The 70426-nt window shown below is 50.8% G+C and overlaps 1 protein-coding gene across 2 annotated transcripts; it reads left to right on the top strand.

The window, feature by feature from the left end:
• The first annotated feature begins 15175 nt into the window (after nt 1-15175).
• On the top strand, nt 15176-68239 carry TRIM8 (tripartite motif containing 8). 2 transcript variants are annotated; one of them, XM_073354502.1, is made up of 7 exons: nt 15176-15975; nt 17617-18307; nt 59145-59240; nt 60986-61219; nt 62639-62670; nt 64295-64410; nt 66997-68239. In XM_073354502.1, the coding sequence occupies exons 2-7, from the start codon at nt 17738-17740 to the stop codon at nt 67602-67604; spliced, it is 1656 nt and encodes a 551-aa protein (XP_073210603.1). In that variant the 5' UTR covers nt 15176-15975; nt 17617-17737; the 3' UTR covers nt 67605-68239. The 2 variants fall into 2 exon arrangements, with proteins under 2 accessions (XP_073210603.1, XP_073210601.1); XM_073354500.1 differs by having other exon boundaries at nt 15176-18307.
• The last annotated feature ends 2187 nt before the right edge of the window (nt 68240-70426 follow it).

The raw sequence follows: 70426 nt of genomic DNA, 5'->3' as shown, positions 1-70426 counted from the left end.
TGGAAAAGCACAAGATCAAATCCACACAGACACACCCCTGGAACCCCTACCTGGGACATTCTATCTACTACCCAAGATCCATAAACCTGGAAATCCTGGGCGGCCCATCATCTCAGGCATTGGCACCCTGACAGCAGGATTGTCTGGCTATGTAGACTCCCTCCTCAGGCCCTACGCTACCAGCACTCCCAGCTCCTTCGAGACACCACTGACTTCCTGAGGAAACTACAATCCATCGGTGATCTTCCTGATAACACCATCCTGGCCACTATGGATGTAGAAGCCCTCTACACCAACATTCCACACAAAGATGGACTACGAGCCGTCAAGAACACTATCCCCGATAATGTCACGGCAAACCTGGTGGCTGAACTTTGTGACTCTGTCTTCACCCATAACTATTTTACATTTGGGGACAATGTATACCTTCAGATCAGAAGCACTGCTATGGGTACCCGCATGGCCCCACCGTATGCCAACATTTTTATGGCTGACTTAGAACAACACTGCCTCAGCTCTCGTCCCCTAATGCCCCTACTCTACTTGCGCTATATTGATGACATCTTCATCATCTGGACCCATGGAAAAGAAACCCTTGAGGAATTCCACCATGATTTCAACAATTTCCATCCCACCCATCAACCTCAGCCTAGTCCAGTCCACACAAGAGATCCACTTCCTGGACACTACAGTGCTAATAAACGATGGTCACATAAACACCACCCTATACCGGAAACCTACTGACCGCTATTCCTACCTACATGCCTCCAGCTTTCACCCTGACCACACCACACGATCCATCGTCTACAGCCAAGCTCTGCGATACAACCGCATTTGCTCCAACCCCTCAGACAGAGACAAACACCTACAAGATCTCTATCAAGCATTCTTACAACTACAATACCCACCTGCGGAAGTGAAGAAACAGATTGATAGAGCCAGAAGAGTTCGCAGAAGTCACCTACTACAGGACAGGCCCAACAAAGAAAATAACAGAACGCCACTAGCTGTCACCTTCAGCCCCCAACTAAAACCCCTCCAACGCATTATTAAGGATCTACAACCTATCCTGAAGGACAACCCATCACTCTCACAGATCTTGGGAGACAGGCCAGCCCTTGCCTACAGACAGCCCCCCAACCTGAAGCAAATACTCAGCAGCAACCACATACCACACAACAGAACCACTAACCCAGGAACCTTTTTGCAACAAAGCCCGTTGCCAACTGTGTCCATATATCTATTCCAGGGACACCATCACAGGGCCTAATCACATCAGCCACACTATCAGAGGCTCGTTCACCTGCACATCCACCAATGTGATATATGCCATCATGTGCCAGCAATGCCCCTCTGCCATGTACATTGGTCAGACTGGACAGTCTCTATGTAAAAGAATAAATGGACACAAATCAGATGTCAAGAATTATAACATTCATAAACCAGTTGGAGAACACTTCAATCTCTCTGGTCACGCGATTACAGACATGAAAGTTGCAATATTACATCAAAAAAACTTCAAATCCAGACTCCAGGGAGAAACTGTTGAATTGGAATTCATTTGCAAATTGGATACAATTAACTTAGGCTTGAATAGAGACTGGGAGTGGCTAAGTCATTATGCAAGGTAACCTATTTCCCCTTGTTTTTTCCTACTCCCCCCCGCCCCCCAAGACGTTCTTGTTAAACCCTGGATTTGTGCTGGAAATGGCCCACCTTGATTATCATACACATTGTAAGGAGAGTGGTCACTTTAGATAAGCTATTACCAGCAGGAGAGTGGGTTTGTGTGTGTGTGGGGGGGGGGGCGAGAAAACCTGGATTTGTGCTGGAAATGGCCCAACTTGATTATCATACACATTGATCACTTTAGATAAGCTATTACCAGCAGTGATCACTTTAGATAAGCTATTACCAGCAGGAGAGTGGCGTGGGGGGAGGTATTTATTCATGCTTTGTGTGTATAAAAAGATCCTCTACACTTTCCACAGTATGCATCCGATGAAGTGAGCTGTAGCTCACGAAAGCTTATGCTCAAATAAATTGGTTAGTCTCTAAGGTGCCACAAGTACTCCTTTTCTTTTTGCAAATACAGACTAACACGGCTGTTACTCTGAATCCTGAAGCTGGGAATCCCCCCCACTCCCAGCTCTGTGTCCACATTCCCTTTGAGCAGCATCAGAGTTGATTCCCACTGCTGCTGGGCCATTCCAAGTGTGCCACATAGTGACAGTCAGGAATGCCCAGGTGGATGCTGATTTGTTATCAATTAATTCTGCATTCCTGCAGCACGTTCTAACTCAGGATCCCGAAGCACTCTACAAAGGCTAATACATTTAGCTCTACAGCATCCCATGGGAGTTTGGGAGCTGCTAATGTCCTCTTTTTGCAGATGGGGAAACTGAGGCACAGAGCGGCTAAGTGACATGCCTCTGGTTACATTGGGACTCTTGCCCAAAGATAGCCTCTGTAGCAGTTTAGCACCCCCTAACACCATGATGGGATACTGGATTTAATATTGAATCAGAGGGCAGAGTGCCCCTGCCCACAAATCATGAACACCACATTCTGCTGTGTGCTGGGTTATTTTCTTTTCTGAGCTCTCTCCTCTCAGTCTGGTCCATCCCTACTAGCTATGATATGATCCCAGCCCATGGGCGTGTAGCTGTGAACCCAGCTTATGGTGGTGTCTAGGTGGAAGCAGTAAGAAAGGGCAAGCCACTTCTTCATATAAAAATCCAAGGAAGAGCCGTGTTGTGTGGTTGAAGAATGACAACGACCCGGTTGAATTTCCTTACAAAAATGTTTTGCTTTTATGACCCAGACAAATATTTTTTCTGACGTGTGAGAGTGATCAAAGCAGTCCTTTAACCAGCTTCCAGAAGCTGCAACCCCCACTCTCAAGTTGCTGTTGTACACAGAGCTGTGTCTTCAAACTAACTGAACAAACACAGCAGGTGCAGGCTAGAACATTTGTTGAAACAATGATTTTTTTTTGTCTGCAGCACTTGTAGCCAATAAGAAAGCAGCAGATTTGATAGACTCCAGTTCAATCCTTGTTCATACATGCTGAGATAATTAACCCTTTTGTTACCAGTCTAAAATATAACATGGGTCAAAGCACATATCTAACGACTTAGCACCAACTCTTCCTTTTTTAGAATCAACATGATTGCAGTCTGCTAATGGAAGAATGAAACACACACATGAATGCATCCAGGGCCTGTTTGTCTGTGTGTCATCTTAGGTATTTATAAGGGACTCGCTACCTTAGGATCTAGGTGCTTGCAGCATTACATTTAAAGCAGCGCATTCTCGAAAGTTGTATTAGATGGCAGGGGTGCTCTGTGTTGGGGGAGGGGTGCATAGGGAGAACTGGAGAGAGGAGTGGCCCCAGGACAAACCAGCAGTGGGTGCTACGCTTCAGGACTGCTCTTTGTTACTGAGCAGGAGGCCCAGGACTGGAGCAACAGTGGGGCTGCGTGTCAAGGTTGAGGTATTTGGTAGAACTTCATAAGGACTACTGGGAGGGGCTGCAGGCCAAAGCTGAAATGCCGCGCTGAGCTGTGCCAAGCATGGGCTAAGCAAGTCAGTGTTGGCAGAGCTGCATGGAAAACGCTTGCTCAGCATTTGCCTTTCACCTGTGCTAGTCGCCCGTCACGTTTACAAGCCCTCCATGTAGGTTCCCCTCCCCCAGAACGAACGCCCTGCACTTTCAAAGCTAGAATCAAAGTTGAACATTTTCTTCACTGACGCAGCCCCATGCCTTCCGGACACAGTGGGGATTGCCAGGGAGTGACTTGTGCCATTTCCAGGGTGGAGCCGGTCGGCTGTCACTCACGATTGCCAGGGCGTGCAGGAGTTTATATAGAAGCAACAGTCATGAATAGTTTTGAGCTGAGCTTTTCCAAGGGAAGGTTTTTCTTATTAATAATTTGTCCGGCTGACAGAGCCTCTGACACAGCACCCGCCACCCTGCCCAGCTCCTACAGATCTGAGTCTTAAGAAAGCTTGTAAAATCCAAGAGGAGGAGAACAGCCCCAGGCTTCCAGTGCTGTACAAGAAATTACTTTCTGCTGTTTAAATAGACAGATTCTTTCAGTTGGCCTTATCCTTTAAAACAAAACAAAAATCATCCAAGGAGCTCAAAGAACTTTAGAGACCTTAATTAAGTCTCACACCACCCTAAGCAGTAAGTAAAGGCACCAGAGAGGGATCATGTCACCCATCACTGGAATGCAGCCACCTCTGAGGTGGTAAATGGCAGCTGTTTAATACCACAAAGCAACATTATTGCAGGCGTTCAGGACAAGAAGTCAAAAATACCATATCCAAGTCAAACAGCAGGGCTAAATTTAAGGTGCCCAGGAAGGCAATGCTGGAGCTAACATTTGGCCAGCACACTTGGGCATTACCCTTACTTTTGCAAATAAAACTGTAATGAAAGTAAAGTCTCAGAACTTTGGCTGTAAGTATTGTTTAGATGGCAGAACCTCAGCGCCCCTTAATGCCATGTTGCATTCAGAGGGACGAGTGCAATCTACTGCATTGCTAGCATCCTTTCCTGTGCTATCATGGGTTTTCTTATGGGGTCTCATCCACCTGCAGATGAAGCCAAACTCTGCACAGCGTGTGCACTGAAAAGTTCTCAGTACAAAGAGGCCTGGTTGCAGCCACACCTTGTTTTACTGCATTCTAACGTTAAAGGCAAATGATGTACCACACACACACAGCAGCAACTCTGTGCTGTTGGGGCATGACCTTTTAAGGGATCACAGCAGTTTTCTGCCAGGAAGTTGTTAGGTTCACAGGCCCACACACACACAGAAGTTAGATAAAAACAAAATACTCTTGCTGGAAAGTTGTAATGTAACATGACTTTATATCTTAGAATTCGGAATGATAACACACAAGAACCGAAAAACAGAGAGAGAGAAAGCAGGCTGCTCCCTAAAAATGGAGTGACACAACTCATCCTTCCTTATTCTAACCTGGTTCTCTGCAGAGTGATTGCTGCTAGGTCTGAATTGCACACGTCCACACAGAGCCACCTAAACTGCAAGCAGGACCAGGAAAACCCCCTGCAATTTAAAGTGTCAGCCGACAATTTTAACAGAATTTTCAATGCACCGCATAGGTGGGCCTGCCCCCTCTTGTCCATTTCTGATCTTTACTCAGCCACCAGCTACCCCAAGTGCCAGGAACCCATGCGTCAATACTTGTGGCTTCTTCTTTGAGGTGCTATTGGGACTGGCATAGAGGATTCTCAGGGAACGGTTTCCAAGGAGTATAGGTGGTGAGTGCCATACGGTATGAGCAAGGCTGTGAGATCCTGACACAGAGCCCTGTGATAATCTGTATTAATGGCCCTTTAAACAGCCTGACTGGTCTGTATGGAGTAGGGGGCGGGTAGCAATCAAAGCTCCTGTTCCAAAGACGGAGCCTATTCAACAGCGATGAAATTCTAGCTGGCTCAGGGTTGCTTCCACCCTCTGCTGCTTATGCTTTCTATTTATTCCCTAATAAATGGCAAACCCTCTCAATTAAGCCTCTCCTGACCTAGGCTATGAGAACCTCCTTACAAGTCTGCTAGCTCTAGCATTCCTCATCTGGCCCCAGACTCTTTTTGATTGCCGTCATTCTTGGAGAACTTTACAAACATCAGCTCCCTGAACCTTAGGGCAGCCCCTGGGAGGGAAGGCATTAAATAAATGCTATTTTTCAGGTCGGGAAACTGAGGAAGAGAGCGTGTAAATGGCTGATCATTCGAGAGAGTGTGTAAAATCAGCACCTACTCACTGAGCTGGCGTGCTCCCTGTGGGCTTTCAGGGTCTGTCTACACTGCAATTTAAACCCTGGGGCTGGCCCTTGTCTGCTGAGTGACTTGGCCTTGCAGGGCTTGGGCTAAGGGGCTGTTTAATAGCAGTGAAAGGGTCCCAGAGCTTGGGCTGCTAACCTCGTGAGGTTGGCTTTAAACTAGGCTCAACGGGGGCAGGTGACCAAAGCCCACAGGTAAGTAAAAAACATGGAGACCTGGGAGAAGGGTCGGAACCTGGGGGGAGCACGAGCTGTTATAACAGGGATAAGGGAGAGACAAGACAGAACTGGGCAGGGGGGAATCAAATCAGTATCTTAGATGTCTGTATACTAATGCGAGACGTATGGGGAATAAGCCGGAAGAACTCGAAATGCTAGTAACTAAACACAACTAAGACATAGTTGGCATCACGGAGACTTGGAGAGATAATACGCATGACTGGAATATTGGAATAGAAGGGTACACCTTGCTCAGGAAGGACAGGCAGGGAAGAACGGGAGGAGGTGTTGCCTTACATATTAAAAATGTGCACACTTGGACTGAGGTTGAGATGGAAATAGGAGACAGACTCGTTGAAAGTCTCTGGGTCAGGATAAAAGGGGTAAAAATCAAGGGTGATGTCATGGTCGGGGTCTACTACAGGCCACCGAACCAGGAAGAAGAGGTGGATGAAGCTTTTTTAAACAACTAACAAAATCATCCAAAGCCCAGGACTTGGTGGTGATGGGGGACTTCAACTACCCAGCCATCTGCTGGGACATCTGGGGCACAGATTATCCAACAAGTTCTTGGAATGTATTGGAGACCATTTTTTATTTCAGAAGGTGGAGAAAGCTACTAGGGGAGGCTGTTCTAGGTTTGATTTTGACAAATAGGGAGGAAATCTATATTCAATCAGGACAAATGCAAAGTACTCCACTTAGGAAGGAACAATCAGTTGCACACGTACAAAATGGGAAATGACTGCCTAGGAAGGAGAACTGCGGAAAGGGATCTGGGGGTCATAGTGGATCACAAGCGAAATATGAGTCAACAGTGTAACACTTTTGCAAAAAAATGCAAACATCATTCTGGGCTGTATTAGCAGGAGTATTGTAAGCAAGACACGAGAAGTAATTCTTCCGCTCTACTCCACGCTGATTCGGCCTCAGTTGGAGTATTGTGTCCAGTTCTGGGTGCCACATTACAGGAAAGATGTAGACAAATTAGAGAAAGTCCAGAGAAGAGCAACAAAAATGATGAAAGGTCTAGAAAACATGACCTATGAGGGAAGACTGAAAAAGTTGGGTTTGTTTAGTCTGGAGAAGAGAAGACTGAGAGGGGACATAACAGTTTTCAAGCACATAAAAGGTTGTTACAAGGAAGAGGGAGAAAAACTGTACTTAACCTCTGAGGCTAAGACAAGAAGCAATGGGCTTAAATTGCAGCAAGGGCGGTTCAGGTGGGACATTAGGAAAAACTTCCTAACTGTCAGGGTGGTCAAGCACTGGAATAAATTGCCTAGGGAGGTTGTGGAATCGCCATCATTGGAGATTTTTAAGAGCAGGTTGGACAAACACCTGTAAGGGGTGGTCTAGATAACACTTAGTCCTGCCATGAGTGCAGGGGACTGGACTAGACAACCTCTGGAGGTCCCTTCCAGTTCTATGATTCTGTGCTCCAGCCTGCTTTGCAACCTGTTTCTATAGTGCCTGAGTGGCAGAGGGCCAAGAATCTGTCCTTGTATTTAAAGATATTGTTATGAACTGGGTGCAGGGGTGCAGGAACAGGGGGTAGGGCCACAGTTTGGGCACCTGTGGGCCCCCCCCCCCCACCTTTATGGTGCTTGCACTGCTCGTGACTGGGTGAATCCTTGTCGTGGGTGGAGACAAAACCTTGTTCAAACTGATGTGTGAACACGCACTTCATTTAAGACAGGGTAAGAGGTCGTTAGGGGGCCACACCTAACACAAGGCCTTATAGAGTCTGCCCATAAGCCAGCTTTGTTGTGCACCAGAGTTTCCCAGAACGCAGATGTTAAATGTGTGCTGGGCTTGTTAGAATGATGCCAGTTCAACTACAACCCCCTTTATCTGGTTTTTCTGCTGCAACTAGATTTACTAGTTTGTCGTGAGCGCTTGCTAGGTCACGGTCCCAGCTGGGCCTTCTGGATAATTTGTCTTCTGTGTGCTCAAAGAGTCTGCCTGCCTGTTTCAATCGCCTCGGCAAACAAATACATGCATGTTGGAGCGTGTCTCACAGCACAGCCAGTAATCCATCGATGTTTGCTTTCTTGCTGCTCATCAGGGGAACTGGTGCAAAAGTTTTACGTGCTGCAGCTCCTTCTCAAACCTCTGGCCTAGCCTTGGGTCGCCAGGCATCCAGTTTTCGACTGGAACACCTGGTCAAAAAGGGACCCTGGCGGCTCCAGTCAGCACTGCTGACCGGACTGTTAAAAGTCCAGCCAGCGGTGCAGCGGGGCTAAGGCAGGCTCCATGCCTGCCCTGGGTCTGCGTGGCTCCTGGAAGTGGCCAGCATGTCCCGGAGGCCCCTAGGCACATGGACGATCAGAGAAGCTCCATGCTCTGACCCCACCCCGAGTGCTGGCTCCACAGCTCCCAGTGGCCGGTAACCATGGCCAATGGGAGCTGCAGGGGTGGCGTCTGTGGGTGCAGAGCTGCCTGGCCACTCCTGCGCCTAGGAGCTGGGCCAGACATGCCAGCCACTTCCGGGAGCCACGTGGAGCCAGAGCAGGCAAGGAGCCTGCCTTAGATCTGCTGTGCTGCCCGGCTGGAGCCTGCACCCCACACCCCCTCCCGCACCCCAACTCCCTGCCCCAGCCAGCCCAGAGACCCCTCCCACACCCTAAAACCCTCATTTCTGGCACAACCCCAGAGCCCCCACCTCCTCCTGCACCCAACCCCATGCCCCAGCCCAGTGAAAGTGAGTGAGGGTGGGGGAGAGTGAGCGATGGAGGGATGGAGTGAGTGGGGGGGCGGGGCTTGGAGAAGGGGCGGGGCAAGGGTGTTTGGTTTTGTGGGATTAGAAAGTTGGCAACCCGACTGCCAGCCCCCTGGGCGAGAGCCGTCCAAGCGGGGTACTAGGGTAATTTGCTAGGGTATTGAGAGCACCAGATCTGCCCCTTGAGAGCTGCATTGAGGTGAAGGGAGCTTAGGGCAGAGAGCTCTTTGGAGAGGAACGTAAAGAGTGGGGGTGGATGCACACCATGGGAAAGTCCCAGTTATTCTTCAGCACGTTCATAAGTCCCTCCGTAAGGGCAGCGTCATCCTTGACTTCAGCTTTCCACCAGGGAAGGGCGTGAACTGCATGAGCAGCTGTCTGGATTGACTCTGCCACTTCTAGAGATTCCCATTCGGGGACCATCCAAGCTGGGTTTCCTCACCTTGCCTTTCCACTCACTCCCCTCCTGATTTACCTGACAAAAAATTCCCAACCACCCTCAGTCGGTCCCTTTTTTTAACGAGCCTGGGTGGGAAGCAGGAGAGAGTTTGCATTAGGGTAGATCTGTAGCATAAATGACTGCTAGGTAAATATGTAAGCAGTGGCGGTGTAGCTGGGTGGGTCCCAGGATGTAAGAGAGAGAAGATGGGGGAGGTAATATCTTCTATTGGACCAAATTCTGGTGGTGAGAGAGCCAAGCCTTTGAGCTACACAGAGCTTGTCTTCTGGTCATTATTTGTTAGGCAAATAGCGAGACTCTTCTGACTAACCCTGAGCTGGGTTCTTGGAACCTGGTGGTACATACAAATCTTCAGTGCTGTTATTCTGTGTCTGGGGTTCCTGTTACAGAAGAGGGCTCTTCGGGAAGGAAACAGGCTGTTTGTCTCAGGCCCACAGAGGTATGTCCTGACTGGGTTTTAGCCCCGGCTCACTGGCTCTCACACAACTGCACCAAAGTTTTACATAAAGTTATGAAATGGGGAAGTGTGGAAAGAACCCAGCAAACCAATTTCATTCACGAGTGACTGAACTTGAGTACAGTTTAAACTGCAGCTCTCGGAGCCCGAGTCTCTTTGCTGCCCAATAGACTCTGCTTAAAGAGGAAAGTTGGTCTTCTTGTTCAGGCACATGACTGGGGGTCAGGGAGGTCGGATTTGATCCTCCCTGACCTTGGGAAACTGAGCTAAAGCCAAGTTTCCAGCGGGGTTGCTGATTTTCAGGTGGACACCTCAGGCTGGATTTTTCAGAGGGATTGAGCCACTGATTTCAACAGGAGGCATGAGAGCTCAGCCATGCTGGAAATCAGGTGTCACAAGCCAGGTACATAAAAGCAGGGACTGCTCTTGAAAATGCCGGCCAGACTCCCTGGGTTTCATTTTCCTCGTCTGTGAAACAGGAATAATGACCTGCTGCATTGATATGTTTTGAGATCCTTGGATGGGAAGTATTATTAGATTACAAATCGAATTTACTTGACCCGGCTAAAAAAGAGGTGCGGCTGGTGTGGATCTTTGGGGGCGTCTACACAGCAGCTGGGAGCATGGGTCGCAGCCCCCCGCAGACTGACACATGCTGGCTCTGCTCAGGCAAATGCGCTAAAACAACCAGTGTGGCCACAGCGTCCTAGGCTAGCCTGAGTACACTCAGGGGCTTGGGCGGGTTTGGATTTGAGTGGCTAGCCCACGCTGCTGCTGTGGTGTTTTGAGTCTGTTGGCCCACGCTGGGAAGCACGCTCCCGGCTGCAAGTGTAGACGTACCCTGTAAGTCTTGGGCAAAGGTTCAGATGAATGCAGTGAATTTGGAAATATATTCAGTCGTTTTGTGCCAGTTTGCCCGTGCTGGGGACCAATGTCTCCTGTTTCTCCGCAGAGCGGGAAGGGTGGCAGTGACTAGGCTGTCCATTCTGGCGTGACCGTTTCTAGAGGTGTAAAGAGGGGTCAGTCTGCAGGGTTCATTCAGTGCTTGGCCTCTGTGCCCAAATTGCTATCAACGGGGCCAGGGGTTTTGGTGGCTTCTGCGATGCAGATTCCTGTCCACTAGAGATTGGATTCAGCCCCACCAATGCACAGCTCAAGGGGCACCAAGCACCCACTGGGTTGCAATGACTTGCAGACACTTCCAAAGTCGGTCAAGTTAGCAAAGGCAGATTTCACATCCCGCATAGCCGTTGGATTTAATTCAGCATTGAATTATGCGTCCATCGGGGCAGATGAGCACTTGGTCCGGTCATATTTATATTGTGCTGGGCCATCTGCCAGCCTGATGGCTGTGTTTTGTGATGCGAAAGAAGCTAGCACAGCACTGTAATAATGAGCATACTATGTTTTGCCACGCTCTAGTTTCCTCTCTCCGAGGATCTCAAAGCATTTTTACAAACAGGGACAAATTAAATCTCACAACCCACTGAGAAGTAAATCACTGGTATCCCCATTTTACGTTGGGCAAAGAGAGGCACGGAGCGGTCACGTGACTTACCTAAGGTCACACAAAAAGAAAAGGAGGACTTGTGGCACCTTAGAGACTAACCAATTTATTTGAGCATAAGTTTTCGTATGCATCCGATGAAGTGAGCTGTAGCTCACGAAAGCTCATGCTCAAATAAATTGGTTAGTCTCTAAGGTGCCACAAGTCCTCCTTTTCTTTTTTGAGAATACAGACTAACATGGCTGTTACTCTAAGGTCACACAGTGAGTCAGGAATAGAACCCAGGAGTCCTGACTCCCAGTCCTGGGCTTTAATCACGAGGTAGTGCTTCCTCCTGTTAACATGCATTACAGTGGTATCTTGATTCAGCAGAAAGCACTACGTGGTTTTTTAATCTAAATGTTCCCTTTTTAAGCCGCTCTTGAGTTCTGCCTTTTCAATTCTCCTTATGGGAAATGTGTTTACATTGGAAACATATTTTGCTTCCAACACCCTAGCACATTCAGCAGGAGTCGGATATACAACCCCCCTCCTCCTGCAAAAGCAGCTGCTGATAAGGAGACTGGCAGGAGAGATGTGATAACAGACACACCCCTATGTTCTCTTCCAAGGGAAAAGGAGAATTGCCCAATCTCCAAGAAAAGGGGGAAAAAAAAAAAACCACAGGTAGGAATTTAGGTTTTAAAGAGACCTTGTGGGCAAAACATAAATTGTTCAAAACTGGGGAGAACAAAGCACAGCTAAAATGTTTGGACACAAAATAATGGCCCAGTCCTGACCCTAGGGCAAAATGCTCATTGGGAGCTGGATTGGCCCATGAGGATTCGGCTCTTTCCAGAGTTTTTGGTACCCATGGCCAGTCTTGCAGTTCGCAGGACCCCAAGCTAGAACCAACTGCTGGAAGGGCTGGATCAATCTACGAATTGCTCCCTGGTGTGGCTGGAGATGAGGTTCTCCATCCCACACTGGTATCACAGCATGATAGGGACGCAGGCCCTAGGTGAGCTGTCCTGGGACAGTGCGTTCAGCTTGTGTGTGAGGCTGGCCCCAGTTGTACTCATTTGCCAGGCTGACAGCTTGATTCATCATCCCGTTTGCGTGCGTCAGGGCTTGGACTTGTCTTTAACTGAAGTAGATTCTCCTTATTTTTCATCAGTTAGCTGCTACCCTCCACCCCAGAGATGGCAGCATTCAGACCCTGATGTCGGTTACACGGAGCAACTCTCCTGAGGCAAGGTACCGCATATTGTAGTCTGTAAAATGGTGTGAAGGTTTCTATAGATTGTCAGCAGCTGCTTCCTGGTCTGCTGTGCGCTCTCTAACCTGGCCGAGGGTGGGTGCAGCTGAGTGGGATGCAGTAGCACATCGGGGCCCAATTTAAGCGGCTCGCTATTAAGGCAGGAACGGGCCAGCCACAGGCTCTGAGGCCTACGGAATCAGTACCTGGAGGTGCTTGGGAACAATTGCTGTAAACTACTAATGGCTCTTGTCACCCTCCAGCTTGCTAGGTTCTAGTCCATCTGTGTTTTAAACCATTGCATGGACGCACGCCACCACCAACCGTTTCAAATGTGGTTATGAACCCTGGTGAGGACAGACTATACAGAGCTTGTAGGGCCCCAGTTTGAAAGCAAGCGACTATTGGCTCTTCCTTCCTCACTTGACCTGCTGCCCGTGTGTTTTCACAGTCAGATCAGCTCACTTTCACGAGTAAAATGAGTGCTTACTATTTCTCTCTTCCCAGAACCGGCTCTAGGCACCAGCAAAGCAAACGCGTACTGAGGGATGCACAATTCCAAGGGCGGCATTCCGGCCGTCCCCCTTTTTTTTGGCTTGGGCAGTTGCGCTCTCGGAGCTTAGAGCAGCAAATTTTTTGCTTGGGGTGCCAAAAAAAATAGAGCTGGCCTTGTGTCTTCCTCAGTACTTCGATGGTCTTCACCACTCTAGACTCTGAGCACCTGCTTTATACTCCTCTTCTCCTTGCAGAACCAACACAGCACTGAGAGAGAGAGAGAGATCTGGATTCTAGTCTGCGTTGCTCATGGTCAAAAGAATTAACAAAACAGTGACATTATGTGTATTGTTTCTTTAAATCTGTAGCAATCCGCCAGGCAGCACTGAGGCTTGGGGAGATTATAGGCAGAGCTCTACAGTAAAGCAGAGAGAAACAGAGGAGCTTTAGGGTTAGCACTGAGTTGCTTATTCTAATAAAGGTCCATGTTCCATGTTGGAAGAAAGTGACACTTTCTAGGATTCTTTGCCACTGGCACATGACGGTGTCACAGATGAACTCATTCTGAACCAGCATCAATAACAGGAAAAGAAAACTGCCAAAGTTCAGCGCTCCCCAGCCCTTTGGGTTTGACAAGCCCATGGACTGGCCTGAATGAAAAGAGCTTCACCAAATCCCGAGCCGCAATGAAGCTAAATGCAGAGTGCGGTGAAGTGCAGGTCAGCTCACTGTGATCAGCACTGGTGAGCAAAGCTGGAAATATTTCTCAATCATTTATCTTCGTTGAGGAAAGAGAGAAGAATTACTGTGAGATCACTCCTAAAAAGTGGGGTGAGCATTTAATTCCCAAAAGAATTTGGCTCCAGGGACACTTATAGTGTTGCCCACTCTCACAATTTTATCCCAACTCTCATGGTATTTGGGGTTTTTTTCTTAAAGCCCCAGCTCCCAGATTCATGTGACTATTCATATTTTAAAAAGGGTAAGGTGTGGGCTTCAAAAACATGACCCAAGTGTAGCTCAAGGGCTCAAAACACAGAAGTAAGATAAAAAGTAGCGAAACTTCATTATTTTTGGTTTCATTCTCATGATTTTGAAGCCAATCTCATAGTCTTTTGGGGGGGTGACTCATGATTTTGGAACACTTGGGGTTGGCCGGACTTAGACTGCTTTTCTCATGGGGTGCAGAAAACTTGGAGGCCTTTACAAGGTTGTATGCAAATCTATAAGACTCTGCTATGCTTAAAAACCAGCACCCCTAGAAAGAACGCATGCACCCCTAGAAAGAACGCACGCACCCCTACGAAGTCCTAGCTCCAGAATCTGTATTGTTGGCAATGCATTCATCTACCTCTCAGATCTCAGGTGGAGTTTGCAGGGTGGGCAGCTAGAAAAACCATGTATTTTCCTGGAAACTGAAGAGCTTTGATCTCACACAACATGGTCTGGTGCTTAGGCCTTAGTCTCTCTGTGCCTCAGTCCCCCATTTGTAAAATGGGGATGATAGCGTTTCCCTCTTGCACGGGGGTGTTGTGAGGGTAAATATATTAAAGATTGTGGGGCCCAGCTCCCCAAAGGTATTTCGGCACCTACCTCACATTGATTTTAATGGGAATTACGTGTCTAAGGGTATGTCTTCACACCACCTGCAGCCGTGAGCCTCTGACCTTGACCGCCTCGGGCTTGCGCTACCCGTGAAGCGGGCCTCAGTCTGTCGAGCCGGGCTCGGAGGCTCGCTGCCGTTGGCTGCATCGATGCCCCCTTACGTGCCTTGGAGGATCAGGGCCCCAGATGCTGTGGGAATGGGGGCCAGAGCGGATGGCTGTACGCCCGTGCCCCTGGCCAGAGTTGAACGCTTGATGCACCGGAGCCCTGACCCCTCGGCTGCCTTGCGCGCGGGGCCGGGAAAGGCATGCTGCTCCCGTCCACCGCCTCCCGTGCTAACCCCCCGGGCCTGGTCATTCCCGGCAGGTCCCTCCCGCCAAGGATTGGAAGCTCTTTGGGGCAGCGGCGGTCTTGGTCCCCTGCCTGCTGCTGCGGGACCCGCCTGGGGCTGGGGGTCCCGGGTGCCACGGTCACAGCCCTAACCCTGCCAGGGGGGCAGCGAGGGTCGCAGGCGAGGGGGAGGGGGAGAGCGGTGGGCCCCCCCCCACCACCTCTGGCGCCCAGGCGCGGCCGCTTTAAGGCAGGAGGCCCCGAACGCGGCGGTGTTTCAATGTAGCGACTTGCGGCGGTCACGTGGGCCGGCGGGGCGGGGCCCGGGCGAGAGGCTGGTGCGGCGGCGGCTCGGCCCCGGCGTGAGAGGCGGCGGCGGCGGCAGCGGGCGAGGAAGCGGCGGCCGCGGCACCCTCCGGACCGGATCCCCCCGCGCTCCCCGAGGGTTGTCACGCGAGCGGGGCGCCGCGGCCCCAGGGGCGCCTGCTCGGGGCGGGGGGGATCGGGCCGCCCCCCCCGCGCAGCGAGAGCCCGAAGAGGACCCGGACTCCCCCCCCCACCTCCTCCTCCTCCCCCCCCTGCAGCCTCTGTCGCCCCCCCCCCCCCCACCCCGCACGGGGAGCCGCTTCCCGATTTCCAGCCCCCTCCCCCCCCCCGCACAAAAATCCCGAGGACTTTGGGGTCCGCGCACCCCCCCCCCCGTAGCATCTTGAGGATTTATAGGGCGGTGTGGGGGCCGCTTCTCCTGCTCTGCCCCCCTCCCTCCCCGACACGCATCTCCCCCCCCCCCCCCGGGATGTGGCAGCCTGGCTCCGGAGCTGCAGCTTGACGATGGCTCTGTAGCTGTCAGGGGGCCTTATTCCTTCTTTATGGCCCAGCCCAGGGGAGCCGCTGCCCCGGCGGGCGTGTGACATCGGGGCCGAGCCCGCTTGGGTTGGGGCTGTTGCGTGGCGGCCGGGGGGGGGGTGTGTGTGTGTGTGTGTGGTTTTTTTTCCCCCCTCCCTCCCGTTTCATTCTGTAGGGGAGTCGGTTTGTTTTTTCCACCTCCCCCTGCGTGGGGCAAAGAATCCGGGAGGAGCGGGTAGGGCAGAGGAGAGAGCCTTGAAACCAGGGTGCTGCCAGATTGGTGTGTGGGTTTTTTTTTATGGTTCTGGGGGCGGAGGGAGGGGGAGAAGAGACGGCTGTCTTTATTAAAAAGATTATTAAAAAAAAAAAAAAAACCACACACACACACACACACACACACACAGAAAAAAACAACACAACAAAAACCAAGATGGCTGGAGGTGGCCGTGATGAGCCTGTTGGCTTTTTTTTTTTGATCTGATGATAAAGCCAAAAGACAACAGCAGCTGCTGCTGCTGCACCGACTCAATGTGGAGTTTCCCCTCCTTAAACTGACACATCAGGCGCATACTTTACAGGGTGGTGCCGTCTACCGGATCGGTTATTTTTTTTTTAATATATTGTTTTTATTACTTTTTCTTGTTAAATCCACCCTCCTTTCTCTTGTCGCTATATTTTTAAAATCCAAACTGAGAGCGGCAACTCAAAATGGCTGAGAATTGACTAGATCCTGCTGGAATTGTACATTTCAGCAGTCGGCTTTCAGCTTCTTTCTCACCCCCCCCCCCCTTTTTGCAGGCTGGATCTGAAAGGAGAAATAGCTTTCATGTCAGAGAGAAAACAGAGAAGAGAAGGAAAAGGAGGGGGAAGGGCTCTTCATTAGCAGTTGAGAAATTCCTTTTCAGTTTGATCAAGGCATGCTTGTTTTCCTGCCAGCGACCCAGCTCGCTCCCAAATATTGAGCTTTTGTTTTGTCTTATTGTTTCTACTTGGGGACGTTTTTACCTTGAATCAGAATCTCTCCAGATCCTGAAACGAGATTTTCTTTTTCTAAACCTGTTCCCTAGTGAGAATTTAGAGCACAGGTTGATTTTTGTTTCATGGGCCTTTTTTTCCCCTCTCCCAAACCTTTTTTTCTTCTTTCATTCTCATTCCTATTTGTGAAAGGAGGAAGGGATAGGGAGGGTTCCTTTGGCTCTGGGCTGGAATTTCATCTGAATGATTGACCCGTCTTCCCACTGTGTTCTTCCGTCCAAGATCTCACTATTCCAAAGCAACCGAAAGAATTTTTTTTGCTGCTGAGCTGGGTTAGAAGAAAATCGTTGGGGCAGTTGAAAGAATCCAGTTCGTTGTTTCATTGTTTTTTAATCTTCCTCCTTCCTTCCATTTGGATCTTAACTGATTTTTTTATGTTATTTTTTTAAAAAAAGACTAATTCCTAGCTCCCCTCAGGGAGAAAAGGAAGGGGGAAAAGAAATCGGAGGCAGTCTATTCTCTTGGGCTTTTGACTGGGTTGGTGGACAAAAGTCCCTTTAAAATATTGAATGTCAGTTGCAAACCGAAGACAAGAAAAATCAAATCCGGAGTTCTAAATTTAGGAGGTTTTTAATGGAACTTGGACTCTGCTACTGGATTTTGTATGGATTTTTTTTCAACCTTCAGTAAGTTTCGATTCACCTTCCAGAATCAGAAGAAACAAAACTGCTCCTAAGAGTTGTTAAAATTGTGGGCTTTAAACCCTGAAAGCTTCTGTGTTTTTTTTTTTTTTTTTTCCAGCTAACACTGGCCCTTAATCAGATCGTATATATACATTTTTGTTAGTGTTTGAGTTTCGTAGGACTCTGCTCTGTGGGTTATTTTACTTTGAAATTTAGAATATCCTGTAGTTTTTATTTTTTATTATTTTTTTATTTTTCAATAGCAGTTTACCGGCAGGCTTCCCACTGCAGGGGGAAAAGCCCACTCTCCATCGGCATCTGTAGATCAAACTGAAATAGTAAGAGAGAGATTATATATATATATATATATATATATCCGTAGAAATGGCTGAAAATTGGAAGAACTGTTTTGAAGAGGAACTTATATGTCCCATTTGCCTGCATGTCTTTGTGGAACCCGTTCAACTTCCTTGTAAGCACAATTTCTGCAGGGGCTGCATAGGGGAGGCGTGGGCCAAAGAGACTGGGTTAGTGCGCTGTCCGGAATGCAATCAGGCCTACAACCAGAAACCCAACCTGGAGAAGAACTTGAAACTGACCAACATTGTGGAAAAGTTCAACTCCCTCAACCTGGAGAAGACCCCCTCCGTCTTGCACTGCGTTTTCTGCCGCAGGGGCCCCCCGCTGCCTGCCCAAAAGATCTGCCTGAGGTGCGAGGCCCCCTGCTGTCAATCTCACGTGCAGACGCACCTGCAGCAGCCCTCCACGGCCCGGGGGCACCTCCTGGTGGAGGCGGACGATGTCCGGGCCTGGAGCTGCCCCCAGCACAACGCCTACCGACTGTACCACTGTGAAGCGGAGCAGGTCGCCGTGTGCCAATTCTGCTGCTACTATAGCGGGGCCCACCAGGGCCATTCGGTGTGTGACGTGGAAATCCGGCGCAACGAGATCCGGGTAAGTGGACCCCATAGTTGTCCCTTTTTTGTCTCTTTCTCTGCGATGGTTGCGCTGGTTGCAGCGCGCCCGTGGTGTGCATGGTGCTGCCCAAGAGACAAGCAAAGGCAAGTAAGTCCCTGCCCCGAGGAGATTCCAGTCTAAAAGAGATGGTCAAAGTCCTTAAAAATGTGTCGTTGGAACCGACCTGGGACTGGCTAGTGGGGCAAGGCAAAGGGACTTCATGGATCTCTTCCAGTTCAAGAGTGGGATGGAAGCGAATCACTGCCCCGCATTGCCTGTCTGAACCTTTACCTAGCCCCCCACGGTGATTCTTTTGGATCAAGGGCTTTTACTCAATTGTGAAGATTCCAGACTCAAGTGAGCACAGTCAAATCTGAGTCCCCTCCCCTCCACAAAATCCACCTGGTTTAAAGTCATTAGGGGAGGAATTTGCCACCTATTCCCTGTTCTACTTCATTTTTAATCCTCTGCTGTGCCATTGAGAAATCTTTTTATTTTTTGAAAAGGCCAGTGTTTACGTAGGACCTACACAAAATAACTCCTTGCACTCCTCCTCCCTGATGGTTCTGCAACTGCCTTTTGATGCAGTGCCCTGTTCCCAGCTCCTCAGTGGTGCTGGGGTACAAATGAGGAAGTAAACAAAAGCAGACATGAGAGAGACAAAGTAGGTGAGGTAATATCTTTGACTGGACCAACCTACCTACTGTGTCTCATATCCTGTGGACTAGTCTGGCTACAAAAGCAGATGTTAATTTCAAGCTCAGCTGGAAAGACATCATGGGGGTGAGGAGAAAGGGGGCGGGGGGAGTGCATGTCAAACAGGGGTGGGTGATAAAATGACTGGTATGGGGTTTGTGTTTTCAGCTTTCAAGGGGTTATTCAAACAATGGAGTGGAGGTGGGGGAAAGGAAGCAGTGAGGTATTTGATGGGGATCTTTTGAAGTCATTTGTCACCCACTGGTGACAATAGGACTTGAAACCTTCAAACTGCTTTGCAAACTAATTAACGAAGAGGAGTAACTTGCTGATGCAGCTAATTATGGGTATGTGGTTATAGCGTAAAGGATCCCCTCCTTGGGCCATTTGTTGCAGCGGATGAATGCAGAACATAATCGCCCTGGTTTAGAACAAAACATCAGCAGAGAGAGACCCTTTGCTAGAGGACTTGCCTCCAGAACCTTTTCCGAAGGCCCTGCCCTCTTCTGCTTCCCAAATAAGTGAGGATGGAAGGGAAATCAGATGGGTTCGTAGGTTGAATTGCTTTGAAATCTGGTTTCAGGCAGCTTGCTCCCAGGGGTGGCAAGCAATGCCTTGATTACAATGCATCCCTCGTCAGTGTCAAATCAGCATCTCCTCTCTCTTCCCACCACCCGGGCTCCACCAAAGTCTCCCTCCTCTTGTGATGTTTGAAACCGGTTGGAGGTGGGTGTTGTGGAGGAGGGGTGAGGCAGGGGCAGGATCTTGAGCAGCTGGGGGTGGTGTCACCAGTGACTAGGCTTCTCCAAAAGCCCCGGGGAGGGAGGGGGCAGCATGGGGGCGCAGCGGGCTAATGCACCAGCTTTTCTGCCTGTGGGCACTTAGCTGACATTTGGCTGAACAATGAAGAGTTTGTGGTGGGGACGGGTGGGACCAGTGCCCATCCTGGGAGGAGCACAGACCACTGGGGTTTTGTGTGATCGTGCCCAGAACTGGAATAATAGGGGGTTTTGTATATTGAGCCTTGTTTGGCAGCGTGGCCTGGTGGAGCCCTTCCTGCCCTAATCCTGGGGTCTAGTCCCTCCCCTTAGCTGTGGAGACTGGGGACAGCTAACAAGCGCATAGGCCATCAACCCACCCCAGCGTTGCTGCCTTCCTTGGGCTGGCCCCGAGGTCTCTCCTGTTCTGTCCTGCTGTCTCCCGTACAACTGCTTCAGGGCAGTGGGGCCCTCTGCTTCCTCCCAGGGCTGCAGTGCGCGGAATAAATATTTAACAGTGAATCGAATGGTGGTTGCTGTAAAATGGGGATGATTTCCTGTGTATTTTAACGCTGCCAAAATGAGTCACCATTTAGCAATTAAAAAAAAAAGGGTAATAAATAAAAAGCGCAACGTGATTACTTTCCAGTTGGATGGCCAGGCCCGGGGGGGTGGGGGGATTCTCTGCGGAGAGGAGTCAGTGTGAGCTCACAGGAAAGTGGTTTTTCCCCCTCCGGGTTTTTTGGGGAAAGCAAAGAGTTGCATGGAGCTGCTAGTGGTTCTTCTTTTTCTTCTCCTCCCCCCCCCCCCCCCCCCCCCCGCAACCCTGAGGAAGGGCAAAGACTCAGCCAGACTTGTGAGAAGCATTTGTTTGCTTCTGTTAATTCTTCCCTCTCTGGGAAAAGGGCAGAGCCAAGTAGGAAAGATACCTTCATCCCAGAGCCGGGAGTGGCTGGCTGGGCTGGGAAACCCACGCACTGGGGCGGTCCGCTGCGCAGCGTCGCGCCAAGGAATTTTCCGGGTGGGTTCCCAGCAGACTTGGATCTCATCCACGCCCACTTTTAAAATGTGTTGTTGCTCGAAGGATACCTTCTGCTGGCTCTGCGTTAGCCCCTCAGGGCGTTTCCTGGCTAAACTGCAGGTTGCAAAGCTACAGCCAGGCAAGGAATACACTTCAGTCTCACTGCAAACCTTTAGTATTTAGGAAAGATGGTCCAGTGGTTAGGGAACTAGCTTGAGGCTCGAGACCAGGGTTCAATTTCCTGTTCTGCCACAGACTTCTTGTGTGACCTTAGGGGAGTCACTTAGCCCCTGTGTGCCTCAGTTTCTCCTCTGTGCAGTGGGGATGATGGCACTGGCCCCCCTCTACAGGGCCATGCACTGAAGATTGTGAAGTGCTCTGATGTTGTAATGGGGACCAGATAAATTCCTTACATAGATTAGGCCAAATATTGAGGTTCTTAATCAACACTGCTACAAGTCATCAGCCTGAGTTTGTCTGAATAAGCGAGGCACCCTGATCCAGTGGATAAAGCACAGAGCTGGGAGTCAGGAGATCTGGCTTCTATTCCCAGTTCTCCCGTTTGCTCACTGTGTGACCTAGGTCTTGTGCCTCAGTTTCTCCCTTCAATAAAATAGCAATAAACCCACCTTTTGTCAGTGGGCCTTGGGATCTGCCCATTTAAATGTTTAATGTGCATGGTGCTTTGCAGACAAATAGGAACTGGCAACTTCCTGCCCTCAGGATCTTGGACTCTAAGGGCCAGATCTGGTGATTTTTTTTTTCTCAGGCGAATATTCCCTTTGACTCCCTTGGAATTGCTTGTCTGAGTGTGGTTAGCCACAACACAACAAGGGATGGCAGAAAACCCCAAACCTGGGCTATATAATGACGTTGATGAATGGCTAATAGCACGGAGCTAGTGAGATCTGCGGCTGGGGGGGGAAATGTGTCTGAGAGGAACTGGTCATGTGATATTCCTCATGGATCTTTTTGTAGCTCCTTTTTTGATTGTTTTTTAATTACTTAACAAAGACGTTTGATGACTCTGGGCCTGATTCTCTGCTCTGTCACCTTCCTAATATCAATGTGTAGCGGGACTCTGGATCCAGCTCTGTGTCTGTAGCAAGGGCCTGGGGCTGAAGTCGGCATGGTAGGCCTTTGAAGGTAACCTGATCACAGCTAGCCAGGTGGCAAGTTGTGATGGTTGCCTCGACAAGCCCAAGGCTTGTGACCCCTTGTTTGTGTCCTCCGCTTGTTAGGTCAAGTCTTGGAGACTGTACGCTCTTTGGGTGCAGGGGCTGTCATTTTCAGTGTGTTTGGTTTCAGTCATGCTAGGTGCTGTACAATCTAGATGAGACCTTTGAGTACTACTGCAATATAAACAGTACGTTGAGCACGAGTCAGGCAAGATCGTTCCAGGTTGCAGGGGCACAGATAAGACTGTATGGGAGAAGGGGCAGGTGTGTCTCGAATAAACACATTCAGAATTGCAAAGGCAGATAGTCTTGTATGTAGATAGCAAACTCTTCAGGGCAAAGATTGTCTTTTTGCTCTGTGTGTACAGCACAAAGCACAGTGGAGTCCTGGTCCATGATTGAAGCTCACCGACACTATTGCAATACAGATATTAGCAGCACATATCATTTGTGGTTAATCTTTTGCTTGCGAATGTGTGTAATATATCTCCCCCCACCCCGAGATGTTTTCTCCTTTTAGTTCCTGGTTTTGTGGCATGAAAATAAAAGCCCTCTGTTTGTTTCTTGTCATTTTGTTTGTATGAAGGAATCAAAAGATGAGGGGGGTTTTCTTCAGGTCCTGCTTTCGTTGTTGAAATCTTAAATTTCCCGGGCTGACCTTTATCCCCGGTTATAATGCAATCTCCTTCCAACCTTGCAGAATAACCCCATCTTGGGAACAATTTATTGTTTTTGTTTTTTTGTTTGTCTATTAAAGAAAAGTTGTATCCGATTCTGAAGTCACCTAATGGGGATTTGAAGGAAGATAGGAAACAAAACCAGCAAAACATTTTTTCCTCCCAAACGTTCTCCAAATGTTGCCATGTTCATCCTAATCTCTGTACTGGATGCAATTGATTTAGACTAGCCTGAATCAAAGCTCACTTGGGAATCTCAAAGCAGACAGTACAGAGTTAAAATGCCATGTATACCCTGTGCTTTGGCCTTTTTTTTAGGGATGCTCAGGGTTTTTAATCCTGCTATTTGACTTGCCTTATAGGTAGAACAGCTTTGGGGGGGGAGTGGGGGGGATTCTTCTGTGTTCTGAATAGCTGTAGTATTTTTTTAAGAAGAATGGGAGATCTATATGTAACCAGTATTATTTTGGTGAGACCTTTTGAAAACAATGTTCAGTGCTCCCCTTTCAGGTGCTAAGGCAGTACGGCCCTGTTTCCAGAGCAGTGCTGATTTGGCTATTGCACAGGGAAGATGGTTTTGGCTTTATAGATGGACATGGTGGGGTGGGGAGTTGTTTGTTTTTAATCACACAAAGAGCTGAGTTGATTTCAGCTCTCTTTTAAAATCCAGGAGGGAGGAGACCTGTAGTATTTGCCAAAAGTCTGACATGGATCGGTGGGGGGAACAGTGCTGAATTCTAAGCTCCTGCCGGGGAAGATTTTTTGGAAGCGAAATTTCTGTACAGAGTCAGGCCACCGCTGGGAGAAATGGCTACAGAGCCTGACATACGTGTGACCTGTTAATCGTGCCTGTCCAGGCAAAGCAGTGGCTGGCCATGCCCTCCCTGCAGATGATCTGTGGAAAATGTCCATGGTGGCTTTTTTCCACCCCTTTTCCTGGCTGGCCCTATCGATTTGCCCTGACGCACTCCAGCAAGGACAAAAAATGGCCAGTTACACAATGGGTTTCGGAGCGGGAGCTCTGCAGACCTCTGTTTGATAGACAGCTGTGGAGCTGGGGGAATTTTTTTTTCCCCTTGAAAGGGTCCTTCTCTCCCAATGGTAAAAAATGTTATTGGAACTGGAGTGCCTCTAAATACCAGGTGGCTGGCACCAGCTAGAACTGGGACGCTTTAGGCAGAGCTGAGGTGGGTTGCATTTTAAAAACAAAACCAGGTTTTGTAGCTTATAGTGCATAGGGTTTGATTTAATAGGCATGTGTATATTTCCAGGTGTTTTGTTATCAGACGTGTGTGTGAGGTGCAGATCATTGAAGGGGTAGTGTTTATACATATTTGCCTAGAGCTTGGTGTAATTTAGTACTCGTGACTGGTCAGTGGGGGCAGATGCTGTGCAAGCATTTCCCGTAGAGCTCTGCAAAGTGCCACACTCCAGACTCAGGACTGTTACGGCACTAGGTCCCGCCCAGCTACGCCAGTGGGCCTCCGTACTCACAGGAAGTCTCTGGCTATTCTGGTCCGAGACACCCGTCACATAGCTCTGCTGATGTCCCTCAATTCCCTGCCCACAGCTCTTCCGATGTTCCTCAGTCCTGACCTGCAGCACCCCCTTGTTGTTCTGGCTCTGGGCTGCCAAATGGGAACGTTTTTTTGTGCCCTGGGATTCTGCCTTTGTGTGCAGTGTCTTTTTAGGCCATCATAGGTGATCTTGTCAGACCTCCCTGGCCCCATCTCTGTGTCTTTAACAGTCCTTGGTTTGTGTGGGCTTTGCTGTTGCCCTTGGTTTTCCTGCCAATTTAGAAGACAGGAAATTAAATGCATAAGATAGCAGGAAAGGGTACTTCAGAGGAATCTTGGGGGCGCCTAGCCATCCCTGGTGTAAAGCCTTTGAAGTCTGGGAAGTTACCCCGAGCATGAACTTGTCTTGATCCTCGGAGTCCCCCAAAGCAAGATGATACCTTTAGGCCATCGGTCAACTAAAACTGTCTTGAATTTCCCTATTGAATTCCTTGGCTGTGGGTTGAAATATTTCTTTCCTCTTCCTATACCCTCCCCCTTGTCTTCCTGGCTGCATTTATACTAAGGCCTCGGAATGTAGTCGCACCTAGGCAGCTTGGTTGCTTGTGCCTGCTTTGCTACAAATCCCCATCCCCAAGTGCTTTATACACAGCTAACTGAAAAATAACTACCAGAGGAATTAAGAGGCAGAGGTTGGGGAGAGGTTTTTGGCAGAGACCGGATACAAGACGTGGAGCTGATGAAGTGGGAAGGATGGAAGAAGGTGCCTTGGTGTGGTAGGAGCTGGAAAGGCAAAGGCCCTTGGGCCGTAATTTGGGACTGCACATAGGCATGTGCAGTGGAGGAGGGACAGTGTTAGGGTAGGTGTATATAGATTACATCCGCATATGAGACAGGTCCATGTGGTACTGTGCATAGCATCTTTTATCGGGGCTCCCAGAGTGCTTTAGAACCAGAAGCAAGTTAAGGTCCTCCCTCCACCCATGGTTTAGCTATTATCCCATTTTACAGATGGGGAGACTGAGGCATAGAAAGACTGGATGATTTGCCCAGCCACTGAGTCCCTGACAGCTTGGGTATAGAACCCCCCCCTTCTGACTGCTCTTCCTGTGTCACAAATTCTAGCACAAGGACCTTCTCTGTAGCTCCTACCACACCACGCAGCCTGCTTTGGAGAGCTTCAAAAGCAAAGGGAGGGCAACTGTGAAATAGGAAGTCAGTGGAGCGTTGGCCAGGTCTGTTCCAGTATAAACCTGCGGGTATAAACAGAGCTTTTGATGGCTGCGGAAATACCCTTGTTGTAATAAACTTGGTCCAGCATCTTGTTCAGTCTGAGGCTAACCTGTGGTATTCACAGAGTGCCATTCACCAGAGAAGCTGGGCAATGGAGAACCATTCTCTGCTACACGTGATCTGGCTGGGGGAGGAAAGGGCCAGCTGGGTGGTTGGTTGGTTGAAAAAGAGAGGAGAGAAAAGAGGCCTTAATTTGAAAGTATAATTTCTTTCCCTCCCCTCCCCCCCTCCACAACAGAGGCGTGATGGGGAAGAGAGGGGACGTTTGACACCCTCCCTGACCAGCTGTAATCAAAGGAGCGAAGGAGTTTGAGTAAATATTAGAGAGGTTTTGAAGACTCTTCCCCTGGCCTCCCCCTTCCCAAACTTTCCACTCTCAATGGCTGGTTTGGGCCAAAGGCAGAAAGGAGCAGCTCTCCCTCCCCCCCTCCCTCCCCCGCCAGGAGCCTGTGGACCTGATTCTGCTTAAGCCCCACTGAGCTCAGCAGGTGTGCCCGGGTGATCTCCTGGCTCAGACCAGCATAAGCAAGAGCTGGCCGCAGGAGGAGCAGGTTATTGGAAGAGTGGCAATAGGTTAGAGCAATGAGGGAAGCAAAGAGCTCTGTGACTACTTTGCAGTGCATTGGCCTATTCCGTTGTGTGTGTGGGTGTGTGTGGGTTTTTTGTTTTTGTTTTTTCCTTAGCACACCTCAGTGATCCTACCAGTTTTTGCACTCATAATCAGAGCTGAACTGGGCCTGACAGCAACAGATCCTCCCCTAGAGTGGGGGACAAAAGGTGGGGAAGGAGAGGAGGGGCTAACATTGAAACAATGAAATAGCCAAGAGAGGGCAGCGCCGTTAGGTAGCTTTGCAGAACTGCTAGCCGGTGTGGTGTTTTATAATCCGCTTCTGTGCTGCCCTGGCAATGTGATCAGCGCGGAGCGCTGGGAACTCAGCGGCCGCCGTTCTGTCCGACTTCAAACGGACGTGTACATACGGATTTATTACTCAGCACTCGGGGCCGGATCCTGCTCTGGGTCATGCATGTTGTTCCCGTGGGTTCCAGGGCAGAATCCAGTCTGCTTTTTATTTATCTCCAGGCTGGTATCTCTGGAGACTGTCCCCTCTCTGCCTTAGCAGCAGCAGTAGGCTAAGGGGGAGGGGGGAGTTGTCAGCCCCTTGTTAAGAGAGATGGTGTTTAGTGGACTTGTAGCCAGGGACTCTTGAGTTAATCTTAAGCTCCTTCATTCACTTGTCATGTGAATGTAGACAGGCCACTTCACTTCTCTGTGCCTCGGTTTGCCCACCTATAAAATGGGGCTAACATTTATTATACCATAGATGCGGGCTGTGTTTGCACAGTGCCTTGGACAGAAGCGTTGCAGTAAACTGGGTAGTGCGGTCTGGGTGTGTACGCCACTTCCTTTATTGTATGGAATCAGAACTGTTCAGCTGTGTGTCATAAACCCTGTACTGATAAAGAAGATTCTCCTTTAGCTCAAGGGGTAGGGGCCTGTGCTTTTGGAGGAAAAGAGAACTAGTCCTGAGCAGCTGTTGGAGGGCAGCATAGTGTCAGCCACGAAATCCTGGGTTTGTTAAGTATTTTGTCTCTCCTCCAGATCAAACTCGTTAAAATAGTCCTTGTCCAAACCCCGTTGTTTTCGGCAAAGGAGAATCTGCAGCCCCAGGTCCAGCATTCAGTCACAACCTCAACCTCTTCCCCTTTCTTATTGGTTGTATTACGGCAGCACCAAAAGACCACAGCCAAAACTGGGGTTCGCCTGTGCTGGGTGCTATATAGTGACATAGCAAGACATTGCGAACTAAATTAAATTATTTCTGTCTTCTGGTGGTGATGTGCCAGGAAAAATGGGGTTTTATTTTTCAGCCTGAGGTTCTCTCCCCTGTCTTTCCTCCCTCCCCCCCCCACCCCCAACCCCATTGATGCTTTTTATCCTTTGGTTTGTACCTTTTATTTTTTTGGACACATCTACAAGCAGATTTGGAAACTTCTCAGCCGTGGATGGATCCAGATGAAGCGCTTGGCAGACACAGAAGTTCTGGCTGGGGAACGAGCACTCGCATGCTCTCTAAAATATCAGTGAATATTGGCAGGCCGACAGAGTGTATCGTCTAGTGGATTCATGGAGAGCTGGGCTCTCCTCCCCCTTAGCATGTCCTCCAAGGAAGGATCCTCTTGTCCCCTTGGCACTCCTGCTTTCGAAAACCTCAAGGTGACCTGGCTTCTGAAGCTTTGGTTCAGTGCTGGACCATTTTTTTTTTAATTTTTTTTTTATTTTTAAAAAGAGGTTATTAAATTGAACGGGCAGTTTCCCTAGAAATACGTGGGGTTGATATAAACCCTGCTTTGAGCCCAGTTATTGTGTGGGTTTCATATCCTGTCCCCTGGAACCTCCCTCCAGTCCGTTCTGATGTTTTGCTGGGATTGCTGCAGCTGAGTTGGAAGGTTGATGCTCTGCCACGGACCGATGAGCGTTGGTTGGGGTTTCTTTTGGCCTCTTCACGGTTGTGCAGCAGGCATGAGATGCAGGTGTAAACTACCCCCCCACCCCACCCCGGCATCGGCACAAACTGCAGGTCGCTCAGTGGAAGCTGATGTGGCTGGGTGAGGATCCCTGCTTGCAGACAAAGGGATTCTCTCTCTGTGTGCGCGCACGCCTGTCTCTTTGTTCTCTTGGCCGGGCACGCTGGGCTCTGACGGCGAAAGCTCATTTGAGCTCGGCTTTCCAACAGGCTTGGGGGGCGATAAATAATAAAGCCACGCGGTCTCCATCACCGCCAGCAGCGTTGGGGGAGGGACGAATGAGGGGAAATTTGGCCCCTGGTTGGTTTAATTTCAGTTGACTTTCGCAGCCAGATGACACTTTTTGCTCCAGGGTTGATGTCCAGTGGAGCAGGGGGGTGGGGGGCTGGGCTGGGCAGGCCAACAGACCATTCTAGCTCTGACATTGAGGGCCTGTCCAGCCTCGGCTTGACTTTAATAGAGCTATTCTGGAGCTGGTGGCTTGGGACATCTCGTAGCTCACGCCTGGCTCCGAAGGGAAGACCCTTGTGGATGAGGTCATAAGATTGCATCCCTGTACCATGCAGGGTCCCCAGTTTTCTCTCTTCGCCCCTTCTGTGCTGTTCCCGCAGGTAGGAGGTGTGGGTAAGCTGCCTCCCCGTGCGTGGCCCTGTTAACCTCCCCGTGTTAGCCAGCAGGAGGTGCTGATCCGCCGCAGCCGGTAGTGACTACCCCGCCCCAGGCCAACGTTCCAACCCAGCAGCTGTAACAATGTGCCTGTCTCTGGCCTCTGTCCAGGGATTTCAAAGCACTCGACGTACAGCGGGGAAGTGAGCTTAATTGCACTGCTGTGAGGTGGGCTGGCGTTATCCTCATTTTACAGCTGGGGAAACTGACGCAGAAGGGGGAAGCGCCTTGCCCAAGGTCACATGGCAAGTCAGGGGCAGAGCCAGGAGTCCTGTTTTCTAACCGCTAGTCCATGTGCAGACGCCATCACCATATACGCTGCGGTGCTGAGAAGGTGGCCAAGACTGGAGCGTGCAGCTTCTGGCCCCGATTCAGCAAGCAGCTTAGGCACGTGACACCCATTGAAGTCAGCATGGCTACTCGAGTGCTTAAGTACTTTGCTGAATTGGGGCCCCAGTGGCCCAGGTTTCCTTCCTGACCTTGATTCACTTCAAGGTTGGCTTGTGATTCTTGTTACCTGTTAATTTAAACGGCACCAATCTCCATGCACCGGAGTGTACTATGGCCCGCTAATAATAAACACAGACTCGACAAACAAACAAAAACTCAACCTCCAGCTAAGTGGTGAAGCTCCCCCAAGAACAGAATGATCTGCCCGAGAGGCGAGGCATGCAAAGGGGAACGCTGGATGATGGAGGGGTTGGGGAGAGAGAGTCGAAGGGTGCGTCTACACTGTGATAAAAGACTCGCTGCACAGCCGCAGCTGGCCTGAATCAGCTGCAGTAGGCTCGTGAGACTTGGGCTGCCAGGCTATAAAATTGCAGTGTAGATGTTCGGGGCGGTCTCAGAGCCCGGGCTCCAGCCCACTGCAATTTTTAGCCCCATAGCCTGCAGCCTGTGAGCCTGAATCAGCTGATCTGGGATCTGAGGCAGGGTGCCATGGGTATTTTTAATCCCAGTGTAGCCATATCCTAAGGGAGACTGAAGAGACCCCTAGAATAATACGTAATCTGAATGTAGCACTTCTTCGCGAAAGATCTCAAAGCACCTGAAAAAAGGGGGAATAAGGGTCAATTATTCCCGCTTTTCTGGGACTGTGGGGAAATGAAAGAACAGACATTGGTTTGCCTCAGGCCACGGCAGTGAGCCAGTGGCTGAGTGAGGAAGAGAACCCAGGAGTCCTGGCTCCCAGCCCCCAGGCACTCCATTAGCCTGCAGCTGCCCGAGCCAGATTCTGCCAGTGGAAGGGAGCAAATGTTGACCTGTCGAAGGTCAAACCAGATTTCTGAGGTGCCGCTTATGCAAATATCCAGGTAATCTGGAAACAGCCAAGAAAAACCTCTGCAAGCAGTCAGGCTCTGATTGTTAGAAATGCAGGAAGACTAAGTCCCTAGGTCAGAATAAACACAGTTGTGAGTGAAGCCAGGAGCTCCTGGTAAGGATCTGGGAGCACAAATGGTCAAAAGAGATTTTAGAGAGAATAAGACCTCCAGAATTTCCCAGTAGAACTGAGGGCATGATGAGCAAACTTTAAATCTGAGCAAACCAAGTCTCTGAGAGCCATTGCTGCAGCCCCGGTGGAAGGGCATGCTGGAAGACAACAGGGTTTCAGTGAAGATACATAGGCACAAGAAAATTGGCCTCTTCTTTGATCCCTGCTTCAGAAAATGGCAGTATACCCGAATCCAGAAATTAGGCCTGAATTTGAATCACTGCTCTGACATGGTCTCCCTCTATGGCCACGGGCAAGTCACTTAACCTCGCTGCCTCAGTTTCCCTATCTTTAAAATGGAGATAATGTTAAGACATTGGGAGGGAGAATGAGAAGGTGTCATAGACTTTGTACTGTTGAATTCCACAGAATCCTAACGGAGACTCTCCTGGAGCCAAAGAGGCTGTACTTTAGAGTCAGGAGACCCGATTTCTATTTCTGCTGATAGCCAACTTCCTCGGGGCTGCTCTGGTTTACGTGTACCTCTATGGCCGTGGGAAGCAGGACAACAGTGCAGTCTGGCCACTCTTTATGACAGAATTGAACTAGCCCAGAGTTTCATAGATACGAAGGTCAGAAGAGACCATTATGATCATCTAGTCCGACCTTCTGCACCACGCAGGCCACAGAATCTCACCCACCCACTCCTGGAATAAACCTCTCACCTATGTCTGAGCTATTGAAGTCCTCAAATCGTGGTTTAAAGACTTCAAGGAGCAGAGAATCCTCCAGCAAGTGACCTGTGCCCCATGCTACAGAGGAAGGCAAAAAACCTCCAGGGCCTCTTCCAATCTGCCCTGGAGGAAAATTCCTTCCCGACCCCAAATATGGTGATCAGCTAAACCCTGAGCATATGGGCAAGATTCACCAGCCAGATACTACAGAAAATTCTTTCCTGGGCAACTCAGATCCCACCCCATCTAACATCCCATCACAGGCCATTGGGCCTATTTCCTATTTACCATGAATATTTAAAGATCAATTAATTACCAAAATCATGTTATCCCATCATACCATCTCCTCCATAAACTTATCGAATTTAATCTTAAAACCAGATAGACCTTTTGCCCCCACTGTTTCCCTTGGAAGGCTATTCCAAAACTTCACTCCTCTGATGGTTAGAAGCCTTCGTCTAATTTCAAGTCTAAACTTCCCAATGACCAGTTTATATCCATTTGTTCTTGTGTCCACATTGGTACTGAGCTTAAGTAATTCCTCTCCCTCTCCGGTATTTATCCCTCTGATATATTTATAGAGAGCAATCATATCTCCCCTCAACCTTCTTTTAGTTAGGCTAAACAAGCCAAGCTCCTCGAGTCTCCTTTCATAAGGAGTTCTTATGCTAGTTCTGTGCCAGCTGGGAAGGTCCCCTGTGCAGGGGATATTTCCCAGGCTTGTCTCCACCAGCTTTATACACCTCTGAAGTGGAGTGTATTCTGATGGAGAATCTTTAGATATATTAATATCATCTTCAGAGAGAGGATACTGAAATCCACTGTAGCTTTATCAAACTCAGGGTAGGTTTGCAGATCCCAAGATAAACAATCGAAGTCCAAGGATGGTTCCCTCAAATACCTCAGCTTAACTCTCCAAAACTAGAGAGAAATTCTTGCAATCCATCACTTGAGGTAATTGACTAGGCTAGATTCAAACCCCTGAGCACCAGTCCCTGGAAATCAAAACAAGAAGATCTTAAGATCAATAGTGTCAAAGGCTGCTAACAAATCAGGGAAGATTAAAAACCAATGACAGGCATCCGGATGCTAGCAGGAAAAAAAAAAATTTTAAAACACAACAGTTATAATCATTTGATTATCATGGCAAGTACCCAAAATGTGCTTCCCAAACACAGAGGGAGACGCTTTACCTTCCCCAAGGAGCATGCGATGCAAGAAGATCTCCAGATCAATATTTACTAATCATACCTCTTGAAAAGGAATGTCTGAAACACCTGCCACTACTTCATGGTCTCCATCAAACGGCCGGGACCTCTCAGTCCCTGAGAATGGCCAAGGGTCTGACGCTCCCCGGGAAGAGGTGCGGTCTGATTATAGTTTGAGACAAAGGAAATTCAGCTCCACATCTGAGCGTGGGGGTCTCTCAGGGTTGCAAGGCAAATTGGGTTGTGTTCAGGGAGGAAAAAAAATTTCTTGGGGTTAATTAACAACAGCTTAACCACTGTTCAACCTGGCATCGCTGGTGCTAGTCAAGGGAGGAGTGTGGTCGTAAAGAAAGGTGGGCGCAAAAAAGGGTGTCAAGATCCTGGAAATGGATAGTAAGAAGTTGCAGGGATTTTTGTGCAGTAGGAACTGCAGCTGGCCATGTGTAGGCCTGGTCTGAATTTGGATTTTTAATGCCCTTTGGCCCTCTTGGTATTTTAGCCAGTTAACACTGGTTTAATGCAAGTGTAGCTGGGGTTCAAAAAAGGTTCTTTACTGGCCAAGGGAGCGAGCAAAATGACAGGTGTGTTCATGAGTTGATGGGCAGATTAGGATGGCCAGCAATCCTCACCCAGTTGATCTTGAATGTGATCGGCAAAGAGGAAGGAAAACACAATTGTGCTCTTTATTCCTTCTTCATGATGCGTAGAAAAAACTGTACGGTTGTTTTGGGGGTGTTTGGGTTTTTTGTTTTGTTTTTAACCTGACATTTTAAGAATTAATTAAACCCTTGTCTCCCTTGCTTTTGCTGGCAATCTCTTTGGAGTACTTAGAGAACTGTGGATGAGTGTTTACACAGCCTTTGCCTGAAGGAGCAGTTATGTTGGATGCCTTCACAAAGAGCACCTTTCTCCCAATTGTGTATTGGGTGTTTGAATTCAAACAGGTGTAGAGCAAAACCAAGGGTTTAAGCCCGGGATACTCAATTACTTTTATCAAGGTCCAAATTTCTTGGTCAAGGTATAGTCAAGGTCTAAACTCCAGAGAAAATGATTTAAAAAATAAGTAAATAAAAAGATTTCAGGGCCCATTCAGAAGCATCTGGAGGTCCAGATTTGGCCGACCATCTGCCTATTGACTACCCCTGATTAAAACAGTGCAAATGGAAAACCCCTTCCCAGCTCTCCCTTGCTCAACTTTAATCTCTTGAAATGTCACAATTCTACTAAATTTTTCAACAAAAATGAGGAAGTCGGGACTTCATAGATTTCCCAGGCCAGAAGGGATCATGATGATCATCTACTCTGAACTCCTTTATGACATAGGCCATAGAACCTTCCCAAAATAATTCCTGGAGCATAAATAATTCCTAGACTTGGTATTTTGGGTGTTTTTTAAAAAAAAACAAAAACATTGAACAGATTTTTTTAATTTAAACTTCTCCTTTGAACATCATAAAGGGGCGCAAACTGATGCGGCTGTGATAAGGTCGAGCAACTGATGGTCTCCTAGGCACATTGGCCTGATAGTAAAGACACTGGGAAGTAGAACCTAACCTTTCCTTTCCCAGCTGTGAGCTCATACTGTTCTTCCATACTGGTGCGCTCATCAACCACATGGTGTTAGCTAGAGGCCCCAGTTGCCATAGGCACAGTGAGTTTCCATCCCATGTCTTCCCAGGAGGCGTGGCCTTTGTGCAAAATAATCCCTCATGACATCAGAAGGGATCCGTGGCTTCCTGAATGGCCTGTCCGCTGGCCTAGCAAGGGGAGGAAGGTGCCACTCTCAATTAGGGGTAAAGAAATCCAGAGGCTCACCGGCAGATGCCTGGCTTGGGAAGAAACACTCAACCCATGGTGACGGCCCAGGCTTGTTCACATCAAGCACCCCTAGTAAGCAGCAAAATACCCATCGACTGTCCCATGGGCATGACCCCTTTTGGTGCTTTCAGTGACGTCTTTATGAGCAGTAAAGTGTGTGGGCAGAGCACACAGGAAACAATTCCCTTGTATCCCCTCCAATCTGGGGTGTGCATGAAATTTATCTACGGTGTGCGCCACTGGAATTGAGAACCGTGAAGCTTGTACATGAGTTTTCCCTCCTGTATTAGGCAAGCTCTCATCTTAGAATTTCAGGGTTGGAAGGGACCTCAGGAGGTCATCTAGTCCAACCCCCTGCTCAAAGCAGGACCAATCCCCAATTTTTGCCCCAGATCCCAAATGGCCCCCTCAAGGATTGAACTCGCAACCCTGGGTTTAGTAGGCCAATGCTCAAACCGCTGAGCTATCCCTCCACCACCCCAAGCTATTGGGTCTGATTTCCCTCCTGCTTGCACATGTAACTCGATTCGCTTAAATGGAATTGGTCCGAAGTCACATGGCTGAGTGGGAAGGATTGGGCTCTAGCACTGGGGAAATCCCTACGATCTGTCTACAGGTCAGACGAGATGGCCTTACGGTCCCTTTGAGTGTTAGTATACCGGTTCAGTGGAAATGAGGAGCCTAAATACCATTGTGGAGCTGGCCCTGAGCTAGTTTACTAGGCCTCGCGTAGGCCACCTGCTCTGAGCAACAGTGGCCAAATCCCAGAAAACCTGGGGTGTAGACTCAAACTCAGCCTGGGAAGCCAGCGGTAGAATAGGGATTAGAATCCAGATCTGCTGGCTCCCAGTCCTGGGCCTTATTCATTAAAGAAGCATTCCTGCCTGGGTGCTGCATCTCTCGGGTGAGGACACGCTTACACCTGAGCACAGGTAGGTTAATGAACTTCACTCAGGCCTAACTTAAAAGGCAAGGAGACTAACACGGTGGTCATACCCAAATTTTTCCGAGACAGGAGGCTGCATTGGCCATACCTGATTCTTACCAAAATGATGCAGATTTTCAGCTGCCCCCGGCACGACAGTGGGACTCCATCTCCCAGAATACAATATTCTACATAGCCTGGCTCCTGAGAGCAAGATGGGAGCATTGCATGCTGGGACACATAGTCATTGTCACCCCTTTGACTGATGCTCCGTTTGCAATCAATGGAAGTTTTGCCATTGACTTCAGTGGGAAGGGGATCTAGCCCAGAACCTCCATGAGCTGCATTTGCTCTGTGGCTGGACTTCAATCACGCCTGCTCCCCGTTAGCCTCCATCCTCCCAGCATAGGCCTGGATTCAGCGTGGGAGTCAATAAGGTTTGGCCTGTTTATGCCAACAGAGAATTTGGTCCCTTCTGTGTGAGCGCAAGATTTAAATAGTCTGATGTCAAGTATTTGTTGAGGGCTTTAAGACTAAGGGCAAAGATTCATTAATGGCTGTGCAGTGCTAAGTGTAACGAATCATTGTTGGACCTGATCTGGACAGGTATGGAGCACTTGCAATGGGACAGAAAATATCAGACAGGCTGGTATGAGCGAGGTAAAATTCCCCTTTCCCCATGGGGGTGCTTATATCCTCTCTCTTGATGCGCAGGAAGCGTATTGCCATGGATAGAGAAGATTATTTCACACAACATGTGATTAACCTCTGGAACTCCCTGCCACATTATATTAGTGAGGCAAATAATTTAAGTTTGATCAAAGGAGCAGATGCTTAGCAATAGGAACAGAATCTGAAGTTACTTAAGCAAGGGTTAGCTTTGGAGTGCAGTCAAAACTCCAGATCTGAATACCCCACCCTTGAGAGTGTTTAAATTATGGGGTTGCAATCCTGGCCCCGTTGACTCCAGATCTGAATTTAATGGCTTGAGCTCACCTGCCCAGGGAAGAAAAAAGCACATGGTATTGCATTGTACCCTTGTACTTCAAGCTGTAAAGTAATCGCCATGTGGGGTTTCCCCATGGAGTGACATTGTACCACTGGCCAGGTGTATTTCAGCTAGGGGTTTGTCCCCTTCCTTGGAAGCATCCAACAGTGGTCACGGTGAGAGACAAGTGGTTGGACTTGAGTGACTATGGGGCTGTTCCAACAGGACAACTCCTTTGTCCTGTGCCATTCAGTGCTAGTAGCTTGCAGTATTAACTTCAGAGTCAGGTTCTGGTCCTGCCTTGGATTCTTCTTGCTAGGGTTGGTTTTCCCCAGCATTCTAATGGAAGCTGGGGCAAAATAATAAATAGTCTTAACAGACGCCTCAAAATGTGAAGAAACGTGGAGAATAAAGATAGGTGAAATGATTTTCTGGTATTACTTTACTAATAGGACTGATGCTGCCCTTCTCCACCACCTTCCACTGGAGGATCGCAGAGCACTTTACAAACGTTTAAGTTCCAGCATGGCAGAGCATTATTATCCCCACTTTATAGTCATGGAAACTGACCACAAAGGGGAAGTGATCAATGCAGGGAGTCATCGGCAGATCTTGATAGTATCTTGATTTCCAGTCTCCTGCTTTAACCACTAGACCCCACTCCTCCGCAGATGGATGATCAGGATGACTTAGTCAGTCTCCATTCTGCGGAGAGGCTCTGTATCCCTTCAGCGCCTCATTCTGAAACTGCTACCCCATGGTTCCGTACATGTTCCTTTTATAGCATGTTGGGGGTGGGGAAACTTACCATGAGCGAAAAATGAAAGTGTGTGGGATTCTGCTCTTGTAAGTTTTGGTGGCAGGGGAGCCCCAAAGTGTTAAATGGGCACAGGTAAGTGGAAATTAGTAAATATAATTATCTCCATTTCATGGGGAAACTGAGGCACTGTAGTTAAGTGACTTGTGCCCAGCGAGTCTGTCACTGAGCTGAGAATAAACAAAGATCTGGCTCCTATTCCTATGACTTCATCACAAGATCATCCTCTCTCTCCCCCCAGACTTTCCCCCTGCATCCCTCAACTAACACTGATCTGAATAAAAACCCAGACTGGCCCTTCTTCACTCACTCACACACACACCCAGCCCTCCTGTGCATCTCAAGATAAACAATGCCAGCGAGGTGATGCCATTAAATCCGGGTGCTGGCACCATTAGTTAGATGGTGTTTATTTGTGGTGCTTTTCTTTTTATTGGCAGGTTTGGACAGACCTTCAGAAATCCACCTCCCCCCTCAGAAAGTAATGTGACTCTTTCCTAGCAGGAGAAGGGCCAGGTTTCAAGGGAGGGTTGTTGCAGAGATCCGTCCCTTCACTGCCATTCTCACGTAAGAGAAGCAAAACCCACAGCCTCAATCAGTACCATGAGGCATGCATGTATCTAAAATCTATATAATTTTTTTTAATCTAGATCTATATCATTTTGCTTTTTAAAATAAAAACAGGCTGCAAGCAGCTGCTCGTTGGCAGCTTGGCTGGAACATCTGGTGTTCTCGGGCCGTTTTTCAGCACATTCTAACTATGGGATTCATAAAGATCCTAATCCAAGCCTTTAGAATTCTGAGCAAACACCCCCCCACCCCGCCCAAAAAAAAAATATCCAAGCTGATTTTGCTTTAAAGGAGACAGCTGACGGGTCCTGAGCTTCAGCAACATTGTAATTGGTAATGGCTTTTCATGGTTGAAATGCCAAGCTTCATGGGCAGAAATCTCACGGTGCTATAAACTTCTGTTTGTTTAATCAGCTGTCAGGTTTTGCTCCAGAGGCTAGTGCGATTCAGCGTTTGTCACATGGTCCCCAGGTGTCCCTTACTAGGTGTGGCCTAAATTAATGTTTGTAAACCGCTTTGAGATCCTGCGATGGCCGGTGCTGGAGAAGTGCAAACGCTGATTTAATTTTTCATTTTGATTGCCGAGTCCAGCTGGCTCTCAGATTCCTCTGGTTTGTTTCTCTCTGTTTAGCTGAGGCAGCAGGTTTGCTGTTTGCTGGACTAGCCATTTGCAACTGTCAGAGGCACCAAGGGACTGCGTGTTAAAACTGGAGTGTTTGTATAAAGTGAATGACGATGCAGTAAAATTTTCAAAAAGTGCCTGAGCCTAAATCCTATTCAAAAGGGGTTAGGGTCAGATTGCCAAAGGTATTTAGGCACCTAACGATCCAGTTAGGCACTTAGTGATATTGCTCCTATCTGCATGTTTAGGTGCCTAAATCCCACTGACTTACAGCGAGGTTCTTGAATGCCTGAGTCACTTTTGAACATGGGACGAGGTTCCTGGGTACTTCTGAAAATGTTGCCTCACATCAGCACTAGAAGAGTTGCCCTGGTTTAACTTAATCCATGTGGAAAGCTGTCCCTTTCAACTGGCGGAACCCCCTCCTGGAGATGCATTTAAGCCGGTTGAACCCACGTGCATATCGATGTAGTCAAAATTGGTAACTTACCAAGACAATTTAAATCTCTTTGCGTGAGGGTTTAATCCACCAAGCTCATCTACGTTAGGGTTTTGCATCAGTTTAACTAGAGTGAGTTTAAAAATCAGTTTATTTAAAATGGCGCAAGCTTTCTAGTGTAGACAGGACGGAGGGGCTGGATAGCGAAGAGTGGACACTTCAGACCCAGGCTCTAGAGACAACTGAAAGTCGTTGCTCTCTCATTTTGCTTGGTGGTCTCAACCCAATTCCCAATGAAGGGCAAAGGGCCCACCACAGTGGGCAGCGACTAATCCCCTTGTTGCTGGTCTTGGCAGAGGGTGCTTGAAGACTGAATGGAGACTGAACCGCGCGCCCGCCCCTGGAGCAGGGCCTTCCGTGTCAGGACTGAGACAGGTGGGCCAGTTTTTGCTGCCTGCTCTGTTCCCTAGAGGTGCCAATACCATCAGCCGGAGGTGCGGGCAAAACATAAGGATTTTTTCAGCCCATTGTTAGTATAAGAATTAGAACAGATGCGGGGATGGAGGATGGGTAGCCTGTCAGGTTCAAATCCTGGCTTAGGTAACAGATAAAGATGGATTTAGATGATCCCATCTTCCTCTGATGCCATCTCAGTCCCTGTGTGTGGGTTGCCATGTGCCCTCAGGCTGGAGGGACACAGGAGTTCTGGCAATGATTAATTTCCCCCAGTAAGATGAGGGTGCGTTTGCCGCGGTTAGTGACTAAATGCAGTGGAGGACAGAGTTCTCTGCTCACTAAACGGCACAGAGCGAAATAGCGTGAAGCATTTTAAAGGCTGAGATATTGTGGTCTATTGTGCTTTCCATCTGAAACTCTCAATGCACTCTAGAAACCCTAATTAACCCTTTTGCACACACCCCCAAGATAGGGAAACTGAGGCCCTGAGAAGTGAATTGATTTGCCTGAGGTTACCCAGGTCTCCTGACTCTTCCTTCCTGTGGTCTGAGCCACAAAACCACCCGTTCCTCTCTCTGATTTATTTTCCCTGCGCGGTAGCCAGCCCAGCCTGTGTTTCCCAGGATTTCATGGCTGCGGAATTCACAGTGTTGAAGAATTTGACTGCAGAATCTAGATTTGCATTGGGGAAAATAAAGGTCAGGTCTCGAGCCATTAGGAGCGTGGAGTTGATCTGAATGTAACCCACGCAGTGATAGCTGCAAGCAGCCTGAAACAACAGCTCTGAGAGGTCATGCCTTGCGCACACCTAGTGGCTGTGTTAACTCTGAAGCCTAATGGCAGCACAAGTGATTATTTCGCTGCTCAACCTTTTAGCAAAATCATTTGGCTGTTATGCTTATCCACCATTGATGCAGTGAGTATATTAGGGAAGTGGAGTTGCTGGGATACAAGAAGAGGAGTTCAAACTCCCCAGAGAATTTCAAGGTCTCTTCCCCTCTCACGCTCCTCGGAGCCTGCCTGTCTAGTCTGGACTGGAAATAAAGGAAGGCAGCATTGCCATGTGGATGATTCAGCCATTGCACGTCCCCAGTTCTGCACGCTTTCTGCCCACCAGGAAACGGACTGGGTTCTAATGCCGTTTTACATTGCCTTCAGAGACCAGACAACCTCTGCTTGGTGGAGCTGGGGATGGGATTGTGCAACAGAGGAGTAGCTGGATCTTGCACTTGGAGGCTGCTCAGCAAGGAAACCAAGTGTTTTGCTTCACAGTAAAACATAAACGGAGAAAGGCCCTGCAGGTTCCACCCTGCCCCTGCATGGAGAAGACACAGGACTTGGCTGTAGCCCGTAGAAAGGGGGTTTCTTTATTTAGGCTGCCGGACCCCAGGCAGACCCTGTGGTTCCTTTTGTCCAACCGCAGTCTGGGCTACCTAGTTTTTCCAGGCAGGAGCTCCCTGAATCTTGGCCTGCACTTCGCAGTTGTGGAAAGGACTGCTGATTACAATCCCCACCCCCCACCCCCGGCCGCCTATTAGCAGCTGGGCAGGAAGATCTGCCTCTTTCCCTTCCGAGAACCAGGTTGCTGGTTTGTGCAGGATTTCCTGAGTTCCTGTCCCTCTGAGAGCCTGCCTGGTTACTGGTTACCCTGCCCTCTGGAAATCCAGCAGGGCCTCTCTGTGCTGCCGCGAATCTGGCCCCACGTCCCAGCCTGGCCCTATTAGCAGAGCTACCTCGTGCCAGAGGAGGTGGCTTGGAGAGCACAGTGCACGGGGGCGGGGGGAGGCTGGCAGCACCACTCAGCAAGAGGGTAAGCCACAGAGCGACCTAGTTTACGTCTTCTGAAGTACAGGGTGGATCTGCCTGGGCTTGGCAGGGGATGGAATGGAGTTGGGGGAGGAGGGGCTCGCCTGCTTCCGCAGAGGAGGAGGGGACCCGAAGCGAAGCTGGGAGCAGGACCATCCAGCCAACAGATGTCGGAAGTTTGATAGCAGGCTGCGGAGCGCCGGCTTACCAGCAGCACAGCATCTCTCTGCTCCCAGCCTGCGCTGCGGGGCTCTGAGAAGGGCCAGAGAAGGATTTGAGGGTTTGGATTCAGAGCTCCCTTCGGTTCAGGGGGTCAGGCTTATCTCTAGCTCATTTACACCTTAACCTCGCCAGCCATCACAACAAGGGCGAGAGATTCCAGGCACCCGACTCCCAGAAGATGTTAGGCGCTTAACTGCTACCTGTCCCTTTGGAAACCCGCCTAATATTGCTATCTCCTATTCTAGAGCTGAGGACACAGAGTGGCCCCCGAGGAGTTAGGTGAGCTGCCCAAGGTTACGCAATGAGTTGGTGGCACAGCTGGGATTAGAACCCCGGGACTTCCAGGCATCCGCTGATTATGTTCAAGCCAGCCGGAGAGATCAGCTGCTGGCTTTGGTGTCACATTGTTTCCCTGGGTTGGCCCCACCAGGAGAGATCAGCTGCTTGTGAAAGAGAGAATTAGGGAAAATCCAGGGACGGGAACCGGTGAAGTTAGTGGGAGTTTTTTCCATTGTCGTCAGTGAGGACAGGACTTCACCCCCAGCTCTTTCTTGATTGTTGTAAAGGGCTCTGGCCAGGGCTTTAAAAGTCCAAGGGGTTTCGTGCCTAACTCCCTTAGACTCGTTTGCTGACTTCAGCCTCTGTCCTGTTTACTGTGTTGGTACAGCGCTTGGCCAGTGACTGGGGCTCCCCAGTGCTACCACAATTCACATTATAAATCATAATTTCTGTGCTATATGGTCACACGCTGACTGTAGGAATAAATCCCTCTTCTGCAGCCCTCGTCTCTTACCACACCATGGCCGTCTTGTTCTTTTTCCTTGGGCTTTTCATCCTCTCTTCCTGGCCAGATTTCCTTTCTGCGAACCCTCCTCTTTCTCTCCTGTGCTCTGTGGGGTCCCCCCCCCCCGGTATTTCTGTTTTGCTGAAAATCAATACAACTCTTAATCGTTAAAAAGCACAAGAGAGAAGTGATGAGCTAAGGAGCCGATGGAGCCGAGCGGGGTGTGGGGCTGTGCCCTGGAGCCCCGCCAGGGCTAAGCACCGTGCATTCGGAGGGGCTGTGCTCCAGGGGTTGAGAAGGGGGTCTCTCCGTGGCCTTAAACCCGTGTTCTAGCAGTTAGATGGGGTGGGGGGACTGGACATTGTGGATACAGGGTTGTGTTCTAATCCAGGCCCTGCCTCTTGCTCGTTTCATGGGCCAGGCGTGATACATCCCAGTCAAGCTGGGCCTCCAGAATTATAAAAGGACTTAAAAATATACTCCTGAGTCCCCTATGCCCCCCATCAACCACAGGGAGACAGTTGTTACCACCCCCTTTGCAAAGGGCTTCGAGATCTGCTGGTGAAAGGCAGCTGTAGAAGAGCCAAGTGTTGCTGCAAAAAGACCTGGGATGACGAGCGGTCGGGGGGGCAAGTCACCTGGGTGCGATCTCCCCACCAGGGCATCCTAGTGCGGTTTATGTACCCGTAACGGTTTGGATCTTGCTTTGGGCCATGTAACCCCTCGATTGCCCTTCGCGTCCCTGCTTTCTGCAGAGCGGTTCCGGTTCCGCTGGCCCCTCATCTCTCTTGTCTCCTTTGCTTTAAAGCAGACAGGAGCCTACGGTTAGCCATTCAGCTGCTCGCTTGGCCAGAGGCCGCTGGGGTCCTTGCGCCGATAAGGCTCAGAGCTGCTGACCTCTTTCCCCTCCCTCCCTCCCTCCCCGAAAGCCTAGCTGTCGCCCCTGGTTTCTCCATCCCGTTGCCATGGTGACTGGGCAAGTGAAAGTAGCTGTCTCTGATTTGATGTGGTGGGGCCTCCCCCTTAGGAAGTTTATGGCGGGGGATGTTGTTATGCCCTTAGAGAGACTTTGCTGCTTGTCACGTAATTATGGTCAGGAGGCTGATCTCCTCACTGGGAAATGTCAATATTGATCAGTTTCCCTCCCCGTGGTCCAGAAAGGGGGAATTTTTCATTGTTAATCATCAGGATTTATAAAGAGGGATATTTTTCCTTCCATAAATATCGATTGAGGGCAAATTACAGAGAGAGACTCTCTCTCTCCCCGCTGGACCATGGGGCTGTGATTGAGAGTATGAGTATGTGTATCTGAAACCCGGATCCCTGCAAAGAACTCGTTAGTCCATGATGCCTGATGCAGCGTTAAAAAAAAAAAAAACCAACAAAATCTGCAGCCGTTGTGAACTATCCCAGTTACAAAATCCGCGTTTATTTTTGACTCTGGGGGCAGTGCTATCTCTTGCAATGTTTCCGTGCTGCAGAGCTAACCATTAGTATTCAGGGTGTTCAGGGTTTTGGAATTCTGCCAGGGCAAAAATGTAAGTCGATTGCAGATCGAAAATCAGCCAACGTCACTAGAAGATCCTCTCTGTAGACCTGGAGACAGCACATCCTCTCACTGCAATGTGACCACGGCCTTAGCATTATTATTTGCATGACGATAACACCTTGAGCTGGGTGCGGTGCAAACCTAGTGAGAGACCGTCCTTGCTTCGGAGAGCATGTACATATCTAAACATGGGAGACAAAAGGTGGGAAGGGAAACGGAGCAAATCCGTTCCCATCGGTAGGTCACACATCCGGTCAGTAGTGAGCTGGGAATAGAATCCAGGTCTCCAGAGTCCTTAGCCTGTTCATTATCCACTAGGTCACACTGCCTCCCCCATCCCACATATATTGTCTTCCTCTCTTTGCCAGCCTTTGCCTTCTGCCACGTTCCTTTAGGCTAGTGGCTGATGCAGGAGCCCTCTGCTCTGCCGGGGGTATTTTATATGCATATAAAGCACCTGTCCCTGGATTATGGCATTGCAGAACCTGGACGGTGTTTTCTTCTAATGCGTCTGTCGGGGAGAGCAGCCTGATGAGAAAGGAAAAGCATTCTCATCTAGCGCTCGGGAAGGGTAGGCAGATAGAAGAGGAGGTGTGTCTGGCCAGCCCGAGATGGAGCTGAGACGTCCTCTCCCTGTCCGATCTGTCCTCTAACCACAGAGAGATTTGTCCTGTCTGTCGCACCTGAGTTAAGCCTCAGGCTGTGGCTCTAGGCAGTAGAGTTACCCTGGACTGGGGTGAATCGCGCTGGTGCAGTGTCTCTGCACGAGGGGCTCACGTTGATGGTACCATGCTTGTCTGGTTCCCCTTAGCAGAGCCCTGCCTGCAGCTCCGTGCTCAGCCTCATGGTATCCGTGCTGGGACTGAGGGAAGGAGCTGCTGGTTGGAGCAGAGAGATCACCAATGTGACCAGGATAAACCCACTGTCCCCACCTTACCTGTGGCTAGGGTGACTGGGGGGGCAGGAGGGGGGAGCGCTGGGTGCGGGGGAGGGCTCCTGCATTCACTCCTGCCAGGAGCTTTCTGCTCTTCCTCTTTTCTCCCCTCCTGTTTATCCTTCTTAACTCCCCCGTTCCTACTCTGGCAAAGGACCCTGGCCAGCTAAGGACAGGCCTGACAGCATGCACTGGTCTGCAGCGGTTGGAGGAAGGCTTTGCCTGCATGAGGGGGTGGCAGCCTGAGGGGAGAGCCGGGAAAGGATCAAATCATCCGCCTGGCTGTGCAATCACAATCACTTGCATTGTCTCCCCCTGGAACCCGCTGATTGTGGCTTTCCTGTCTCGGGCGCTCACCACCCCAGAGGGGTGACCCCCAACAATGCCGCTGAGGACCAGGTGACCCAGCAAAGGTCCATGGCCCACATGGTTCCAAGAGGGGACGTTTTCCCCATAGCAGCCTGGAAGCCTCTCTAAAGAAAACGGGCCAATTTGTGGGGCCATTGGAACGGGCAGGACTCTTACCAGGTGGCGCCCCTCCCTCCCCCCCCCGCGGCAGTACCGGTGCCCAGGAAGTGCGTTCAGCAAAGGGCACTCGCAGGCCACCCCATGGGAAATGTGGCTTGTCTCTTTCTGCGACTGCAGCGGCAGGGTAAGAGGGGAGAGAGAAGGCTGCAGAGCGGCTTCTGTGGGTGTGACATGGGTAGAGCCGCAACACAAGGAAGGCAGGCAGGCCCAGTGGTATTTAGGCTCCTAACTCCCATTGGTTTCAGTGGAAGTTAGGTACCTCAGTACCTCTGAAGATCTTCCATAGGCGCGTTTGGCCGACCCGACTATGGGGCCAGCGTGTGTGATGCTTCAGAGGGAGGCCACCATGATTGGACGGCACTGTGCACATGGGGAGGGGTGGGGAATTTCTTCCTGACCTCAGCCTCCTGAAGCATGAAATTTAATTACCCCCATCTTGCCATGCGTGACTTGAAAATTATGGCCCATAAAATTATCCAGCCGCCGCATTTGACTCCCTGACCCTCTGTGAATTGGCTTTCCCAGGCTGGGGGAAAAGGAGTTCCTTTTGCTTGTTCTGTTTGTCATTCGTTGCTTCCCGTTTATGGGTGGGACCGAGCAGTGTTTGCTGGGCCCTTTGATGCCTTGGATGCCTTGTTCTGAGCCATTTTGCACATGGTGTCCACAGAGGGGTAGGCAGCATCTAGACAGGAGGAGTGGGAGTTTCTCACCGATCACTGGATGTTCTGCCTGTGTGTGTTTGGGTTTGTAGGGGGTAGATTTCTGGGCAGGGCTGGAGTGATACACAGACCCCAGCAGGGCAATAATTCCCCACCCCCTTGGCGAATCCAGACCCTGTGTGGTGGAAAGGCTGCCCCTGGAGTTCATTAGAAAGTCTTACGAGCTCTCCAGCATGTCGGGAGCTGTGACCAATGACTATCCCCGTCGCTATCCACTGTGCTGGGGAGCAGAGTGTGATTAACTGGGTGCGGCAGGGCCTTTTGCTTTAGTGTTGTGTGTGCGTGGGGGGGGGGGGGGGGGGAGCGTGGAAACAGCAGGGAGCAATGACTGGAAACGGGGCTGGCAGTGGCAAACCCCGGAGGAAACCCGGGCACGCGACTGCTATTTCATACCAAGCTGAGTTGGAGGCCAGTACAGGGCAAGTCCCCCTCGCCCCCAGTTCTGCAGGTGAACCTCAATCCAGACCTCATGGTGCCCTCTAATTTTTTTCCCCACCGAGCTTTCCCAAAACTAGCTAGCGGTAAGATGGATCTTGCGGGCATCCATGGCCCCCTCCTCTTCCCTCCCGGCCTGCAGGTGGTAATCTGATGGGATGGGGGAAAAGGGGACATACCATTAAGGACATGAGGTCACTGAGGCTGCAACACAAATTCAGATTCCTCTTCCCAGTGCTGTGCGGTATTTCAGCAGCAAGCGGTGACAGTAAACGGGCTCTCAGCCCTCTCCCACCCAATGTTCTCCCACTGGGCTCCTTCCATGTGTCCCAGCAGGGAGCATCAAAATTGCACTCTGTATCCAGGCCCCAGTGCGGACAGGTGCGAGTGAGGGCAGAGCTTGACCCCAAGTGTTGTCCAGGTAGCATCTCACGACATCTGTCACAGCCGTGGGGTATTCTGGGGCCAAGAGCTGACCTTGATCCATGTCCCGCTGTGGTTGTGAGTCCTGACTCCAAGGAAGGACTGGAAGCAGACCGAAATATACAAGCATATTGTTGCATCTTACTGGGGGGCGGGGAGAAGGAATGTGGCTGGACTCCTGGGTTCTCTTCCTCACTTGCTGTGTGAATTTTGAACAAGTCACTTCCGCTCTCCATGCTTTAGTTTCCCACGGGTAGAAAGGGGCTCCAGCTTACAGGGGTGTCACGATGGTTGATTAAATGATTGTCCAGTGCTTTGAGATCCTCCGTTGAGGCCAGCTAAAGGTGGTTATTTGGAAAGGCGACAGGGAGGCATTTGGTCACGACTTCACCACTCAACATGCTGATTTTAAAGGCATTGGAGCTAACTGTGGAATTTCAGTGCCCAGATATCAATCTTTTTTTTTTTGTAATTGTGGCAGATCTGCAGGGCTCTGTGCAAACATAGAAGTCACTAAAAGCGCAACCATTTGGGGAGACAAGGTGGGTGAAGAAATATCTTTTATTGGACCAATTTCTGTTGGTGAGGGAGACAAGCTCTTGAACTTCCACAGAGCTCTTCTTCAGGGCTGGCGAACATACTAAGTGCCATAGCTAAATACCAGGTGGGACAGATTGTTTAGCGTAAGTAGTTAACACACATTTCAGACCTGAAGAAGAGCTCTGTGGAAGTTCAAAAGGTTGTCTCTCTCACCAACAGAAGATGGTCCAGTAAAAAAAGATTTCCTCCCCCACGTTGTCTCTGTAATATCCTGGGACCAACACCGCTATGCCAACACGGCATAACCATTTGGGGAATCATGTTCAAATTCCACTTAGAAATAGTTTTGTGATCACATAACGTATTCTGTTCAAGGACCTTAAACCAAATGGCTCCTCCGTGTGTCATGGGCCCTATACAGCTCAATGCCAGGGGAGATGTTCCTTTAGTTCAAGTGGGCAAGGCCTGTCGTTTTAGAGCAGGGGGATCTGAGTTCTGTCCCTGCGGGGAGTGTGAAGTTCCGTGTGGTCCAGCTGTATTCAGCCCAGTGACCTCCCGGAAGTGTTTCCTGGATTTGTTACAAGGCTGACCAGGAAACAGGGAGGTGCCTTTGTCAAATCATTAAACTTGCAAGCACCAAAAGCCGAAATGCAACTGAATAGACTGCAAGGCCAGAAGGTAACCACTGTGATTGTGGAGTCTGAATTCCTGCATATCACAGGCTACAAGGCTTCCATAAAATTACACCTGACTTCCTTATAAAAGGCTCGTCCTGACAGGAAGAACAGATCGGTGCAAGCAGTGTGGTTTTGATGCATCCGTAATGGTTTGCAAAACAAGATGGGTCTCTTTGAAATCCAACTGCAAGAGTGATCTTGAGGTGTAGCTGAGCGGGGGTGGGTCAGTTCTTAAGACCCATTTTTGCATTGTCTCCTTCCTAGGGGGACATTCAGCCCTTGCGGGTGTTGCGGGCCCCCCTCTCCTGATAGCGTTGGTGGAACTTGGCCTGAGATTTGGATCCACCCGAAAGTAGCGTGAGACTGGCCAGACCTGAAAATAGATGATCTATGTGTTTAGCTAGCTGGGGAGGAGGAGAGGCGTTCAGCTCGCCCAAGACCTCCTCTGTTGACTGCTGGTTACTGTAAATTTGTGTAAGATGAAACCCAGAAAACATTTCCTTCCTGTCTATGTAAATGGATCGGCCTACAGTCAGTCTCCTGGGGGTTGGAGAGATAATTAAAGGGCCAGGGCGCCTCTGTTTGCATCAGTCGTAGGCACTCATCCGGAGCTTAGAGTGTTTCACCCCTTCAGAGGCTGGGGTTGTTTCAGATGGGGACAGGTGGGGTCCCAAGGTTTGCCCAAGGAGTTAGCTCTGAGGCTTCCTGGCTCTGAGGCTGTGAAGTTCTGCATGCTGATTTCTCAGCGGTTTGAGCATTGGCCTGCTAAACCCAGGGTTGTGAGTTCAATCCTGGAGGGGGCCATTTAGGGATCTGGGGCAAAAACTGGGGATTGGCCCTGCTTTGAGCAGGGGGTTGGACTAGATGACCTCCTGAGGTCCCTTCCAACCCTGATATTCTATGACTCTATGACTCCTTCTCTCCATTAGGCTGTTTGTACAGAGACATCACCTCGGGCTGCGAGCGCATCGCATCTGATGAACTAAGTGGGGCTGGGCTTGCATAGGGTTTGAATGAGAGGCATGAAGGGGTTTCGGGGTCACTGATCCCCCACAGTACTGGAGCAATGCCCCAGCATAGGACTAAGGGCTTCTCTGCTGCAGGAGGTCCTGTCTTCTGTATTGGGGACCCTAAACACGCTTTGTCATTTAAAGTTTCTGCAGTAGGTGGGGTGTTCACCCCAGTGTCCTGGCCAAATTCCAAGCCTGGTGTTTACTTCCGGCCCCCCTAAAATTCCTTCTGTGGTTTCAAATGGGTATAGTGTTCGTCATGTCCTGTCATAAATTGCACTCGTGCTGCAGCATGCTGTTAAACAGCCATTGTGCTCCACCCCAGAGATGGCTGCATTTTAGTGGTGGCTGAGTGATCTCCATATAAAGTCTATTGCTTGTTTACAGGCTGGGGCACTGTAGTCCTCCACTGGATGGGAAGGGGTCACCATAGTTATGAATGCGTTTCTCTTAGGAAATTCACTTTTTTTGTGGTGAGGGCTGAAAAGCAGCAACCACAGAGGAAAGGAGGACTTGTGGCACCTTAGAGACTAACCAATTTATTTGAGCATGAGCTTTCGTGAGCTACAGCTGGTGTTGGGTGCAGCCTGAGCGGGGCGTGTGTGTGTGCTGTGTGTGTCTAGTTCATTGTGTTCTAAAATTCAGTGCTGGTGACTTAACCCCACTGCTATGCTGGGACACTGGGGCAGCCGGTATCCGCTTTCCCGCAGGGCCGCTGTGCCGGACTCAGGTCTCAGCGTGGGGCCCAGATACTGTTTTACCTCTGGCCGATTTAAGGTATCTGGAGCCGTTGCTCTGATTGTGACCTCTTTGCTCTTGCTGCATCTTCCTCCTTCTGCCCCCCGCCCCCACCTCCCTCTGGCCCTGTGGTGTTCCCTCAGCTCTGTCTTTCCGGTTGTTGCAAACAATGACCTTATTCACTTGGGCGCTCAGCACTGTAATTTGGCTGCAAGAGGAGAGCCAGAGCAAGAAGAGAGCGAGATCAAAGCCCTACAACACTTGCCCTCTGTAGAGTGAGACAACTGGACTAGCTAGCCCGTGGTGTTTAAAGGGACAGTGTCAGGTGGCATAGAGTTTAATTTATTTATTTATTTTAACGGTTTCGGGTATTTAAAACAAATACTGTAATAAACTCTGATCAGAATATAAATTTTATTCGTGGTTCAGTGAAAGTGTGTCATTTATTGTTTGCCTTATGGTCGCCTCTAGAGACCCCAGTCTGCGATTGAGGCCTCCAGGGTGCTAGGCACTGTACACATCTAACAAAAGAATGGTCCTCGTAAGTTACAAGAGGAGAGACAAATAACCAACAGACAGGGTGAGGCACAAGAGGACAGCAAAATAGTTCTGATCAGTGTGGCAAGCAGCGATCACAGCACGCGAACTGTGCTAGCCAAAGCTTTCACGTGTGTGTGTGGGGGGGGGGATTTCAAATTACCTTGTGGCACTTGCAGCCCAGACTTCTGCCACAGCATGAGCACTAGCGAGCAAAACTCACTCGAGCCAAAAAGAAACGGGGGCTCCTCTGATTGTGTACTGCCCCAAGCTCAATGAAGGAGCAAAAATGTCAACGAAGGGCAGAACCAGTGTGAAGCGAAATGTAGAAGTTTAAAATGCTGCTTTAGTGATCGTTGGGGTTTGTTAGTAAGGACTTAACCAAGCCTTCCTTGGAAATGGACAGGACCCCCTTCTCACTGATGGTCACCGGTTCGTGTCTGATGCGATGCAGAGATCCCAGCAAGAGGTGCTATGGAAGAACCTCAGCTAGACAAAGCTTTTTGGTTCTTGCCACCAGATGACCTGTTGGGGGAGGGTGCTTCACTGGGGTGGATCGTGTGGCAGATTAACTTGCAAGTTTAATTTAGTCTGGGTAGCTGCAAAAGCACGAAAGGGCCCCCTGATAGGAGGCTGATCCCCTTTGTTTTAAAGGGGAAGGGCGTGCTCGGGAATTCTCACTTCTGTGATCTGGAGAGCAGGAAAAAGCAGCTTTCCAAGGACGGCCTGGGGTGTGACCCACTCCAGTAGAACTCCATAGGAGCTTGGCCATTGACTTCCGTGAGAGTGGGATTTGAGCACGTAGTTTTCAGCTTCTGCCGGGGTACAGCTCAGACATCGAACTCTCCCAGGCTGGGCTGTCACCTTGGGTTAGCGATGGCAGCTTCCAGGCAGGGCTGGGGGGTGCTACTGGGGGTATCGATCGTTATCTGACCAGGGTTCAGCACTGTTCAACACTTGAAAGTAGGACAGTCGCAGGATTGCTATTGAATGGATTTGGCAGAAACACTGTGTACGAGCTGCTTGCTGCAGAGAGGATAGTCTAGTGGTTAGGGTATTCACCTAGAACATGGAAGACCCTGGTTCATTTACTATGGGATGAGTCATTTGAGTGTCTCTGGCCCTCAGTTTCCATCTATCAAATGCAGATAACAGCCCTGCCTTGCTCTCTTTACCTAGTACACCTTGTTTGTTTGTTTGTTTGTTTTGTTTCCTTCTCTCTGGAAGCTTAAAATATATATATAATTTCTATGAAGTTTTAGTCCCTAGTACCAAAATCACCTCCCCCCAGGTCTCTGTGCATGTATTGTGCCCAGCACCATGGGGCCCTGATCCATGATTAGATGCTAATACAAGCAATGTAATACGATTACAATACAATGTAATAGAATAGTGTATCTATGGGGGTGGGGGTGGGGGTGTGCGTAATGACAGCTGGAATTTTTATAGGCAAATCCTATTGCTGTTCAGTGAGATTTGCGATTCCAGCTCCTGTGCGCCCACTGTGCTCTAGACGTGTAGAGATGAGAGAAAGAGACAGCCTAGCCGAAATTTTCAAAACAGATTAGTGCTTTAAGGTCCCTCTGTTTTTGGGGGGCCCAATTTGAGACATCACAGGGTACATCTATGCTGCAAAAAGCCCGTGAAAGCGAGTCTCAGCCTGGTCACTGACTGGGGCTTGGGAGGCTCATGCCATGGAACTAAAGTAGCCGTGTAGACGTTTGGGCTCAGGCTGGAGCCTGGGCTCAGGCTGGAGCCTGGGCTCAGGCTGGAGCCTGGGCTCAGGCTGGAGACCGGGCTCTGAAACCTGGCAAGGGGTGGGTGCGTCTCAAGGCCCGGGCCCCAGCCTGAGCAGGAATCTCAACAGGGCTACGTTTAGCCCCGTGATGTGAGCCCCCGTCCGTTGGCCCAGGTGCTGAGCATCACTACTGTGGGGTGTTTTTTGTCACAGTGTAGACGTGCCCTGAAAGGGGCCTGGTTTTCAGGAAATGCCGAGCCTCCTCCACGCTTGCACCCTGCAATTAGAGTTAGCCGTTTTCTCAGCGAGTGCAGCCTCTCTTTCCTGCTCACCAATTCCCCGCTCCCAGGCCTCGATTCTTACCAGTGTATCCGTTGGTCTGAACGACCCGGCGATCGGTTTCTGTCAGTGGAGCTCCACCTGGGAGCTGCTGGTGGTGACTTAGCGCTTAGGATCCTTGTGCTGCCAGGTCGATTATCGGTTTGAATGTGCATTTGCGATTCTCTCTCTTCCCGCGAACAAAATTTCACTCCTGTTTATGATCGCAGGGGACCTCAACACCACTAACCCGAGTAAACATTCCCAGGTGTTCACCCAGCCCGGACCAACATAGATCCTCTGATAATTAACCTGGATTTTCTTTCCTCCGGTTACCTTTAATAACAGCTTGGTGTTTGTGGCCTTCCTATACTTGCAGAGTATGATCCCATCCTTCCCTTGTCACGGTGGGATCAAAGCTAGCTATATAGCTACTTTGGGGGCGGGGGAATGATCTGTTACGCTAACAGAACAGGCAGGTGGGGAGTGCTGCGCTGCTGGGAGTTGTAGTACGTCCACTCAGCCCAGGCTCCGATTAATTTGGGATCCCCACTGGCAGGCTACTCTGAGGACGTAAAACAGTATTTCCCTCCATTCAGAAATCCATTGTGCTCTGATGCTGGAACTGCTTCCGCTTTCCGCCTGTGAGCCAATGTATTGCCGGCTGCTAAGGAACCAGTTACTGCTGTGGTAACTATGCATGGAGCGAACAATAGATTCAACACAGTGGGGGCCAGCCCTGCAAGGTGGTGAGCACCCTTCTTCCTATGTGCTCAGCACCCAGCTCCTCCAGCACCGTGCAGGACTCAACCCTTGCCACATTGGACTATAAAAGAGACTGCGTTAAGTGTTGGGGCAGCATCTCCTTACGTGTGGGGATTTCTGTGGCTAGTAATGTTATTTATTAATAAGACACTGTCAAAATTTGCATATAAAATAAGAATCCTTCCCTGTATTACTGACAGCACCGTGAATTACTAAGCCTCAAAGAGCCTAAACAAACAGATCTACTTTTCACCACTGATGTGGTTGATTCTCTTTTTGCGTTTCACTTGGCTGGAGCAGTGAAACTGGACCAGTCAGTTTCTCTCAGTGTTTCTGGTCAGTTTCACTTTTGGTTTTCATAGGCCACTAGAAAAGGAGGACTTGTGGCACCTTAGAGACTAACCAATTTATTAGAGCATCTGAAGAAGTGAGCTGTAGCTCACGAAAGCTTATGCTCTAATAAATTGGTTAGTCTCTAAGGTGCCACAAGTCCTCCTTTTCTTTTTGCGAATACAGACTAACACGGCTGTTACTCTGAAACCTGTCATAGGCCACTAGGTTCATGTCCCTGTACTTAAGTTCACAACACCACAGGGGAAGGCTTAAATTTAAAACACAACAAAACAAAATACCCACCTCTTTACGCTGAAATAAAAAGGAAATTATTAATCTTCATTTTATCTTTTGTACATTTTGTTCCTCAAAATTCACGTTGTGGAGCAGTGTAAACTGTGAGGAGTTTATTGCTTTTTATGGATGAGGGGTGTTCTTTTTGTTTTTGTTTTTTAAATGGAATAAATTGATCAGCTGCCATCCCAGCAAATGGCTGCACTGTCCCATTTCTCAGAGAAAGGGCGTAAGGTTTCTTAGACGCTGGGAAATGCAAACAGATAGCCAGACATCAAACAGATGCAAAGGGGCTCAGGTTATCCCAACAGGAAAGTCCTGCATGAACTGAGACTTTGCTGCAAATCTTGTGGGGGGGGGATCACCCATTAAGTGGTGATCCCTGCTGAGCTGGGAGGAGGGGGTAGTTCCCAAATTCAGAAATACCTGTTTGGCAGGAAGTCAGGGGGAGAGGGAAGGGATATATTTTCCTTTTCAAAATACCTGAAGAGCTCAGTCCATATTACAGAGAGAGGAAATTGCTCTCATCAATACAGCAAGGGGTGGTTTCTGCCTATATTTTTTATTATTGGAACTTGTTGCTGTGGGTGCAACTGTATCGTGAGCTGTATCAAACCGTCATAAATGTTAGGTTCTTTTATTGGTCTTCTGAGTCTTTAGATTGTATTCATGGCACATTTTCCAACTTTTCTCTGCACCAGTGAGGCCTGGGAACTTCCAGCAAGCAAGCAGTGATTCTCATGTAATCACAGGATTCCAAGAGCTGGGGCTTGAGATGAAACACCACGTATTGTGGGGCTTGTAATGGAATCACAAGAGTTGGCAGCATTGCGCGGAAGGGTTGAAAGGATGTACAGATAGATAGGGGTTAAATAGTTAAAAGAGCTGCCACATGGACAGGACAGGCCCTAAGTGCTTAGGGTGTTGATCTTGCCTTTCCAGAGGCTTGGGCCGAGGATCGAACCCAGATCTTTTGCATTGCTGTGCAGCGCTAACAGCTGTGAGCCGGTAGACCTGCTTCGGGCCCCATTCTCACGTTGGGATGTAGAGTCCCATTGAGGTCAGTGGGAACTTTTCCCGTGGGCTCCGGGGGGCCTGCTGCAGGATGTGTGTGGGGGGCTTCTGGTGGAGCTGGAGTGTGGGAGAAGAGCCAGGGCTCAGGAGTGGGGAATGCGAAGGGGATTCTGCATCGAGGCAGCTGAGCGGGGACAGCCCCGGTAGCTTCATGGGTCAGTAGCCTGCAGCATGAAAAACCCAACCTGTACTGCACGAGGTCTGGGTGGACCTTCCTGGAATGGATTGCTGACGGCGCTGCACGCCTCCTACATTTAAACTCCCCAGCGGTCAGATGACTGAACTCTGGTTTAACTACTCCTTGCTAGGAACGTCGATGTATTGATATCAGTGGCAAAGCTCCCATTGAGTTCCATGGAACCAGGATTTCACCCACTACATTCATATTTAAAAAAAAAAAAAAAAAAAATCCTATTATCCTCTCACAGTCGATGACCACGGCGCGTTGACCAGTCACCACAGAGCTCGACAGGGTTCTGGACTCTCAGGAGTCGTCCGTGTTCGGGGCTCTGGTTGTGGAGAGATGTCCCCCTCAACAACATCCTCCTCCTGCTCTGTGGCTGGAGGCCGGGAGTCACGTCTGCGTTCTGTGCAGCATGTCTTGTTACAGAATGCCCGTTACTTGGGCCACTGTAGGAGAATTGAATGGGGCCATCCACTTCCTTCCTTGCTCCGGCAGGCTGTCGTGGTGGCCTCGCGAAAGGCTCTGATCAGGCTGCTGCGCCGTTGTCCGGCCCTGGGAATGGCCCGGGTTTCGCGGTGTGCAGCTTGAGGCTGGGGATCGGGATGGGCGTGCAAGCCGGAGCTGCGCCGGAGGCTGTCCTGGGGGTTTCTTAGCGTCCCAGAGGAGCTTGCGTCGCCTCTGTTTCCATGGCTGCCTTTCTGCTGCAGAGGCTGTAATGGCTTTTTGTAGAGGGTTCATGAAGCGCTTGGCTTTCTGGGAGGCCCCTGAGAAGGGATTTTTCCCCTGAGGGGAAGCTGGGGACATGGCAAAGTTTGTCAACTCCTGGCCTGGACAGTGGTGATTCGTGGTTAGATCTGACTTCCCAAGGGTATCCCAAAGGCAAAGAAATCGTTGTCAAGCAGTGAGGTAACCTCGTGAGCAGATGCAGAGGGGAGGGCCCGCTCTCGGGCTGGTTCCCTGCATGTTGATTGAGGAGAACCAGGAGCCAGTCATCCGGGAAGAAGTGACCCACGAAAATCAGCAGGGTCCTTTGGACAGATCTTGCATTTGATAAAGGTAGTTGGCTTATGTCTGCGGCAAACATTGCTTGGCATGGGACTGGGGAAATCAGCTGGTCAATGCCCGTCGTCCGCTGTGTGTGAGATATGCCGATAACCCATCCGCCGGGCTTCACTGCCCCCCTCATCACTTCCCTCTACTGGGTGGGACCCAGCTCCACCACTGACACGTGTGACCGGAGGCAGGTCACGTCCCCTCCCTGTACCTCTGCTTCCCTTCCCACTTGGCCTTGTCTGTTGAGATGGTGAGTTCTTCGGGGCCGGGGGGCTCTCTGCATTTGTACAGCGCCTAACGCAGCAGGGCCCTGATCTCCCTGGTGGCTAGTCAATGCTACTGCAATATAAATATTAATAATGCTGTAAGTGTGTGTGTGTGTATGTACACACCCACAACCCGCAACACCAGTTTCTTACAACCACCTAAAGACATACACACCAGGGGCACCAGAACGGGGGGGACCAGGGAGCCATGGCCTCCCCACTTTTTAAAATTGGAAGGGCATAGCTATAAGAGCAAGCGCTGGGGGAGGGGGTGGGGAGGAACAAGCGAGGGGGTCTTGTGGGAAGGGGTGGCTGGGAAAGAAGGGGCGGGGTGGGGCCTTGAGGGGAATGGGGAGCGGGGGCTCAGGGAGAAGGCGTGGGGAAGTGGGGGCAGGGGCACCTGTGGCACCCCCCCCACACACACACACACTTTTTAGGGTGCTTCTGCTGTTCCTGACACACACACACACACCCCCTTCCTGTTCATTGCACATCTAGTCAGGCTCACTAGTGCTGCAAGTCAGTTTCCCCCTCAGGTCCTCATGCCCCGCCCCGCCCCACCCCACCCAGGAGAGCAGAGTGGGGGCTGCATACGGACCTGCTGGGGGCTACTGGTTTGATCCAGAGCCTAGATTCAGGGCCAATTTGACCCGTCAGTGTCTCATTAAGGGACCGAGGCTGGAGGCGAAGAAACCCAAGAAGGGGCCCACTCCTCTACTAGTGCTTGACTTATCCAAGTGTTAACGAGGCTGCAGGTGCCCCAGACCTTCAGAAAAACACCGAATCGAGGAGGCTCCAAATTCTTGCTTACAAAATAAGTTGAAGGCTTCAGCCTCTCCCTGCAATGCAACTAATCGTGGCAGCTCCGTCCTCCGCCTCTCTCCCGCCCTCCCTCCCCCTGCTTAGACCAGGAATTAATTACTTGATTATAAATCCCCGAGTGCTGGTTTATATTAGCAATAATCCCCTCAAAATTGGTCTTAGCTGCCATTTCCCTCCGTGTCCCCGTTGCTGTACCGTGTTTTCTCTTCCAACCGGTCAGTTTCCCAGCTGCCCCTCCCTTCTTCCTCGGTCAGGTTAGGAGTGCAGTGGCTTTTCCTGAAGGGATTAACGCAGGAAGAATTAAGGGCAAATGTCTGAGAATTCTTCTGCGTGTGTGTTACGGGCTGGGCGCCCCTGACGTAGCGCCTGGAGTTGCCCGGCGCTGATCCTGTACCAGTGGCTCATTGCTCGCCTTCTGGCCGGAATGCCGGGCCTCCGAGCCAAGCTGTTTAGCAGATGACTCATATGGTTGTAGCCATTTTTGGATTTCTGATTTATTCTGTCTTTTAGGGCGTGTGCGTGTGTGTCTCTTCCATCTGGCTGAGGCTGGAAAATACATGGTCCTCTTCCCAGAACAAGATTCCCCCGTTAGAAAATAGAAGCTGCTTGCGGGGCAGCTTTTAAAATGTTCTTTCCTCTCTCATCCCTAAATTCTCGAGGATGGGCCTTCTCTCCAAGGGCACTGCCGTCGGGGAGGAACCTGCCGGAGCTTCCTCTCTCGCCGGAGTAGCTGAAACCCAACACGAAAATGTACCAGCCCAGCCACGGATTCCACCTTGACAGCGATCAGCCTGGAAAACGTATCGTGATATTTCACTCCCCCAGCCAAAAAAACCTCCATAGGATTTCGCAAGCTTGGTTTAGCTGAATCTTTATTATCCAGAAAAAAACACGTGTATCAGAAATGAGGCCACCTTCTCCCATCTTTTGGGATGAAGGTCCCTCATCTGAAACGCTGTTTATCTGCTCTACCTTCCTATCACCCATCTTGTTGTGTCTTTCACTCTTTACAGCACAGAAACAATGTGAAGGAACCACAGGGGCACAGTTAGGTCCCAAATAACCATGTTTAGTAAATATACATGAACATGCGAGGCCAAGGGGCAGACACCCGGCTGTTCTGACTGGTTTCTGGCAGTGTCTACAGCATAGAACACAGTGAGCGCCTCTAGAGGGCTCACAAACTATTAAAAGGGATACTGCCTTGTTCCAACACACTGCACATTTCACTCTGATCAGCGAGGCTATACTATAAATATTTCCTTCTATCATCACCTCTAAAATAATCGGGGGATATAGGGATTTGGACTGGAGATCAAGAGATCTGGCACTTGTTCCCAACTCTTCCACTGACTTGCTTTGTTACCTTGGACATCTCTCTTTGCCTCGGTTCCTTGTGTATCAAATGAGAGTAACCCTTCTTTTACATGGCACTTTGGGATCCTCCCATGTAGGGAAAGGTCTCTAGAAGTGTAACTGAGTAGTAGTAAGATCAGCATATATGTAACACGCTGTACCGGGAGTCATGAGTGGGGATTGAACTTACAAACTCTGTACCTATGCATCGGCTTCTACCTCTAGAGCTAAAGGAGTAACTCAGTCAGCTGCTGATGGTAGTAGGCTCTTATCCTTAGCAGCCACGAGAGAGGGCTACAACATGCTCAGCCAGCCTGTAAAATTTATCGCCAGTATTACTATTCCCTGGATTCTTTACTTGGTTGCTTAGACAAAAACCCTATCCCTGGATAATGGGGAAGTGGGGCTACAAGGGACAGAAGGAGGAGAACGAATGAGGAGCAGACGAGATGCACTTTTTTCTTCATTTATCTTGTATAGGCTGTTACTCTTGGTAGCCGCTTCCGATTGTGTCAACTCTTCTTCGCAGCCAGACCTGGTGGTCCTATAAGAAGTGGCTGTGGGAAAGGGGTCTTGTATGGGAAACCCTGGGAATACAGCACAGCTCTGTTTCTCCAAAGGCCTGGAAGGGACAGTGGATAAATATCTTTGCATATTCAGTGGAGGCAGCTGTGAGTGCAGTCAGCAGCGCCTCCCTCAGTTTATAGAGGGGTGCTGTTTTCTCCAGGCCAGCCAGAGCCCCAGATCTGCTCCTGGGGGGTGCCAGAGCGTCTGTCCCGCCAAACTCAGTCAGTATCGGCTTGTTGGGTAATTGTGATGGTCATTATCCCTGTGACAGGGCTGTGCAATGTCGCTTGTAGCAGGGAGCCAAAACGCAGGGTCTGAAACAGAAACAGGTCAGACCCCACAGTGGCCAGGCCCTCTGGGTGGAGAGGGAACGCTGACCTTTCAAACCCGACCCTCTGGACGGCTGTTCCAAGGTGGTTTCCAGGCACAAACAGGCTTTCAGTCTAGAGGAGTTTTCTTATCGGCTCACGAAAGCCACCAAGAAAGAACCAATATAAAGTCTCCCATGAGGGAGGAGGCGGGGATGTCTCTCTCGCTCTGCAAGACCCTCCCATGGTCGTTGCTACCCCCAAAAAGCCAGCTAGGCAGAGACTGGCACTACAGGGACGGACGCTGCCTGCTAGCTGGGGAGGGTTGCTTAGGATGGGACCTTGTAGATCAGAATTTCATACCCCTGAACGGTTGACCCGGTAGCCAGCACGCTACCTCCGCTGCCCCGTTGATGTTCTGTACCGCTGATCCCGTTTGCGTCTGTCTTCCCTCACGTGCCCCTGCGGCTTGCCCCGGTGACTGACGGCCGCTTGCCGTCTGTTCTGTTGCAGAAGATGCTGATGAAGCAGCAGGACCGCCTGGAGGAGAGGGAGCAGGACATCGAGGAGCAGCTCTACAAGCTGGAGTCGGACAAGCGGCTGGTCGAGGTAGCTGGTGCTTTTCCCTCCCTCGTGGCCGCACCCTTCGACCAAGGCAGGGTCTCTTGCGGCAGCAGGGCACGAGCCAGTCCTCCCGCACCAGGGGCTGCCCAGGCATCGCCCGCCGTCCTCGAGGAGGCTGTGGCTCCGCGGTGCCGGGCTTAGGGAGGACAGAGGTCCAGCCGGCGTGGAGTTAACTCTCTGCTCGGGGCCAGGGCAGTCAGCCCAGAGCTGCCATTGCTGTGAGGATCCAGAAGCGGCCCGATGCTGGTGGGAGGTCTCCCGGAGCTGCTGGCCATCCGGGTTCATTAGGATTCATAGGGAGGGAAGGGGAGTCAGTGCCCAGAATGGACCCCCAAGTGAAGCCGGGGCAAAGCGAAGATGTGGGGAAAAGGGGCTGATGTGGGGCTACCCTCTCAGGGGAGGAGGGGCGCCCTGCTCAGGCGCGGGGGGCTGGGTTTGTCTCTCTCTGCCTCATTACCCAGGTGCTAGCTAAGCAGCCCTGGTTGGGGAAGTGGGGGAAAGTCTCTTGGTACAAGAGCTTTTCATTGCTGGTCTATGCAGCCCCTCTGCCTGCCCCCAGCTCCCTCAGGATACAGGGGGTTTCACTGCTCTCCCCCAGGGCCATGGAAGAGGAAGGAGTGTGGGCGGGTGTTGGGTGGGTGGGGGAGGGAACCGTCTTAATGCACTCCAAGCCAAGTGGGATGCCAGCGTCTCCTTGGAGCAGGGCATGGGACCCAGAGGTGCGAGACCCTTATATAGGGACGTCAGAGGGGAGTGCTGAAATCCACAGGAAAGGGGAGACTTCGGAGATCGAGGTTAATATTTTACGTAGGGGAAAATCTGCTGGGTCCATCCCCCTCCTCTTTATGGCCCCACCACAAGGCAGGTCACCCCCGAGGGGACCCAGGCAGAGCAGGGGGCGCGTAGAGCCTTTCAGCTCTAGCTCACCGGCTCCGGTGAAACTGACAGGGGGGTCTCAAGCCAGTGAGCGCGGCGGGATCTGGCCCCTACGTGGGCAGGCTCGGCTGAGGAACTAAGGGCTGAACGGGCCCTGGAGAAAGCTCCCCTCGCTGGTGGAGTTGGTTGCTCTGGGGCGGAGTTGAGCCCCCATAGATCCCAGGTGATCTGCTTGGATCTGGAGGGAATTCGCTATCCCAGCAGAGGCCTTGAGCCTCCACAGCCGCCCTGGGACCTCTGCAATTCCCAGGCTACTCGGCTGCACTGCCAGCGACGGTCCAGCTGGCAGGTGGCCCTGGAACTGCTCCGCCACCCATCACGGGCCTTCCCAGGCATGGCAGAGGCCTTGCACGGAGGCCTGCGGCTGCAGGTTGCGTTGGCTTCTGGATGGAGGGGAAGGCTGTTCTCTGGGTTGTTAGAAGCTAGACCTGGGTGGGTGACACTAATTAATTAATCCATTGTGATCACTCAGCTCACCCTGCCAACCCCCCGAGCCAGAAATGGAACCCAGGCGTCCTGACCCACAGGGCCAAGCTGTTCCCTCCTGTAAATACCTCCACAGCCCTAAATATCTTGGTCCATGGGCTGAGGCAAAGCCGAAGGGCTGGCCCGCCAGGAGGCAGGCCGGGGGAGGGGAGGGGCGGGGCAGGCCGGGGACGTCGGCAAAGCGCTAGCAGGCCCTGTCCCCGTTTCTCCCTCCGCGAGGGCGGCGGGCGGGGCTCTGCAGCGAGCGGGCGTGGCGGGGTCTGACCTTGGGCGCTCTCCTCCCCGCCGGCTCCCCCCCGCCCCCCCAGGAGAAGGTGAGCCAGCTGAAGGACGAGGTACGCCTGCAGTACGAGAAGATGCACCAGCTCCTGGACGAGGACCTGCGCAAGACCATGGAGATCCTGGAAAAGGCCCAGGCCAAGTTCTGCAATGAGAACGCGGCCCAGGTGCTGCACCTCAACGAGCGCATGCAGGAGGCCAAGAAGCTGCTCAGCTCCGTCCAGGTCATGTTCGACAAGACCGAGGACATCAACTTCATGAAGGTGCCAGAAGGGGCCCAGCTGGCCATGGGAAGGCAGAGGGGGAGCCCCTGGGATAACGGGGCTGGTGGCCGGATTCTAACAGTAGGGGAGGGATGGGGGACATCTTGGGACAGCAACTGCTTTGTCAGGGTCCCTGGCCTGACCATACACCCCCATCGTGACCCCAGAACAAAGAGACTCAGGTTTAGTGATGGGCTGGGAGCAGAGTAACCTCGTGATTCCCACACCCCTTCCCTGGGTCAGCTCTCCCCACGCCATCAATACCCCCATCTCCCAGCCTGGAAGAGTCGTGGAGCACCTTAGGGGAGGGGGCTCCTGAGCAGGGACAAGGCAGGATCTGCTCCTCCTAAGAGTCTAAATTTGGCCCCGGTCTCCTGATGGCCGGAGTAGCTTTTCCAGCCCACATGCCTGTTTGGCTGTAAGCCAGGACGCTCCTCGGTCCTTGCTGTGGATTAGCTGGTTTCTCCTGGGGTAGGCTGGCAGTGGTTGGCCCTGCCCCTGTCATGGCCCGTGGGGATAATCAGTCAGCCTGGGGAGGGAGAGGACAAAAGATGGGCCAGGAACAAAACCCAAGTCGCACAGCAGAGCTAGGGGTGGGGGTAGGCCCTGTGGATCATCGCTAAACAAAAAAGGGGGACCCTCAGGATCTCCCTCCCTCCTGAGCCTGGGTGGGTTTTAGGGCCTTCCACTTAAACCCTGATTGAGCTGGTGCACGAACTGGCTCGACCCCTCTGCCTCACCTCACTCCCCGGATGGATTCCGACTGATTAAGGGGCCCTTCCTGGCCTTGAAGCTGGGGTGGGGGAGCAGCTGGGCCAGTATCTCCCCTCTCCTCACCCTCCTCTGGTAGTAATCTCCTGCTCACAGGCCCCAGACAGCTCTGCTCCTCCTTTAAGGCGGATGATCAACGCCTGAGCTCCTCATGAGTCTGCAGCCTGTGCTGGCTTCCCTCGTAAGGAGGCTTTAAAGGAAGCCGGGAAAATCTCTGACCAAATCCAGCGGATGAGCAGGAATTTACACCCTGATAGAGGGGAGCGCTGGAGCCAGTGGGAAGGGCCAGGGCCCCAGATCCCTTCCCAGAGGTGAATCCGAAGGCTGCTGTTTTGGGGAGTGGCGGTGAAGCTAGCTGGGGGTGGGCACAACGGGGCAGTGCTGCGTTAGTCGTTCATCCCTGGTGATCCTCCTCCTGAAGTGTAACACCACTGCCAGGTGACTGTGTCCTGTCCCAGCTCCTGGCGGGTGACTTACCGCATCTCACGCCCCCTGCGGCAATTTGGCATCATCTCTGCTCAGGAGAGAGCCAGGCCTGGAGTGTGTGTGTGGGGGGGGGGGGGCTGCAGGTCCTGGGAGAGGTGCATCGGGACACAGCTGAGACGATACACAGCAGTCACTGACCAGGGTTTCTCCTTTCCCTTGTAGAATACCAAGTCCGTGAAAATCTTAATGGACAGGTAAGAAGCCAGTCTCCCCAGATGAAGGATGTGGATAAATTGGAGAGAGTCCAGCGAAGGGCAACAAAAATGATTAGGGGTCTGGAACACATGAGTTATGAGGAGAGGCTGAGGGAACTGGGATTGTTTAGTCTGCAGAAGAGAAGAATGAGGGGGGATTTGATAGCTGCTTTCAACTACCTGAAAGGGGGTTCCAAAGAGGATGGCTCTAGACTGTTCTCAATGGTAGCAGATGACAGAACGAGGAGTAATGGTCTCAAGTTGCAGTGGGGGAGGTTTAGGTTGGATATTAGGAAAAACTTTTTCACTAGGAGGGTGGTGAAACACTGGAATGCGTTGCCTAGGGAGGTGGTGGAATCTCCTTCCTTAGAAGTTTTTAAGGTCAGGCTTGACAAAGCCCTGGCTGGGATGATTTAATTGGGTATGGGTCCTGCTTTTGAGCAGGGGGTTGGACTAGATGACCTCCTGAGGTCCCTTCCAACCCTGATATTCTATGATTCCTGGCAACTCATGTTCTCAAGCAAGGGTGGGATTGGAGGCTCTGTCGGCTGTGTTGCAGGGCTACAGAGTGTGGCTTAGACACAGGGCTAGGCGTCGCCTGACCTTGGTTCTAGCCCCATCTCTGCCACACACTCACTGAGTGACGTTGGGCAAGTCACTTTCCGGCCTTGTGCCTCAGTTTCCCCCATCTGCAAAATGGAGCTAAGAATTTACCCCACAGGGGTTTGGGAGGTTTGAGTCATTGTCATGTGTAGAGCGCTCTGAGATCTTCTAGAGCTACTAGAAGGAGAAAGCGTGGTGGTGGTGGATGTATGATCCGGAGCCGTTATCTGGGGCGGGAGGAAGGTGGGGAGAAAAGTCACACGCTCTCCCAGAAAAGCGAGCCTTCATGAGAAGGGACTGAGTGCCACCACTGTTAGGTCAGTGGATCCATCCCTGGGCCTAGCTACCAGCACTGCTAGGACTTGCGGTCTCCACCCCTGCAGTGTGTGCCTCTTGGTCTCTCCAGCATGGTCCTCGCCTGCTTGCTGGCCGCAGAGACGCACGCAGGGCACCCCGAGGAAGAACATGCCCTTCCTAGGACCCGAACGGATGCATTTGCCTCCTGCCGAATGGGAGCTCCGAGGAGAGCCACAGACTGATTTGGGAGGAGAGATTAAAAGAGCTGGGAGTAGGGAGGCCGTGATCACAGGGCATAAGACCCCCAGAAGGGAGGGGCGCCATGTCGGTTGGTACCCTGGGATGTAACTGGGGATAACGGGCTGAACGGAAAGGAAACGCAGGCTGGATATCAGGAGCGGCTTCCTGCCTGTGTCGTGTCAGGCTACGGGGGCGTCTCCTAATGGAAATAGCGCTTGCGGGGGATGCGGGAGTCGCACCACGGGGGCCTTTTAAAACTAGGCTGGCCAAAGCCCCAGGAGAGGGACTGGCTGATGTAAAGGCCTTTCTGTCCCTGGCTGAAGCGGAGCTAATTACAGATGAGGCTGCCCGGCAGATGTTTGGCAGCTGTCAGCCACTGGGAAAGGCCTGGGGAGAGATGAGAGCCGGGCAGAGCGTGGGGGGTGAGGAGGGGAAGCTTGACGCTTTTAATGAGTCCTTTCGCTCTCCTTGCGGGTTGGTAAAGGACTCAGAACTGCACGGGCGGCAGCCTGCCACCTCCCAAGATCGGCCACCTCAACTCCAAGCTCTTCCTGAACGAGATCGCCAAGAAGGAGAAGCAGCTGAGGAAGCTGCTGGAAGGTGAGACATCCCTCTGATCCATGGGCCTTGTCGTGTGGCACCGAGATCCGGGGAAAGAGGCAGCCGGATCTCCCTCCCTCCCCCCCGTGTCATTGCTCTGAGGTCAGCAGGGTTAGCCCAGGGCTGGAGTCGATCCGCTCTTTGGAGCGTGGTGCTGGCAAACCATCGCTTGGCATCTCCAGGGTTACCGAAGGAAACAGGGCAGCTCCCCAGGCTAAAAATGTGCCAGGGATTGAATGCGCCCATGCTTGTGCGTTAATTGCATGAAGGTTTAAATCAGCCCAGAGCCCCTTTGTGACCTCTGACCTCTGTGTTGCTGCAGGAAAGCCACAGGAACTCCAGGGGCTCAGGATTGATGCCTGCGTGAGCATGGTCAGGGTCCGGCCCTTTGTGCGGGAAGGGGGTTTACATGCAGGAAACAGCCCTCTGTATTTTGTGTGTGTCTGCAAGGACGGCAGACCCATCAGGAAACATCCTCTGCCGCTCTGCTGCCCTTCCCTGGGTCTGCTGCAGCCACCAGGCGACGAGCGGAACTAGCTCCCAGCACAGGTTGTCCTGTGACTATGATCTGGATCACCGGGATGAGCGAGTTCTGGTTTTAGGGATCCCTGGGCCCTTTTCCCAGGACAGGTGATGGTGCCGGTGCTCTGGCCCGCTTGGATAACTGCATTGTGCCTCCCTACATGCCATTTCCATTGGTGATGGCGTTGTTTGTTGTGTATATACAGTGCCATGGGCGCATCTGGGGCTTCACCCGGCCCAAGGATCTTCCAGGCTAACGTAGAGTTAACCCAGCAAGGAGGACAATGAACAGGGTCTGGCGGGAGGGCATGTGGGAGAATGGAGGATCGGGCAGTGATGATGAAATGGTGTGCCCAGCTGCTGGCTGTACCAGTTTCCCCGGGTGCTCCCTGACGGCCGAGCAGATTTAGACATCAAAAAAGGCAGCACAACTCAGTGCCAGGTGCCCATGTGCAACTGCTGTGCATTTCAGGATTGCTTTCTGCAAACATTCGTGCCAGTAAAATGCAGTGTCTTTTGAAGGCTGCTCGGCAGCCAATACAAAAGGGGACTGGAGTGAATTCTTTTAAATAGATGCTGGTCTTTTTAATTACTATCCCAGCTCTCCCAAAATAGTGACAGAAAACGGCTATGCAGGCAGGGGACTTTCCCACCCTGTTCCAATCACAGAACACATACAGGATCTGGGCCAAATTTGCCTCTGTCTATCCCTGGTTCCCATCACCATGGTATCTGGGCACCTTCCTGCCATTTGCCTTTAGCATTAACTTAAATAACAACAAAAGAAACCTCAACTGGCTGTCCTGAAAAGTTTGTCCCTGCAGGACCCCTTTATCCCTGCCCAGAGTTCCCTATGTCTCTTTTCATACCCCTAGGTTGGAGCTGATAGGGGCCGCCTGGTCTGGCTGCCAGCGTGAGTCCGCAGACATAACTCTGCCTCTCTGTTAGCAAGAGGCCTGCAGGTCTGCGCGGGCTCCTAGAACTGGATGCCCTGTTACAAGGCAGAAATCTGAGTCCTATTCTTCTGTAAATGGCTCTGGAATCAGTGGTGTTACTCTGGATTTCTGCTATTGCACCCCTTTAGTTAAAGAGGAGGCAGAAGTCCTCTCTAATGGATGTAGATGGGATTCTGTATTGAGGCTGCTGGACACAGCATGGGAGCTGCAAACCCCATGGCTCCCTCTAGTTCCCAGGGTAATTAACAGCACGTGATGGCTAGTATCGCCCCCAGGCAGGATCTCCTGAACTCGTGGCCTGGGGCTGCACTACTAATGCAGAGCGTTCCTAGCCAGCAGCTGCTCGGCAAGGAGGGTGAGGTCATGTTTGGCTGGTGTACAGAGCCCTGCATTTCCAAGAGACCCAGCCGGGGTTCACCTTGTACGCTGGCTGACATCAATGCAGCTTCTGGGCTGGGAACAGGCTTTGGGAGGGCTGGAACTGGACCATGGCCCTGTAATTGCAGCTTTGATTGCGGCTCTGAAACCAGCTTCCAGCCCCTCCTTCCCGCCTCCTTCCATGTGGGCAGTCGCCTCGGTGCACGGGGCAAATTCCATCTCTTCAGATGGTTGCCGAGGGCGCGGGTTCCAGCTCCCTCCCTCGGGAGGAGTGTGGTGATTTGGGGGGCCGGTTCCAGGGGCCCGCCCTCTCTGGAACATGGCAGCGATGCCTCGGGCAGGGCTGGAGTCTCCAGGGAGAAGGGAATGCTGGGAGAGCGGGGTGGAACTGACGCCGACCTTTAGCTGTCCCCAGTGGGGTGCTCCGCCCCGAGACCCTGCCCCCACTCCGCCCCTTTCCCCACAGCTACAGCCCCTCCCCACCTCCTGCCACCCCCACTTGTCCCCCTCCTCCTCAGTGCCTCCCGCCTGCCACTGAACAGCTGATTGGCGGTGGGCGGGAGGTGCTGTGGGGGAGGGGGAGGAGCTGCTCGGCGGGTAGCTCCAGCCAGGGAGTTGGCGCCTATGGTCTTGTTGTTTCTCTGAGCCATTGTTCGTTTTCCCCTCCGGCTCCTGAATTCCAGCGGTGGCTTCTGATCGGGCCGTTTGTCTTTTCTCTCTCCCCATCCAGGTCCATTCAGCACCCCGGTCCCATTCCTACAGAGCATCCCCATGTACCCGTGCAGCGTCAGCAACTCCGGAGCGGAGAAACGCAAGCACTCCGCAGCCTTCCCCGAAGGCAGCTTTCTCGAGCCATCGTCTGGGACTGTGGCAAGCCAGTATATGAGCCAGGGGGCTTCCGCTGGCGAGGGCCAGTCCGCACAACCCATGGTGCCTTGTAGCTCCACGCAGCACATTGTTGGACTGCCCAGTGGCCCGCAGCCAGTCCACTCTGGTTCGGTCTTCAACCCGTCTCACTATCCCAATAGCACGTCCTCTCAGCAGTCTGTGCTATCCCAGTACGGCGGGCGCAAGATCCTGGTCTGTTCAGTGGATAACTGTTACTGTTCCTCGGTGTCCAATCACAGCGGGCACCAGCCGTACCCCAGGTCGGGTCACTTCCCCTGGACAGTCTCTTCGCAGGAGTACTCCCACCCGCTCCCCCCTGCTCCGGCTGTACCTCAGTCACTTCCCGGACTTGCCGTGAGGGAATGGATTGACGCATCCCAGCAGCACGGGCGCCAGGATTTCTATAGAGTCTACGGCCAACCTTCCACCAAACACTACGTCACCAGTTAACCATCAGACTCCCCACAGAGTGTTGTTAATTACACATTCGGAGATAAAAATCCAGTTTTCTTGCTTTTCTTTTTAAATCGCACCCAGTTTTCTTCCTTCCCACCTCTTCGGAATGTGGGAGGCTCTTTTCTCTCATCTCGCTTTTTTCTTTTTTAATATTGGTTTTTAATTTAATTTTTCAAAATTCCTCCCCTTCCTGGAAAAAGATGAGGAAGAAATGAATGAGGTTTTTCAATCAGACATCTGGTTTCGAATTTCACACGTACTTGCTACTTTCTGGTTTGGAAAACTTAGAGGGACGGTGGCTCCTTTTCTGTTTCAGTGTCTGTGGGTTCTTTTTGGTTTGGTTAATTTTTATTTTTTCCTTCCCTTTAAAAAAAAAAAATTATATCATTGATTCAGTAAGAAACGATACTTGTAGATTTTTTGGGTTTGTTTTTTTTTTAAAACAAGGCTTATCTTTTGTGTGCGTGTGTGTGTGTGTGTGTGGAAAGGCCACTTATCATGCATCCTGGCATTTTTTTTTTCCCCTTCTTTCGGAGATTTGTAAATACACAATGGCAGGAGATTTAATGCACAAACAAACAGACAAACAAAAAAAGGGAAAAGAAACTTTAAAAAAAAAAAAAAGAAAAGAATAAATTAAAAAAAAAATTCTGTTTTAGTTTCCGGGGGGGGGAAGCGTCGCCAAGTTGCACACGCCCCTTCCCGTGTATCGCTGATGCAACTTCCTGTAACAAGCACTTTGTATAAAAAAAAAAAAGTGGACTTCCTGCTATAAGGCACAGGTATTTATTCTGTAACCAATTTTAGAACACAAAAAAAATATTCAAATAAATGTGATCACTTAGTGCAAATGCCTCGCTCTGCTGCCCCTTCTGCCTCCCCCGCGCCCCCCCCCGGGAACAGGGGCCCGTTTCTGCTCCAAAAGAAGGCTGTGACCTCATTTTAGAAATCGGCTATTCTCCGGTTTGGTGGGTTTGTCTCTCTAATTCAGGTGTTGGAAACGATCCGATGAGCAGCGCCTGGGTTGGGGGAACACCACAAATGTTGGTCAAACGCTGCAGGCTTTGGGCCGCTCACGTGGAGGTAAATCTGGAGAAGCCCTTTTAAAATCAAGGGGCCCGATTCTGGTCTTGTGTCGGGCCTGATTCTGCAGCGCTCAGTGCCTTGGATCGTTGCGGTTGGCCTGCTTCTCCGTTGCCTTGCATGGTTTACCTGATTCTCCTCCTATCTTACTCCAGTTTTTCTGTGGTGTAAATCCATTGACTGGAGCGGAGTCACTCCTCATTTGCGCTGGAGAGAGGCGATTCAGCCCCCTTGTGTCGGCCTTTTGCTCCTAATTCAGCAGAACACTTGAACGTGTGCTTAAGTCCTGTTGATTTGACTTCATCTGGGTGCTGAATGGGTGGGTGCCTTCCCTTGTTCTGATCTGGTAGGTTTCACATTCACTTTGGGAGGAGTACGTGATTACACCTGGCACAGCAATGAAGGCAGCCCTTTGACTTCAGTGGGGCTACACCTGGTCATAAGGGCTACTCCAGGTAATAAGTGCATGCAGAACTGGGCCCTCATCCTGGTTCTACCCAGTGACTTAAAGTGTAATTACTCCTGATTCTCGCTGACAGAGCGTGAGATCCGAATCAGACCCATTGTTTTGTCAATATAAATCAGTCCCCCGGAGCTCTGTGTCAGAGCTGTAAGTGTGGATGCAACGTTCTAAAAGCTGTGACCAAGCAAGGTTTATTGGGGGATGTGGACAGGACAGAGATTGCTGTCCCCATGGACTAGAGTGAAATCTTGCTGACTACGGTGTAAGGATCTGCCTGCCTTTATCAAGTAGCAGTGAACCCAGTATGGATACAGTTCAGAGCCGCCCTGGCACATCCGGAGCTGGATTGCACACCCGGTTGTGGCCAACTAATCGGCCCACAGCTGGTCTGGACCAAGAGATTTAGGTCCCATGGATGAGTGGGCGTTTCATGTCTCCGCTTTTTATAGCATAGCTCGTACTGAGACCAGCTGACCTGGAAGCTGTGGGGGCAGATCAGAGGGAGCCGTTCAGACAAGCTCTAATTCTAGTTGACTTCCACAAACCACCGAACTCCCCCTTTTTGCTGCAGAAGCAAGTTGGGAGGCGCAGCCTGTGAAATCCAGCTCGGCTCTGAGCTGGTGACTGCGGGTTCAGCGCTGTTGACTTCGCTCCTGACTTACATGGGCATTAGTGGTGTCTGGCCTGGCCTGGCCCTGTCGGGACACCAGACTCCTTCCTGGAGGAACATTTGCGTTGAGCTCGGCTGATGTTTTGACTTCAGACACCGGCGCGTGGGAAGGAGGCTGTGAGGTCCAGGAACATTTGTGGTTCCTGAACTGGTGACAGCTTCCCATGTGCCCAGCCCCCGGTGGAGGGCTGCATGCTGGAGAGAACAGGCAGGCGTGGTCTAGGCTAGCACTGCGGAACCCAGGGTCTGGGCATTGGCTGCTCTGGCCCAAACAGAATCAGAATCAACGCCTGGCTCTGTTTGGCCCTGGAGTTCCCATTTGGGCCCTTCTTTGATCCATCCTGCCTGTGTGTGGCTATCAATCCGTGCTGTCTCCCAGCTGGTCACAAACGGTATCGGGACAGGAACTGCGGCTGCAGTCTTTTTTCCCCGACCTGCCGTGTGCAAATGTGATGCACTGCTGCTTCTCCCCACGGGCTACTGACGGGTGCATGGGGTGCAGAAAGACCCTCAAGCAGGGGCTGCTTAAGCTTGAGTGTACCAACGGAGGAGGGGGCCAGGGCAAGACGTACAAAGGGATCAGATCCCTCTGGGGCTTGC

Source organism: Lepidochelys kempii, chromosome 7 (genome assembly GCF_965140265.1).
Source record: "Lepidochelys kempii isolate rLepKem1 chromosome 7, rLepKem1.hap2, whole genome shotgun sequence".
Lineage (NCBI taxonomy): Eukaryota > Metazoa > Chordata > Testudines > Cheloniidae > Lepidochelys > Lepidochelys kempii.
This window is presented reverse-complemented; position numbering and strand designations above follow the sequence as displayed.

Bases quoted from the DNA above. Each gene is read 5' to 3' on its own strand.
- TRIM8 (XM_073354502.1), top strand. From the start codon at position 17,738: ATGGCTGAAAATTGGAAGAACTGTTTTGAAGAGGAACTTATATGTCCC. The intron at 59,241-60,985 runs GTAGCTGGTGCT...CCGCCCCCCCAG, and splicing joins CGGACAAGCGGCTGGTCGAG to GAGAAGGTGAGCCAGCTGAA. The intron at 64,411-66,996 runs GTGAGACATCCC...CTCCCCATCCAG, and splicing joins GCTGAGGAAGCTGCTGGAAG to GTCCATTCAGCACCCCGGTC.